This window comes from Physcomitrium patens, chromosome 17 (assembly GCF_059467195.1).
Source record: "Physcomitrium patens ecotype Gransden chromosome 17, ASM5946719v1, whole genome shotgun sequence".
NCBI lineage: Eukaryota > Viridiplantae > Streptophyta > Bryopsida > Funariales > Funariaceae > Physcomitrium > Physcomitrium patens.
The window spans coordinates 3,375,991-3,448,079 of NC_143426.1; the positions used below are offsets into that span (position 1 = coordinate 3,375,991).

Here is a 72,089-nt window from a genome sequence, read left to right on the forward strand (position 1 = left end):
ATCTTTGTCAAGATTAAAGTTCAATATTACTTATTGGTAGAAAAAAAAAAAAAAAACAAAACAAAATTTTTCTGATGTCTTTTCTAGACATTCTTATCTTATACTAAAAGAAAGAGATGCAGCTTTTGATCAATAAAAGATAATTTTATTGAAGCCAAAATAATTTTATTTTTGAGTAATGAAATCAACATTGGCTGTTGATTCAATTTTTTAAAAAAAAATTCAATCAAGTATGTTCTTTGATCCTCTTTTTCATGATATCAAGGAGATATTAGCATTGGAAGTTAAACATTTAGATTGAAATAGAAGGCCAACCAACACTCAAGTAAATTTTATGTTTTTCTTCCATTTAATTAGTGCAATTATCTTCAAATTTTATGTGCTTATTGCTAATTTAGTTATTAAAAATTATGTAAATTTTTAAATAAGATTAGTATTTTGATTGATAGATATTGAGGTTCTAAAAAATATTAGGATTGAATTGAGTTGATTAAGGTTTGGTTTAGGGTCTAGGATTTATTTTAGGATTTAAGACTTATTTGGGATTTGATTTAGAATTCAAGATTTGTCTAGGATTTGATTTAGGATTTAAGAATTATTTAAGATTTGATTTAGAATTTAAAGTTTGTTTAGGATTTGATTTAAAATTTAAGATTTGTTTAGGATTTAGGATTGTGTAGGGTTTGGTTTATGATTTAGGATTTGTCTAGGGTTTGATTTAGAGTTTAAGATTTTTTTAGAGTTTGATTTAGGATTTAGGATTTATTTAAGATTTGGTTTAAGATTTAAAATTTGTCTAGGATTTAGAATTTATCTAGGGCTTGGTTTAGGATTTAGGATTTGTATAAGATTTGGTTTAGGATTTAAGATTTGTGTAAGGTTTGATTGAAGTCTATTAGGATTTTAATGAGGATTAAATTAGAACTTGGTTGAAATTTATTTGAGATATATTTGTGATTATTCTTATATTTTTTAGGATTTTTTAAGGATTCTTTTAAGATTTATTGTGGATTTTCTTTCAACTCCTTTAAGATTTCTTATTATTTCTCTTGTAATTTTTTTAAGGTTTCTTTTTAATTTGATTAAAGCTTGTTTAGTATTTTTAAGGTTTAATTAGAGTTTATTTAGTATTCTATTAGAGATATGATTTTGTTATAGAAATTTCTATTCTAACTTCTACAACCAAGTGCTTGATGCATTCTCGAGCAAGACTTTATGTAATACAATAGCATCAAATTGTATGTTGATTCTAATACAACAATTTAAAAATAAAAAACTTAAAGAATAGATTTAAATAGCTACATAGCATATCTATAAGAGTCTAAATATTTAATTCACATCTAAAAAACTTCTTTGAAGTTTTTTAAAAAAATATTATTTATCTAATATTTTTATTTTATTTTTTTACTTAAATTTATTTGAGTAATATAAGAATTTTTTATAATATTATTTTATGACATGTAAAATTTTAATTATTACAATTTTATAACTAATTTTTATGAAAATCAATAGAATATTGTATATATTATATAAAAAATTACAACAACAATAATCCTTTGTATGTTATAAAATTAATTTTTTAATAGATGAGACAAAAATTTAAATATAATAATTAGTTGCAATATATGTTCTATTATTAAAGCATGTGTAATATGTATTACTATATATACATTGATTTATATGTATTTTGTAGTAAAATTCAAGTTCAACAACAATCTATTTTATTTTAAAAGATACGTATAAGTTCATTTATGTATTCTTCAAGCACGACACAGCTTTCCAGTAGCAAGATATTTTTGATACAATAAGACTTTTGAGCTAATATCCACAAATTTTTGGTAGTTGTAAATGTAAAAGGCTGCAAAAGACTTTGTTCAATCATGTAACATTTGCTTAAGGACAAAAACTCCTTGTCATCAACCTTATGGACTTCTCCAGCCATTACCTATTCTAAAACAATCATAGTCTTCTATTTCTATAGATTTTAATATGGATCTTCCAATCTCAAGTTCGTATGATTTTATATTTGTTATAGTAGATTTTTTTATCAAAATGGCATATTTTGTACTATACATAAAATCTATCACAAATAAAAAAATTACCAAGCTTTTTCTTGGCATTATCTATTGGTATCATGGATTACCAAAAGATATTATATTTAATAGAAGGACTCAATTTGTATCAAGATTTTGGAGAACTCTTTTTAAAATTCTAAAGGTGTACATAAAACTTCTTTCACTCTTTTATCCTCAAATTAATGGATAGACAAAGTGCATTGTATTATTATAAATACTTATAGTATATAAAAATTAATTAAAATATATTATATGTTGACAAATATAGATGTATGTTAGAGTGGCTAATACATTAAATCAAAAGGAGTTGATATAAGAAACTTTACCTTGTTTTTTTTTTTTTTTTTTTACTTGTTTTGATTTTGATATTAAAAAATATATATATGAACTAAATGTTCAATAGGAAGCCGTGAGAGGAAATTAGAGCCTAAAGATAAAAATCTTAACTAATATGAGGCTTATTTGGAGGGATGAAAGTAAGACAAGGATAAATAAAGGCAAGGAATGGAGATCTTCATTCCTATTGGTTGAAGGCCATATCCAATGGGCTTCAAGGAGGCTAATTGAGAACTTATTAGGGATTAGGGTTTCTTTATCAAGGTCATTTGAGCTTTGGAGGCTAAGGTCATCAGAATTAGGTTTTTTGGTATAGATTGGATACAAATTTTGTATGATTTAAAATTTTTATAAAAGAGTTATTGGCGCTCAAAGTTAAGGTATTAGTTTTCATATCTACTATCACTCTTTGGGGCATAACATACATTTAGAAAAAGCAACGAAAGATCGGCGATTGGAATTAGTGATAAAACTTATTCAACTACACTTTTTATATATTATTTGATGAATTTGAAGTTTGGATGAAGAAGTTATAAAGGATTGAAGTCATTGCATCCAAATCAAAGGTAGTAAGTAATTGATTTTATTCATAGTAATAGTTGGAACTATATCTTGAGTTTTTAGACAAATTTTTAGCTTAAATCTTTTGAAGAAGATAGATTATTGTATTAAAAAGCTATACATATAAATTTTATGGCATTTTAGTGTTTAATTTGTGAGATATGAAGAAAATTACATGCAGGTGTATAAAAATTAGGATTTGAAGCCACTGTTAGGATTTTGGTGATATCTTAAGATTTGCAATAAATTTGCTATTGAAATTTGTTGTAATATTAGTTAGAAGTACATCAATACTTCATGTAAAATTTGAGTGTGTTTGAATAGTCCGATTGAAAGCTATGATTTTTTGAAGTTCAAAAATAATATCCCATAAGGATAAATAAGGATTTAGAGGTTTTATCATATTTTGAGTATTTTTGGAAACTTAAGACTTATATAATTGGTATAATAGTACCTAAAAAAGTTTTATATATATATATATATATATATATATATATATATATCCAAACTTTGTCTTTCTTATCTCAAAACTTCATTGTGCAATTAGTGGCAGCCAAGAGTCTAATGCATTCTTGAGGCAAACTCTTTCTAACTTGACATCGTAAATTAAATTTTGAAGCAATACTTAAGATGTACTATCAATAGTTAAGAAGATGATTAGGTAACTCTCTTACCATTGGCAGAGTTTACTTATAATAATATAATATATTCTTCTATGCAAAAAATATCTTTTTTTGCCAATTATGATTATCATCTATGACTTGATACTTTTGACTTTTTAAAAGCTGATAATCCTATGGCAGAAGATTTGGAAAATTATTTTTTAGAACTATATGCAATAATAAAGTTATAATTAAAAGAAGCTAAAGAACGACAAAAGATCAATGTAGATACTTATCAAAAGAAACAACTATAATTCAATATAAAGGACAAGATATGGTTACGTTGTCGTATCGCATGATTTGCTATTTGGGAATACACTGGGTATCTACCTGTAGAGAGTTTAGCTTAAAATTTTATATGTATCTTATTTTAGCTTCCAAAACTCCTTTACTTTACATTAAATTCAAAATATAGCAAAATTCCTTCAAAACATAGTTTTTCCTCAAAGGGTTTTCTCTTTTGAACTTTAGAAATTCATAACTCTTGATCTAATTGTTTATTTTGTCTCAAATTTACAAAGTAGGTAGAACTTATTCTTAAGTTTTACCACAAAAAAATCTAACAAATTTACTCCCAATCTTCTAACATCTAAGAAATCCTAGCAGATGCTCTAAACCCTAATTTATAAGCATCCGAGCACTATTTTCTTAATATCTCAAGAATCCAATATTCAAATGCCATTAAACTTATATAAAAATTTTACTAACATAAATATACACATTTTCTGAAATTTTGAGCCAAACCTTTGTCAAATTGCTCAAGATATAGCTCAAGACACAATCACTAGTAAATCGGATCACTTACTACCCTTAGATTGCATGTGTTGACTTCAAAATCCAATAACTCCTTTATTCCAACTTAGAATCCAGCAAGCAATATGCAAAAAGTGTAGCCACAAAAGTGTTCTCTTCAGTTGCAGTTGTTGATCCTCAATTATTTTTATGTACGCGTGCATTATGTCAAAAAGAGTGACAATAGCTCTCAAATCAATACCTTAACTTTGAGCGCCTATATCTCCTTCATATAAATTCCAAATCATACAAGATTTACACCAAAACCATAGCCAAAAACCTGAGCTCTCTAACCTTTAGTCTTCAAAGTTCGATTGGCCTCGAAAAACTAACCCTAATCTCTAATATGGCCTCAGGCAACCTCCTCAAAGTCCATTGGTCATGATTTTTGATCAATAGGAATGGAGATTTATATCATCCATCTCCATTCATCTATATGGATGTCCTAAACTCTCTTTTTATTACCAAAATTCCTCTCAAATTCTTTTTTTTACAAGATTTATTCAATATATGCTCTAAATACCATATTAAAGAACCAAAATAAGACTTCAAGGATTACCAATGTCTAATTAAGATGTCTCTAAATATTTAAAATTACTACCAACAAAATTAATCTCAAAAGCCACTATCAAAAGAAAATAAAGTTATACAAATTCTAATAGTAATCCTTTTAAATACTTCTTTTCAAAGTAGTAATTTAACCACATTCTACAACCAACTAAAATCCAATAACATCGCTCTCACTATGTTGTTAAGTAAATTGTACATTAAATACATAATCACATTATTTTCACATCGTAGCCAAACCACAACACGACAACGTCATCGTAATATCAAGACTACTTGTTCTTGTGATAAGTTGGACTACTACAGGCTTGGGTCTTTTCTTATTTGTGGACAAATCAATCTACTTGCTTATTGATTACATCTACTAAAGACAATGAAGATCCATCTTGTATTCCACGTGTCTCTTCTTAAACCATACGAGATTGTGAACATACCAAGAAGAAGACAAGTTCCACCTCCTTCTATAAAAGTCGACAATAATAAAGAGTTTAAAATAGAAGAAGTTCTAGACTCAAGGTGTCCTCAAATTAAGTTAGAATATCTTGTTTATTTGTGTGGATATGCTATTAATAAATGCACAAGAGAGTCAGTAAAGAATCTTGCAAATGCAATAAAGATGGTGGAAGTTTTTCATCAACAATATCCATCAAAACCAAGATGAAGAATAATAAGTCTTTGCTATATAAGAAACAAGGTCAAAAAAGATTGCATTCTATTTTCTATCCTTATTTATGGTTTCTACATAATTGTAGTATTAAAGAAATAAAGAATTAACAACCATCTAATAAAAAGTATTATAAAATTAATCTATTTTTATTTATAAATAGGTAAAAGTAGATAAAAATAGATTAATTTTATAATACTTTTTAGAGAAGCTTTTTAAACATTGTTTTGACTTTACATATATTTGTAGTTGATTGATAGGTTAAAAACTTGTTCAAGAAGCTAACCACAAGCCATATGTATTGATAGCTTGCAAAACAAGCTAATTATGTGGCACTCATATAGAAAACTTGCCTTATAAGTTAAGATATGTATTCTGCAAAGTCATCACGTTTTTGAAGGTCTTATAGAATGTTACTACATAAATCTTAGGTAGATAGTATATATAGAGGTAAGAAGAAAGCCTTCTTCACTCTTGTTAATTCCTTTCTTACTTCTAGTCTAGATTTAAGAGTCTTTAATTTCTTTGTCTATTGACAATAGCCATTCCAATTTTTTTTAAATATACTTTCTTTATTTCTATTTTGTCACTTTTTTTTTGACATGGATTTTCCAAGTTTATGCATTTTCTTTCAATTCACATTTTGACAATTGAACATAATCCATATTTTGTGAATTTTTCAAAAAAATCTATTATCATTATACATGTATTTGATATTAATCACTTAATATTCACATATTCATTGTCCAACTGAATTTTATGTTATCATAGTCCAAAATTATATATAAACAACCAAAATAACTATTTTAATAACTTTACAAAGTTCACTATTAATGTTTATTTATTATAATATAAACTCTTTTATGACACATACACAAAGCTTTTTAACAAGATATCTAATAATTTTATTGCTTTTTGTTATACTAAAATATGCTTGATTAATAAAAATATTTGTGAAGATGCAAAATATATAAATAAATTAAAACTTAAGTATAAGTTAAATAGACGTTTTCTTTGGCCTTAATGGCTAATAAGTTCTAGCTTTGATACTAAGTTTATATTTGATATTTTTTTTTTGTATTAAAAAAACTTCTATTGCCTTAGGACTATAAATGGATGAAATAATCATAATAATAATTATAATAATAAAAATGGTAGAAAAATGATATAATAAGTTTGCTGCCAATCCCACCACAACTTGCCATCTATTACATGTCATTATAGATTTTGTTGTGCCACCACAAGATGCCTTAAACTTACATTGCATACTACAATACATTTTATGGAACCTTAGGAATAACAACAGGCCAGAGCATAACTACTCGATAGCAGCTTCAAGCAAGCTCACCTACGGTTTAAATACTCAGATGTACGAGCAATTTTCTACCTAGTACACGCATTATAATCCTGAAGTCCAAACTCGAAATTACCTCCAAAGTGCAACATAAAAACAAGTGAGCTGAGGAATAACCAAAATCTCAGTTCATTCGGAACATTAACCAAAAATTGAACAAAAAGCTCAGGCGATTTGACGAATGGAATTGCTGCCTGGCCAACTACTTGAATACAACTTGAACTATAACCACGTCCTGGTCATTATTCAGTAATGGACCAGTAAGTAGATGCCCACTCAGTTACCAAGTCCACAGTAAGGAACTTGTACTCATCCTAGACACAAACCTCCCTTTGTGCTCCATGTCGACGAACCTGAAATGCACATCAGAAAACAGGAAAAAAAACAGATACAACCTACAAAACGTAAAACTAAGGAATAGCAGTTTGTCAACGACAGATTAAACCAGAGGCAATCACAAAACCTTGAACTCACCAGGGGTACAGCTTAAAGAAATGTTACCTTCACTTGTCTTATCATGCGATTCATAGAAGTGCTGCTGGCCATATGTCACTTTTCAACTGCGGATCTTACCGGCAGCAAGGGTCCGATCAGCAATCCCCTTGGAGTAAACCGTAAACTGAGATCTGTTTCAGAAGCAATATGACGAAAAGATTCCAATTGCTGAAGAATCAACCCTCGATCAAGTTGAAAAGCATTCAACAGAGCGGCCAGATTCCGAAGACATACTGCAACCCTTGGCTACTAAGGCGAATCGCAGCACAAATAACACCTCCATTTATGGATTTGGGTAATCGAAGAACACCAGACCAGTCAACGGGTACCCAACTCTGGAAAGAACACGTCGCAAAAGCAAACAGTGCAATGGCCATCTTCTGAGGTAGAACTTTGTATCCTCGGATAATTATGTGTGCTGCAGCATGGATGACACCTTCATTCATTGATGGATTGAACAGAAGTTCACTAGATAAAGGAACGCGTAGGAACTGCACTTGCGACAGGAAGAAACTTGTCGCAATTGTGAGCCAACATCCGAACAGAAAAGACACTTCCACCTCTTAGATGATGACACCTTCTACACCAACCCAGTCATTTCTCCGCCATACAACCTCTAGCCTCCACGCTGCCCAACACTGATCCCCCAGACAATCATGCAGATACCGAAATCATTAACCGGGCGTCAAAAAAAACTGTGGAAGTCCTTCAGGAACGGATGCTACAAAGGGTGACCCAGTTTGTTGCATCCCCTGTAGCTCCAGCCAACCCCCCACAACCTCAGTAACAGATTGATAATCTATAAATGGAAACACTTTTGAAATACATGAGAATGAAGGACAGCTAACGAAACGTAAAGCCTTCCTCATGATTTGAGCAAACGAAAATTACAAAAAAAAGAAATGAAATACTGACCTTCCTTCCCTGCAAACACTCAATCAGAACCAACCATCCAATTCCAAGCGGCAAAAGTATTGGTGGCCAATACCAGCCTGTGACGTCCTCTTGCCAGAGTAGAGGTCCATGTCCCCACAAACCACATACCCTACCCACAATGCACCACATGTATCCGCCGCCCAACTTACACTGCTCTAGTGTCCAGCGGCCGTCAATGCTCCCCAAAATCACAGGAAAGGACCAGATATATCAACAGGTAATGAATTGCTGCAGAACCAAGCACATGGAGCTGGGACCAGATGGATACGGAGTACACTGCCAATGAGTACTTCAAATTTTGCGGGGTATAGAATAAGAAATCTCAGAAGACCAGACATCCAGGTCAATCGGCACATCCGAGCAAAAAAAGCGCTGAATGCAACTGGTAAAGTTTTCCGCCATTGGTGACTCCAAACCTCTACCACAAGCCCCAAAGGTCAAACCAATCCTCTTCATCATCACTTTGCCTGGCTCTGGTTTCTCAACTCGCACCAAATGAACAGTCAGAAATACAACATGCTTTCTTCATAACTAGCACTCTATTTATAGCTGGTTGCAGGCAAAACCAAAGGACTTCTTTCTTCGGCTGACGTAAAAAAGTCGTCCATACAGCGGGGTACCATCTTCAGCATAGTAGTCTCTTCTCAATAACGGTCATCATGACCTCGAGATCCACCAATGGGCCGATCATATGGCCCTGATCGATCTCTAGTGCTTCCCTCATAACGTGAGGCACCTCCTCCCGCACTAGCATATCGATCACCACCTGAGTAACGATCACCGCCTCGGCTGCTGTCCCTGTCACGATCGTATTCAATACGATTCTCTCTGTTATAAGGTCCGCCATTCTTACGGTCAGGTCCCCCAGAGCGGTCACCATAACGATCACTTCCACGGCCACCACCATAACGGCCGCCACCTCCACCGCTGCCATATCGATCTCCTACACCATACCGGTCGCTGAAGGAAAAACAAACAAACAAAACACCCCACCGATACGTTGAAACATGCACAGCTCACCTAAAATCTGAAATAGAAAATGGGCAGTTTCAGCGCATGGAAGAAAAGATATCTAGGCGCAACAATGTGTCCAACGTGAGCATATTTAACAACATGAATTCAAATATTAATTAGGTGCGACATGAGATGCATCAACATTCATGCTAACCTTCCACTGTCATAGCGATCGCGACCAGAGTACCGGCCACCACCACCGCGATCACCTCCACCAGTTGGGCATTCACGTGCCCAGTGGCCAGGTTGTCCGCACTTGAAGCAATCGCCTCCTCCGCCACCACCACCACCACCACCACCGCCTCCACCTTTACCACCACCTCCACCACCACCTCCACCACCACCTCCACGATCACCTCCACCGTCCCTGCCTTTAGGTTTAGCACGATTTACAGTAATGGGACGACCGTCAAGTTCCTTGCCGTGAAGGCGCTCTATGGCCTCATCCATCGAACGCTCATCTCCGAAGTTTACAAACCCGAACCCTCGAGAGTGGCCTGTTTCTTTGTCGACGATAACCTGCACAAGAGCGGCAAAATAAACTGAACATCAAAAGAAACTGTCTCTAATATGAATCACAATTATGAACGCGCTACAGACTGCAACAACCAATCGAACCACGAGTGAAAAAAGGATGATGTCGGGAAAAGACGACTTGTATGGCTGAGTAGTTAAGCGCACTGCGAACAAAAATACCGAAATAGGGTTAATACATACCTTGGCCTCAAGGACGTTACCAAAGCGCCGGAACTCTTCTTCTAATCCTTTATCCGTGGTATTCCACGACAGACCTCCAACGAAGCACCGGAACTCTTCCACCTCAGCCATAACGAACGTTTACACACCTACTCCAACAATCTGCAGATATATCATTCGTCATAACCAACCGCACACAACATGAAACAGTAGTTCGAAGAGGAAAAATCAAAGCAAAAATTGAACACATGTGCCAGGACTCTACATCGTGCTACTGTAAGAGGACTTGCACACACATTGATCTCATCGCACTTATGCAAACAAAAAGCAACTGAAAGACAAATAACAAAGACCTAAAATTCTCCTCAACTTCACCTACACGCAAACAAACGTACATATCTGTACATCACACAAGACAGAGGCATGCCTACAGCAGAGGTCTCTAACCCAAAAGAGACCTAACACTTTCGGGGGAGGGGGGGGGGGGGGGGGTACAAAGCTAACACCATTCATCTCTTACAGTTACACTAACTAAACCTGTGTCACCAAACCAAGATGAAAGGTTGACAGCCGTGACTATCCCTCACATTTTTCTACACGCCATGAAACCATAAAAACACACGCAGACACTCACACCAAAACCGGGATAGATGCATATCAACATAAGAACTTTCTTCACAATTAGCAAGCCTGACATGCGGTACCCTAAACTGGAGCAACACTCCTCCTGAGCACGACAAGATAAGTGGCCAGAGAAGCAGACAGCATCGTCACAAGAATCATTCGCATCAGGTAGAGAAAGAGAAAGAGAGAAAAGGATTAGGTTCACCATGTGCAGGCCAGAGTAGTACCAAAAGAGCGGAAAAAGAGAGATGAGAGAGCCACTCACTACTGCTCCACTGGACCTGAGTGTTGTTGTTGTTGCCTGGCAGCAGAGCATTAATAACTCCGAGCAAGCAAGGCAAGGCAAGGCAAGGCAGTCTAAGGAGTAGCAGCAGCGAGAAGGAGCGGACGCTGCAGAGAAGAGAAAGGAAGAGGAAGGGGCAGGGAAGACACGCCCTGGTTGGTGCTTCTGCCACTATTCCTCCTCCTCCCCCTCCGAAGTAAGTAAGTTTGTAGGGTAGTAGGGTACGGCTGGAAAGAAGAAAGGTGCATTCATTCATCCAGAACAAGAAAGAAAGAAAGAATTGAGAAAGAAGAGTGAGTGAGTGAGAAGAAAAGGAGGTGGGGCCAGCCCTGCCCTGCCCAGGGCTCACCCAACCTAGGAGGAGGACCTGAGTGGAGGGGCGACATGGATGAATGGATGAATGGGTGGATGACTATGTGGATGAACGAACCTATGGATGAGGTGAAAGTGGCGGTTGGGTAGGGAGATGTCCCACATCATACTTATTTCACCTCCTTCTTTTGTGAGGTGGGCTTGAAACATAAAAAATAAAAAATAAAAGTACAAAATAACTATCAAAATTCAACGTGTATGTATGTTTGTAAGTATGTATGTACATGTGTGTATGTATGAATGTACATATATATATGTATGTATATATGTATGTATATGTATATATTTTTTATTTATTTTATTTTAAAAAAAATTAAGGAAAAAAAGGGGTTTCAAAACTATTCAAAAAATACTTGTTAGATGAAATATTTATAAAATATTAGGCAAATATTTATTTTGATAAAACAGTTATTTAAAATATCATATTCACATTAACACAAATTAAATTCCAAAATTTAAATCAAGTTTTTTCTTAATGGTAATATAAGATCTATAAAAAATTCAAGTAAAAAATGACTTTTTTGTAAAAATCCTTGTGATTAGTAAATTTTTAAATAAAATAAATAGTATTTTTAAATACTAGGATTGAAATTTCAAAAAAAAAATTATCATAATCTTATTTATCAATTTGATTTCTTGTAATATAATTTGTTCTTACAATTGAATTTGTTTGATGGAAATCAAAACTTAATTGTCTCCATGAAAAAATGATTTCAGATAGTATAGAAAATGTAAATATAATTTTTGTTGCGTTCTATATTAAAATATACAAATTTTATTTTTTTATATATTCCCCATTTAGGTTGTGTTCACAGGATAAATAAATGAATGTAAAAACAAATTTAACCAAATCAAAACATTGGTAATGGATGAAAAATCTTGTAGAATATTGAAAATCTTGTCCACTTTTATTTTCATTTTATTTTATCATTACTCATCCTTTCTTTCGAGCATGTATTTTTATTTATCAAAAAACATTACACAATTCAAAATCAATTTTTAAAATTCATTCGATATTTAAATTCAATTATTTTTGTTAATATTTAAAAAATCTAAAATATATATATATATATATATATATATATATTTTGTCTATGTATTTAGACTCTTTAAAAATAAAAAATAATGTTTTCAAATTAAACCAACAAAAAATATTTCAAAATTTATCACATTGTATTTGTATAATCTTTTAATACACACATATATATATACATTCGAAAAAGTAGTATTTCTGTAGCAATTTTTTCAAAAAAATTAATTATGATCTATTTCAACTCAACTATAAAACATATTTCTTCTTAAATTTTATTTTTGAATGTGTATTTTAAAATATTTTGAAACATATATTATAATAGTGGTTTAATTTAAAATTTCTCAATTTGTACACAATGACATTGATACCTATTATACTTGAATAGATAGAAGTAAATAGAAATAAATCAAACATAGAATATCTCCTTTTAAAAAAATTAAAGAAGCTTTTTAGACTCATATTAGATCAATATGTGTGGCATGTGGCTATAAAAATTCATTCATGATGTTCTTAACTATTAAAAAGTTATTACAGAAATATATTTTAACTTATATACTTAGCTTACAAGTCTTAAAGATATTTTTAAAACTTCACTATAACAAAATTGGTTAGTATATAAAAAAAAAAAAAAAAAAAAAAAAAAGATTCTTAATTTTATCAATCCGTTTCTTGTACTTTAGTCTTAGTAAAATATTTTTAGTTTCTTATATATTCTTCTTTCTTATTTACGCACAAATATATTATACTCTAATAAGTATATTTGGATTTATTTTCTTTACAACTTGAAAACATTAATGATTGAAAATACCAAAATATAAATTTTCCTCCTAAAAAGTATGCTATTTTTTTAAGAAATATTAAAGCACTTCAAAAGTTATAGATTTAATTCGCCTAAACTAATATATTATCTTTATAATTCTATTTTATATCTTCTTATTTATTTATTTATTTATTTATTTATTTATATTGATATATATATATATATATATATATATATAAAATTTTAAGATTCTTTATTATGAAAAAGGTTTTTAAAATATATTATTATACAATGCAATTGCAAGAATAATCAATAAATTGATGCTTGTAATGCATCAACATTGTTTACAAATCTAACAAATACTTGGAGTGGCCAATCAACAATGTATAAAAATGTCAAAAGAATCATTAATAGTTATTCTTTCTTAAGTAAACTACTCCACTACATATTATTAAAAAAATACAATGATAACAACTAAAGAGCTAAGCCAGATCTTGCATTAGAAGAGTTTTGACTACAGATTTCTATAATTCTAGAAATATAAGTTTATTTTAATTAAAAAAATCTTGAAAAATAAATATTATATTTTTTTTGATAATATTTTAAAACAAATATATACCATTAAAAACTTTGATTTTTTTATATTTTAAATGTATATATAAAGAAGATAATTTAATTTGTAAAACATCTAATAAGCTTTGATTATTATGACATATGAATATATATATATATATATATATATATATATATAATGATTTGATTAACTAATAATTAATTTTAAATAAAACAAATTTTTTCTTATAATCAAATTCTTAATTGCTATTGAAGCAATATAATCATTAAAAATTAAATTAAACATCAAATTAAACATAAATTTAGTTTTATGTGTGATAATTTCTTCTTCATTTTTATTTTTTTTTCAAAAATATAGACAATAACACATCAATTTTTGAATAATTTTATTATAAATATTTTTGTTAAAAAAACATATATATATGTATATATATATATATATATATATATATATATATTTTTCTATATATATGTATATATATATATTTTTCTATATATATATATATATATATAGGAAAAATTAAATAGACTCAAATTTTTAAATAATTGACCCATTCATCCTAACCATCATGAAAGAAAATAAAGATTTCTAAATTCATTGTCCCATTATTGGATTTGTAACTAATAAAAACAAACCACACTCATCATGACTATTTAGTAAAAGCATGGATCTATTTAACATTCTCCTATATGTATAAATATACATATATATAAATATATATATATATATATATATATATATGAAATAAGACATGTAGATTTAAAACATGTTTAAACCAAATTTAAATATTTTATAATTTATATTTAAATATATATATATACACATATCATATTAACATAATTTGTATAATTTTATAATAGACTTTTAATAAGGAATTCAACAACCATTGACAGTATATTTTAAAAACTAATATATATAAAAAATAGAAAATTTCAATCTAAACTAGGTATATAAATATATATATATATATATAAACAATAATTACTTTCAAATGATAATTCATCAAAAAAGATAATGTAAATAGATCCAAATAGGTACATCAATATATGCACACATATAAAATAGATCCATATACATATATATAATATTTTGAATAAAAATAAATTGGTGTGATTATAAATACTAATATGTAAGTATATTTTTTATGTGCAAGACATTTTAAATAAAATATACTTTGTACTTTTATTTATTCTTTCAAAAAAACAAGAAGATAAGCAAATTATAAACTTTTCAAGATTCTTTATAATTCATTCTTAATATTTAATTCTCAATAATTTAAAATAAAAATGAAGGAATTTTTCTAACAGTAGCTTAAGATTGTGTAATGATAAAGAGTTAGGAGTAAATGTCAAATAGGTTGTACCTCATTACAATATAATAAACTTATAATTGTAAATTATTATTTCTTAAATATGCCTAATCGCAATATTATAAGACATTAATTCAAAATTTGCTCTTGGCAATCTCACCCCGCCCTTCACCATCGACGGCTCTGCCCGGGACATGGCGACCACACACCATGGCCGCCATCCTATCGCCGTCGTCGTCTCTCCGATTCATCGCTGCTCCTGTGAGCACACACCAACTGCCTCCCCCTCGACACATGGCGCCCTTGCACCTCCATCCAATCCCTTTGAGCTTCATCGCCAACTGGAGCTCCTCCACGTCTTTGCATGGTGCTTGGATTTTGATTACACCTGATACTGCCCACTCGCTGCGTTCAGATATATAGTCATGGTAGTCGAGAGTTCCCCTCAATCAAAACAAGCTAATTGTGCAGGACTTGCCTTGAGCTATTTGCTTTAGCTTACGATCTACTTTAGTGTACTTCTACGTTGATAATTTTATCCTCACCCGTGTCGAGAATGGCGTCTATGTCCACTGCGATGGCACTGTCGAGCTCTGTGGCTGCACCTGCAGTCAAGCTCTCCTCCAACGCTGCTTTTGGATCGTCCGGAGTTCAGCAACTGGCTGCTGTGCGGTCGCCTGTGAAGCCGAACGCATCCAGAGTTGTGGCTGCCAGGGCAAGCCAGTCCTCTGAGGTAAGGTGGCGCGCATTGAATTCATGCGATCTAGAGTCTGGATGGCATGGATATGTTTGTTTTGTGGATAACTTACGTCAAGTACAGTTTTCTAGTTCTGATTTTGTGCTAATCTCGATTATTGTTATTATGTGCGTATTGTTATGTAGTCATGACCCATGATGCATGGCAAAGCGTGATGTTTGTGGCATTTTTGTTCAGGATGCCTTAAAATTGCTGTTTCTGTATTTTGGCAGGAACAAGCCCCTGTGAAGTCTAAGGTTCTTGTGGCGCTTGTGGCCGCCGGAGCGGCATTCGCATTGAATGTTACTCCTGTTGCTCCCGCACAAGCTGGGTTTTTCAGCAATGACATCCAGGTCGAGCGGGGCGCCACATCCCCACAATTCCCCGGAAACGAAGGCACTGGAACGAAGGTCGGCAACAACACGGGTAGCAGAGGGTCAGCCAGTTCTGGCACGCCCTTCGGTGAAGGCGCCGGTGGCAACTTGGTTGGAGACAACCAAGCCACCAGGCAGCTTTCGTCCACGGGAACACCGTTGGGAGAAGGAAGTGCCAGCGGCTCCGGCGTGAATGGTGCGGAGGCGTTGAAGGTACCTGATGTGGGACTGCCTGATGTGTCCAACCCCTTGAACAAGATTGGTGAGCTTAATCCCTTGAAGAATGGTGCACCCGATGCATCGAACATCGTCGGCGACGCCAAGAATGCTGCTCAGGACTTGGCGGGGGACGCCAAGAGTAAGATTGGCATGGGAGGAATGGGAGTGCCTGATGCAGGCATCGTTGCTAGCAACGCCAAGGGCATGGCCGCTGATGCGAAGTCCAAGGTAAGTGGCGGGATGAGTGATCCTTCAAGCATTGCGAGTGACGGAAAGAACTCTGCCAAGGATTTGGTAGGCGATGCCAAGAGCAAGTTGAGCAATGTTGCCAGCTCTGACGTTGTCGGTGACGCTAAGAACGCTGCAAGCGATGCTGCAAATCGCGCAACTCAGGGAGTTGCATCAAACAGTGCACAAGGCGTTGCGGAGAACGTGAAGAACAGCATTGGATTACCTAACCCCATGGAAGCTGGGAAGGCTCTCATTAGTAAGGTAAGCGGGAATTAAATGATTTGTGCGAAGTTGATGAATTAATCTCGTGCCTAGTGTTTTGCTAGAGTTGAATCGAGTGGAACCTGTACATGACGAGCTTGAATGTGCGAGGATGTTAATCATCGTCGTCACTCATTGTAAATGTATGTAGTTAGATGTTCAGCATCGTAATAAAACTTGTATCACCTTTATAATGTCTGTCTCCGATGTGATTGAACATTGCGTCATGGTTCATTTCTCGAAAATAATTCGGAGAAATTTGTAATGTTTGTAGCTGTTCGAATTTTCGACGGAGGTGTGTAAAGCAATTGCTTGAAGTGTGTAGGTTATCTTGAATTGTGCGACAGCAAACCAAACAGAAATATGTCTGAGTTTTAAACAGGTGTAAGTAATTGTATATTTGTTTTTAGCAATACAGCTTTTAGAACAACTTATGAATCGTTAAATATATGAGGAAGGTCCCTGAATGAATGTGAACAAATTTTTCGACGAGCATGTTCCTTTATTTACCGAGTGTGTATGCCATTTTGTTTTATGACTTCGACCCATTGTATGTAATCTCTGAGGAACTCCAATTTCTACCAGCTATATTTCTTTAGTGCTATTTGACCACATCGTCTGTCACAAACTCACAACCTCTTCTTCCTTGGCACCAAAATTCTTATCCAAGCCTTCTGGCACTTGGATGTACTTCCGTATATCCATACCTCGTCGAATATTTGTGAGAATCTTGTCCAAACTTGGGAGCCATATGCTTTCAAAGTGAGGTTATTACTCTCTTTTTATGTTTTAGTTGGTACACAAAAGGTGGTGAAAACTCCATAAAGGAAAGGATTCATTTGATTCATGCACACCGAACAAAGGTGTGATGATTTTTATACCAAAGTTGGCCACGTCTGTCCAATATGTAATTTCGCAGGTCCTAACCCGAAGAATTGACGAGGAGCAGAACCTTTAATTAACGAGGAGCAGAATATCTGTGACCAAGCATTCCTCCACTTCAATACTGTGATTTGGAATAATTCGAAACATGCATCATGATTCTGTGGATCTGACTGGGGCTTATTTCATTTGTGGTCATGAAATGAAAGCACTGTGTTAACATAGTCTTCCCACACTTTCGAAAAGTTTGATCATCTTCGTCAATTTGTAATGTGTCAGGATTAAAATCTTTCAATCCGCCTCATTCAGCAATTCACCATTGTGCCAGCAGGGTTTTTTCGAGCAGTCCACTTCAAATTGCTTCACATGCAAATCTTTACCTCTTTCCCAAGGAAAACCCTGACACAGCACTTTCCACAATGTCATTAAGAACAATGAGAGATACAAACCTGCCCCGTAGAAATCCACTTTGAATTCATCATCCATTGTGTATTGCACCACAGAGGTCTTGCCTTATAACGTGTGTTTCTTGTCACAGGACCTTGAAACTTGTGAGGGGGCTGGCTCCTCACGTTTTGAAGATGGATAACACTTTGACCTCAGCTACAAGACTGAGCCATTGAGCACCAGAATAGTCTGAACTTACGCATGCCAACGGGGAAGGATCTTCAGCGGCATTGAATGGATGACAGGCGGTGTGAAGCAGCGTGATAACGGGACGCGGGAAGAGATGCAGCGAAAACGCTTAAAATTGCCTAGAATTTCCAGATAAGTTAGTTCTCAAAGCTGGGAGATCCAAAGTCCAGACCCTAGTTGTTTGAAACTTCCCATATGATTCCCTGCAGAGCAGTCTCCTCTCATGGCCATTATAAGCATCCTTACAGTACCTTCCTTCCTCTTGACACGCCCTAGTTAATTGCTGACCATTTCCTAACACAGTGTGATGCCAGAGTCTTCCCATTCAAATTGAGATTAATAGCAACTCATGCTTTGGAAGACTTTTTTCTCCACGGCATGGGGTACGATTTGATCAGAAGGAATGCAGCATTTTCGTGGAGACTTTTCCGTCCATCACCAGTGGCCACCTCACGCCAGATTTTAACCATGCGTATAGTATAGTCACAGAAAGTTAGATTTGCATCTACTTGTCGTATAACTTGGACTCTAGATTCTGGCATTGAGCAATCGAAACATCGGTTGGTGTAAACCATGCAACACGGCAATCTGGAATAGGGAGAAACTTGGACTGAACTGGCGAGTCCATTACTAGTGGAAGATTGAGGCTCTGGATGAAGTTCAGAGACAGGGAAGTTCAGAGACAGTGAAGTTCCCACGCTTTTGTTCTTCGCAGAACCAAAAAAAAGAAGCTTGATTGGAGGCTGTGAAAAAGCTCGATAACTCTTCTCAACACACAAAAAGTTCAGCAGTGCAGAGGTTTGTCAGGTTTTATGTTCGAAAGTATATGTCTGCTGTTGCTTGGAGATTTTCTTTCTCTTTTCTTTACTTTTTTCTATCAATCGTGCAGGATAAGCTGGAACGTCGTCTCTAGGGAAACGGTCTGTCAAATCACGATTCAACCCTGTTCGATCACACCTTCAGTTTGAAGTCTTTTACGCAATTTCCTACTATTTCCCCTGAAAACCCACACTATTCTCAACTCATTCATTTGAAACTAAGGGCACTTGCGCAGTGCAACCAGAATGAAATGTTTCAAGAAATAATTGAAAAAACTACAGGTCCTGATCAAGTCATTTCAGGTGGGTTTATTTTAAGCTTCACATGAAAACATGTGGATATTTTTGCCATGGAATTGAGTCTGTTTATTACATTTATGATGGGATAACATCACCGACTTCATTGTTCGTGTTAATTCTTTGAACTATCACTTTTGCGCCTTAAAAGTAACCACTCAAATATTAAAGCGGATTGCATGGAATTATTCATAAAGTTTGAGTGTCATTCAAATTAATGCATCCCACGCCTCCACATCTATATATATATATATATATATATATATATGTGGAATTTCAGTTACCGCTCAAATCCAATATTTTGTTTCAGTACTTCATTACAAGTTTCAACAAAAGCGAGAACTTGAATATATTTGAGCTTTCAAATCATTACTTTTTAGACTCTCAAAGTTCCATGTTCTAATGAAAATTGATAAAGATTTAACTTAGAATGGTAACCAGCTGCAAGCAATGTGCATTGTAACACTGTCAAATGATTTGCATGAATTGAATGTAGAGTTTTGAAAACTTGCACATTAATTCTAAGCTTCTTGAAATATGGGCTCTAGAAGAAGAAACTATTAAAAAAAATAAACAAAAATATCCACAGAAAAAACAATACTAATTGATCAAAATAGTAAATCAAAACAGCTGAGAGAATGAACAGTATACCACCATGAAACCTCTCCACTTCATGGCCTATCTTAATTTTTTTTTCTTCATATGCACATACATATTTGACAGAACAAGTGAGAAATCATGTTTCCTGATTTATTTATTGTCATTCAAAAAGGTGTTCCATGCATGGTGTTCAATGACACTAAAAAGAATACAAATTTTGTCATCTTTACACTGATCCAAAGAACAACCCATGCTTGGGATTTTATGTTCTAAAGATTCAGAACTATTGACTTAGAGCAACTTGGCTCAAGTCCTTAGAGACACATTTAAGACTCTAAAACACAAACTTCAATGTTCCAATCACAGTTCTTGCTTGGACCCAAAGTCAAGTGACCACAATTCCAAAACCCACTTCACAAAAAAGAAAAAAGTGCAAAAAAGTGCAAAAAAGCTTCATGCACTTCGTGGAAAGCATAAGTCACTAATTCCACTGTGAGTAACAAGTCTCTAAATTCTGAAAATTACTGGCTACCACCTTCTAAAAAATTAAAGAACATAATGTATTTTCTCTTCAAAGAGATTAGCAATATTCACTTGGATTTTACAGAATTTTTGTGTATATCTAAATTTATTTCAAAGATATAAATGTTACTGTAGAATATTGTTGAATTATAAATTAAGGTCACAATAACTAAATTTGCTTATTAATATATGAATGTAAGGAATTTTTGGCTGAGGCGTCAAATTGAATCCTCAGAGGTTTACTTGTAACACCATGTTTTTATAATTTTATAACCTGTAGATATGTTTCACATGTTCTGCCATACTTAACATTTTGTGTTGTATTTTTGGTTTTTTTTAGTGTGTTATTGTTCATTCTTTGGTTATTCATTAAGTAAAAATGAATCACCAAAATCAATCCTATCTTTTTTCCCTACAAACTTGGTTTATGGCATTCACTGTGTACATATTTTCTAATCAGTTTTTTTTTATAATATTGAATAACTTACTATATTCGTACTGCATGTCAGGCAATTTTTGTTTATGTTGCAAGTTCAAATCTATACTGGAAACGATTATTTGCTTAATTTTATTCTATGTCCATATATATATATATATATATATATATACATACGCACACACACACTCAAATGTATTGTTGTAAATACAATCAATTTTATGTTTAAATGCTCAATTATTAAAACTAATATGTATTTGAATTTGTAGTTGAATAACTTACTGTAATTGAATTTATGATTTGAAACAAACGAAAAAGTACTCTGCAATACCGTTTTTAAATGTTGCTAACCACTGATTGTTTCTCGAAAATTTCTATGTGAATTTGTTTGACTAAAGACTAAATTGCAGAACATGATTCCTGACAAAGATGCTAAGCATATTGAAATTTTATCAAAGAAATATATACTACTTTGACAAGTGGGAATAGGCAATAAACAACATCAATCCAACAACAATCACTGAACTTGGAACATTCATTTTCATTTACTGTGAACTGCATGTAAATAACACCACAAAAAATAGAAATAGAAGTAATCAAAAACATTGTCGAAGCGACTAGATTTTTACAGTATTCACATTAAGTTTCAACCTCCAGAATCATCAAACGAAATACATCAAGTAATAATACACTCTTGAAGTTGCAATGAAGCTGGGTTATACAGGAACACAAAACATAAAGTTAGTGAAACATCAGAATGAGAGTTTACTCATACAGTCAAATGAGAATCACCATACAAACCATCCAACAAGGTCAGTAGTCACTGCGCCGGGGCTGATCCGGCGCCACGCCTCACTGAGTGAATGAGCGAGCGAGATAAAGAGAGAAAGAGAGGAAGAGGCGACACGAGTTGGCATTGCATTGCATGGCACCGCAGAGGATGGTTTCATGCAACATCAACACTCACACACTCGCACAACCCACTCGCACGAGACACGATGAAAGGGGAGCGAATCAAGCAAGCGGGTGCCCCGAGTGGTGGTGCACTTCACCGCACTTCACAGCCCGCTCGGCAGTTGGAGCGGCAGTCCACCCTCTAGCGACTTCAAAGCAGCAGAACCTTCCTCCAACTGCCGAGCAGCGAGAGAGAGAGAGGAGTCAACCCGACTCTTCCTCCTCCTCCTGTGGTCCTGCGAGTTAACGCCCCACCTCCTCTTCTTCTGCTGCAGTCAGTCAGTCAGTCAGTCGGCAGTCCTGGACACTTACACACACATACACACACCTACCTGGCCACCACACAGTTTCTCTTTACACTTCAACGTAATTGTCGTCGTCGTCGTCGATTCAGTTCCAGTTCCAGTTCGAATCTTGTTCCAGTTTTGCGTTATTTACGAGTGGGCTGCGAAGACTCAGCAGCAACTCTGTGTGTCGTGGTACCCAGAGTGTGAGCTGCTGCAGTAGATGAAGCGTACAAGATGGCTGGATTCTTCTTCGCAGCTAGTCAGGTGATGGGCGGTGGCTGGTCTGGGGGAGGACGATGGGATTGTTAATAAGAAGGAGAAGTAGAAGAAGGTGACGAAGAAGAAGAGTGTTCGGTGCAGATCAGAACCAAAAGTTTTGGTTTTTAGGGTTTGCTAATTCTTCACTCTTGGCAATGCAGCGGAACATATCAGAGTTACCCACTTGAAGTTTCATCCATTCCTACAGTTTGTATGTGTATGTTTGTTGTGTCCCACACCTAAATCCATTTCCCCCCATTTTTAAAATTTCTTGTATTTTTCTTTTACTTCTGGGTGTTTATTTTTTCCTTGGTCCCCTTGTACCGCGTTGGTCTGAGATTTGGGTTGATCGGGGATGATGTGACCCTGTTGTTCCTCCAGCTCACAGCTTGAAAGGTTAACTCCACCCTCTTTTTCTTCTATAAATAAAATAAAATAAAATAAGCAAAACATCTGTGCATGTGTGTGTGTGTGTGTGTATACATGAAACCAATTGGAAACTCAAGTGAATGGAAATTGGAACACCACCTCCCATCATATTTTACTTTAGAATGGATGGCATTAATAGTTCTGTATATGGATTAATCCTTCTCCTTTGGAGTGGGGTTAATATTTTGAATGGTTGTTCTCTTTAATGAACTTTCAAAAGCTCCACAATCAGTTGTTGTGGTCCAACACAAAAGATTACTGTTGTCATTTACTGCTGTGCTGATTTCCAACTTTATTTTTTCAAAAATCATATAATTTCAAACAATACAATTAAAAGGATTGAAACTTTACCTTACAACATCATACGTTGATTAAGTTTTGGTACACAATCAACACATGACCCCCTTCAAGGATTCTAGCCTATAATTGGAGAAAAAATTAAAATTCCATCCATGTCGTAGCATAATTATTGCCAAAGAATCTCAAGATTTCCTATGGGGATTTCTCCTCCAGTTATTAACCCCCTCCCATTAGCAAAGAAAACGATCCTTATGTCCTTTGATACCTAGGGTTAATTCCATCCATGGTACCACACAAAATCGTCCTTCACCTCCCCCTTCCCGCCATGGCTCCAAAGGAAAGTCCACACATCCTCCAAGTCCCTCTCTTTGATGTCAACAAAGCACTTGACACAAGCACAAGGACTACTTGTTTGAAAAAATCAAAATCAAAATCAAACTAACTAAATAAATAAACCAACTTGAATTTGGTTTGATGTGTCCCTCTTTACAGCCCATTCTTGGCTTGTGTCTTATTAAGGGATGAATGGATATATATATATATATATATAAAGTACACGGCTTCTGTTGCTGGCCTTGAGAATTTTGTTCTGCTCTGGTACCATACAAATGAATGAAAACTAGTGTCTTATGTGAAGCCTGAGCGTGGAATGTTTTGTCCACCCTCTTCAATAGAATGATTCAGTTAAGAAGTCATCTTTTTTGACTATGTTGGTTCACAAACTGTGACAAAAAGTAGACTTCAAAACTTTATAAGGTTTATGAAATGTGTCTTTTACGGTTTCTTTTGGAGATTTTCAGTAATTTCCAAAAGACCACAGGTACACAAATTACATTATTTATCCTTTTCTTCATATTTCCTTAAGAAATGACAAAGTTAATATTCCAACTTTTGATTCACATTCATGGGAGCATTGTACCCATGTGTAAAAACACATATATTCACACACACACACGTCTTTGACCTTTAGCTTTGGCATCCCCAAATGCACTTACATCCAACCTAGCCAACTACCATTCAAAGCAAAGGAAAAAAAATACATTTATACGTCTATATATATATATATATATATCCTAGAAACATTCAAGTAGTTGCCACTTGAGCAGTCAAAGCATTGAAAGAACAAGGGCATCTAATTTATGAAGAAGTGAATGCCGAAGCACATGGTTCTTGAACAAAATTCCATATCTGAGATGAATGGGGAGCATTTGCATACTCTGCTTTCTCTGCAAAATCTACTGTGCACCACTGGAAACTGAAACTTCCAAGTTTTTTGTACATTTTTGTAATGTTTAAAACAATCTTGCATTCTTGAGCTCATGTCGATTTACTCATCGACATGCTCAAGAATGAAGAAAGCTGCGTGGAACTGCAGATTTAGTTTGTGCGGATGACATCAATGAACGAGGCAAGCGGCACGTAGATACATGGCTTTTAATGTGGAGTTCAAATCTAGTCAACGATGCCGATCAGCTCCGGTCCAACGTCGTTTTTGAGCGAGTGGCTTATCGCCGAATAAGGTCACGTCTACAAGAGGAAGGAGTTACGAGGCGCAGATGATCCACTTCGCTGCCCCAACAAATATTGGCATGCTGCCGCTACGCAGCCGGGAGGATACAGCACACAATCCTGTCCTCATTGTATTTTTTCAACCGTATGTCAGTATCTCGTCAACAAAAGTCCTCCCATTTTCAAATCCCAGATGCGCTTTTCTACTCCCTGCAGATTCACCTGGTACCCACCTCGTACTTCCCCACACACGCCTGTTGAAATGAAGTCTAACCACCTCCTCCCCTGCTGCTCCACTCCCCTAAGTTCGCAGCCACGGAAGCTAGCTTCATAAGTTACAGCGGTTTCTGCGTTCCGAAATCGGTAACTGGAAGCTCTGAGTTCCAGAGAACTGTATTGATCAACGATGTGAGTGACAGCAAGGGAAAGCTGGAGCTGGAATGGCGCAATCGATCACACGACATTGGAATTGCTCTAAGGTGCGGAGAGAGAGTGAGAGATTGAATTGACGTTGAACGCTGCAGTTGTAACATAGGCGGAAATTAAGAAGACTGGAAGGCTGAGTTGGACCAGGCGTATGTCCGAAGGGGGTCCACGTCCAGTCTGTAATGACTTGAGCCTGCAGAACTCAGTGTTCAGAATCGGAATATGTGTTCGTTGCGGATTGTGTGAGGGGTAAGAGTGCTTGTTGAGATCGACCAATGCATGTTGATGGTATAGCGGTTACGAGGGGTGTGAATAGAGAGAGTTTTGGGCGAACACCTCCTAGTGATACTAAACCTTTTTGACGTGGTTTGCGATGAGTTGGGTTCGTAATCATCGCATAAATTCTTTGTCCCACCACCGAAATTATTCATTGCTGGAGTTCTGGAATCACGGGTGAGATTGAGTTCCAGTGAGTAATTGCTGCGCAAGCATTGTTCATCTTGTGATTGCGACTCTACAAGTCCAGTGGCTTCTGATACCCAAAGCTCAGTGTAGTTTATTTTGCATGAGCGGTAAAATGGACTGAGTAACCCAGATTAGGCGAAGAGAAATGAAGGGGCAGCATTCTTCGGTAAAGGAGTGTGTAGCGGGCGTTTAGTAGAATCCGGTGACAAGGGTACTGCAGTAGTAGCTTCAGTGATGAGGGCGACTTATGGTTGCAACTGTTGGACCTCTTCATCAGGCTCACCTCAGCATTTGAGGTCTCCGCGACGGTCTAGGGAAGTTCCTAGGGGTTAATTGGCACAGGTGTATCGCATTATCTGAATCTTCTGGTATCGCATCACGTTCTTCAGTCTCCCTGCTTCAGCTATCGAAACGCTAGGCAGTGTCTTCGGTAGTTCGGTGTCAGCGATTTGGAGTTAGCAACAGCGTCGTTATAACTGTGCAGGGCTTTCGGCAGGTTCATGCACAATTCTCCAAATAAGCCTGGTCTGAGCCTGTCCGAATCTCACTCCAGGTCTACAATCTAAATTTGGGTGTAGCAGCCATAGACCATTTTCGGTAGTTTCCAGCAACTGTTCCAAATCCGCCAAGGTTGTGATCGTTGAGCTCGTGCCTCGTTGTAGGCCATTTTACCGGGACCTTGCGCTCTCACCAGACACCACGGGCTAGTCTATTTCGAGAGCCTGCACATTGATGACATTGTTCTAAAATTTGTGATGTTTTGGTGAATCGGACTATTCTAACAGTCGGACGCGCCCACCAAACTCTCTCAGGAGCCTTCAAGCCGGCGTCTGGGTTGGTGAGATCCCAGTCTACTGCAATCTAGGCTCTTCGACACCAAAACATTTGTTGATAGTTTTGTGAACGGTGCGAAGGGGTTGCTACTGGCTTCTGCTCTGGGAAATTGCAATGCTGGGGCTCAGCGCCTGCAACCTCTACGTTTGAACGGTTGGAGGCAATGGCTAACAGTGCATTTCACGTCTTCCACATGAGCGAAGTTCTGTCAGGAGAGAAACACCCCCGTCAGCGAAGACACTTAGACAGAGGTACTTAGCTGCTATGACTTTTTGAACATCAATTGTTGCCTAAATGCCACAAAGTGAGTCGAACTTCAAAACACAAAATCATTGATGAAGTCAAAGAGTGGATTTCAGCCAATGCCCCTCATTACTAAGTTCGTCCACACTCAAACAGGTTTCGAGGCGCCAAGGAATAGCTTGGACGTGCTGGATGCAGCCATTGATGTGTCGAGGAGCGGATCTTTCAAGCCTGAAGACATTCCCGTGAGTATTGTTGACTGCTCTGGATTTGAAAACGTACGCAATGTCAAGGAGCTGATTAGAACTGCAAGGATGTGTTAGTATTCTTGCACCGTTAATCTGTGAGATGGTATTTGCTGCAGTTCGGCTATGAAATCCTTAATCCAGCTCTTGCTGCAAGTGGCCCTCAATCAAAGTGGGATGGCACGTCAAACGACGTAGGAAATGACTTTTCAGGGCGTAAAGAGACTAGAAGGCAGGGTCCTAACATCGTGGCTCGGCTCATGGGCTTGGAAACGTTACCGGACGAGCTCCCAACTGTGCAGCCTCGGAATTCTTTGCAAGGAATGCCAATATACGGATGTTCCAAGCCGCCTGTGGGAAATCCTTCCATGAGCAGGCAAAGTTCGCAAGATGCAGCACTTTCCTCATGGCAGCGGCCTCCTCGGCCTCGACATGTGCAACGCGCACCTCTAAATGTGGAAGAAGACAGGGTGCTTGCTCCTGTACTTCCTTTCCGCGATCATCCGCAAGAAGAACTGCTGCAGAAGTTTAAAAAAGACTTCGAGGCGAAGCAGCAAGCAGTATTAGCAAAGGAGCGAGATCGGTGTGGCACCTCGCAGGTTCTGGAAGAAATGAATCGGGAGCTTGACGAGAAGAAGCAGAGGGTGCGCGCCACTCTCGATAAGGCTAGGACTGCGTTGTCGCAAGGCGTCTTAGCTGAACTAAAGCGACAACTCAATGGACAGGAAAACTTTGATGAATCCAAGGAGTTTCTCGAAGCGATGGAATTTTTGCAGTGCAATGAGGATCTCATATTTCACTTTCTCCAGCACAAGCCCCACTCCACACTCAGCGATGAAAACTCCAATGATACGACGCCCGTGGCGAATCTAAAATCGATGAAGAAAAGGATACTCGGAGGCTTAGTCCCAGCTAGTTCTCGAGAGTCTAAGGAGCGGAAGCGGGAAGGTTTTAGTCCTCGTGCATTTGCCCGTCTATTTAGGGACCCTCGCAAACGGAGTGACAACAAGCAACAACCATGTACACCTCCCTTATCCGGCACGACAACACCATCTTCTGCGAGCCTTCAGCCTGCGATTGAAAGATGCAACAGTGCTGGTTTTTACAGGAGGCCATCTGCAGAATTTACAAGAGACTCAGCACCGGATGAAGCGCACCTAAGGACTTTGAACTTCTCAAATTTGAGAGCTCAATCCTGCCCTGCGTCTCCGAGGATGCACGGTAAGCCCTTGTCTGGAGGGTGTGAGGTCAGAAGTTCTCTCAAGAAGAATGGTGCTCGGGCTGTTGCTGCGGAAATGAAGGAGAGGTTACGGCAAACTGTACATCGCGATGAAACAGAAGAGGTCGGGTATGTCAAGAATTTGAGCCCGGAGCGTCCGCAAGGCTGGTTTGGAGATTCAGAGGACATTACACAAGAGATTGCTAAAAGCACTCGTGATCAAGACTCTCGAAAAAATAACTTCATTCTGACGAAAACTTTTCCCACTGGCAAGCGTGTTGCAATTCAGAGAGTGGATATGGAGGATGCAACCTGCACGAGCGGTGGTGAGGAGCTGTCACTGCCGTCGGCCAAGATGGACAAACAAAATGTAACCAGGTCTGGCATAAGTCTTCCCTGCTCGCCTCACCTTGGAGAACGAACCCTTGACAACGTTCCAGTCAGTTCTATGAGGACTCGACCAAAGCGTGCTTCTGAACAGAAACCCACGATTCCTAGAACAACCGAGCAAGCCGACTCCCCGGCGACACTCATAGCGGTGGCAAAGAAAACAATCGCGTCAACCGAGTCCCCCCGCCGAATCAACGATTCTCCAAGAAGCTCGAAAAGCGAGTTTACCGAGAAGAGCATGCGCAGATCCGCTTCTGTAAACGAAAACGCCATCAGAAGCTACCACTTGCAGCAGAAAGGCGACGCCTGCCCCGTACCCACCAGTAAGGGTAATTGTCATGATCATTCTGAAAATGATCCTGCGTTGAATTTCACTCGGAGTCGCTCAGTTCCAAACGTAGCTATATTGCGGGACCGAGGACAATGCACTAATGAAGCAAAGAAAGGCACTGCGAAGACCACAAGCGAGGTGTCCAAGCATGGTAAGGGTCAGAACTCTGAGAAGAGAAAAGGATTCTTCTCTGTGGGCAGAAAAAAGGGCCGTGCTCCCGTAGAATCCATTTCTTCTGGCCATTCCTTGTTTTTCCCAAGCTCAGGTCCGGTATTTGCACGCGTCGCAGCTCTTGCGGAGTCATGTGTCTCGCAGGGCAACACCTTAAGTGACGCCGACAGCGCTGTGAACGTCACGGTTCACGTCAGATCACGCAGAAGCACAGACCGATCAAAGAAAGGAAGGGAATGGCCTAAGGAAGCCAACGCATCTTCCGAGCTAAAGAACTTTGTTGAGTGTTTTGAACCTTGGTTTGCACATGAGAGCGATGTTATTTCGGAAAGCAGTGCGGATTCCGACGCCAACCCTAATGACGAGGAATTCTTAGATGCTCTATCGCAGCTCACTCCGCTCATCGATCAGAAGTCTACCGCCATCGAGAAGCAAATTACGGGGGAACTTCTGGGCACCGTTTCTACAATCACCTCGCAGGCACATGAAGTGAGAAATCTTGCTTTGCGGATCAAAAAAGTGCTTTGTAAAAGTTTGTTACAGTCATTTAAAACAGATGCAAAACTGGTTGTTAAAAGGATGGTATGATGCACATTTCAGGTCCAGGGCGATCGTAGGACTTCTGAGCATTTGCCACCGCCATGGAGGACGGCAGAAGGGATCATTCATGAACTCACTTCCGACGAGGGCCAGGATTCTAACAGCGACAAGAATGGACACCCTAGTCCTGTCTCGGTTTTAGACCCGCCATTCGACGAGGAATCCCCGAGTTCCCTGGAGTTCGATGGTATCAATAACGGTCTTCAAGGTTGGTGTCCATGGCTAAATTGCTGTTTCCAACTCCCTCTACTCGCATTTTTCAAGAAGCTTGAAACGGAAAATCTCTATCCTAAATAGCTTCACATTATGGCCCACGCAGATCTGCAAGTTCGGGTACAACTTCTGAAAGCTGAAGGAAGGGAGAGACGACGCGATGACCCCATAATTCAAGCTCCAGCACCTCCTTGCGAAAGCAGGGCCCTGATAAGTTCACTGCAGAACACGAAGATCGTTCCGAAGAAGATTCCTTTCCTAACCCCCAAATGCGAACGCAATACATTCGACAGCCCACAAGTTCTTTTATCAGATGTTCGCCCTAATCCCGCCGGTCGGGAGGAAGATTTCAGATTTGCGAACGACCTTCTTGTTGCCTCGGGCTTCGCTACGCATGAGGAGCGTAACATCGGCCGGTGGCATTCTGCAACTCAGCCGATTAGCCACCATTTCTTGCGCAAAGTCGACGCATCCTACAAGGAAAAGGACGCGCATGGGAGCACCTCGAGTCGGCGATTTCTCTTCGACGCCATCAACGAGATCCTGGTTAGCAAACTTGGACCCAAATGCTACGCACCTTGGCTGCAAATGCCCGGATATAATCCAACGGCTTTGAGAACTGGCAGGAGGCTGGTGGAGGATGTCTGCAACGAGATTCACAAGCGCCAATTCCCTGTGCGCTGCGAGGACTCCCACAACGACTACCTGGAGAGTCTGGTGGCAGACGACTTGAAAAATTCGACGTCATGGATGGGTCTCCACCACGACATGGACCGCATCTGCCACCAGCTTGAGAAGGCCATCTTCACAGACCTGATCCAGGAGATATGCGGCGACTTGAGGAACCTTCATGTACAATAAAAAAAACAACACTTACAACACAACATAGAGAAGAATGCGAAAGATTTCTGCACAACTGGTTATCGTGAATGGGGCTTGGACCGCTCTTCAACGTCACAAATCGCAGAGTGTATAGATTTGTATCATATAGCATCGCGACTCAAAATTTGTCGAGGCCGATCCACTTTGAACTGGGTTTTTTCCTCATGTCGAAGTCTTCCAGCAAGCAAACGATGTCTGTGGATAGGTCGGTATGGATGTATTAGAGAATGTGAATCTGAATGGATGAATCAGTCTTCATGACAAAGCCCCATGCACAACATCGATCGATACAGATAAGCTTCAGCTTCGCAACGCTATTATTTCGTCGCCAGAATGTGTGCCGTCCGTCTGCGAGCATAAAAAAAAGCCCCACCTGACGCTTTAAAGTATGCGATGTCTTCACTCTCGTCCCACCAATTTCAATAGAGCCTGTCATTTTTAACTTCAACTTTTAGTTAATTGGCATCCAACCAATCCGAATGTGTTTATATATATATATATATATATATATCTTCTACTTCACTACAATTGATTTTGTGTTTCTTAGGGGATTTTTATTTTATTTCAGTTAATTTTGTGTTAAACTGTGTAGTTTGAAAGGTTCATGATCGTAAAATAATGCGGATTCTGAATGAGGTTATTCTGAAATTGGTTTTATTTATTAAAAAAACTCTAAATGGTTCTTCACAAAATCATCATGTTGATTTTATTATGTTTTCTGAAATTTAAATAAAATTATGATTATTTACTAGAATTTGAAACTAATTTGTATAGTAATATAAAAAAAATGCAATTGTGAACTTGTAAATTTTCTGCTCACATAGGCATGTTTTTAACTAAATATATAGAAAATAAAAGGTAAAATACACATGAGGTACATTCATCTAAACATCACTAATCTTCTAAGAAATGTACATTAAAATGTTTTAGTGTATCTGTGAGTCAATAGAATTTATCAGAGTTTATAAATCTCTATGTAATCAGAAAAAACAAAAGTCATCTTAATAATTCAAAATCCAAGTTATTTTTTTATCTTAATTTTTTTTGTTTGCCTTATGCCAAATAAGAAATTCTTCTCAGTTACAAAATTACAAATCCTATATATTAAGCAAAGAGAATGACATTCAAGAGAGATGGTATCTTGTGATCAGCAACTCCTGGATCAACATAACTGCTAACGTAATTTTAAAATATGTTAAATAAAGAAGATCAAAATTAAACATCATAAAATACAAAATGTAGCAGGGCTCGCATGTGGTAAATCCTTTCCCTATTTCCGGTCGCTTCTGTAACAGAGGGCCTCTTCGCCCTCTATTCCATGGCGTAGCCGCCACTGCTGGGGTCCATTAGGGTTAGGGCTGGGGTTAGGTTGGAATTCCGTCTCTTTTTTCCTTCATAAAGGAATATCAGATTCCTGAAACCCCTACCTCGTCTCACTCACTTGTTCAGTGTCGTCTGCTCGATGCCACATCTTGTGCAGTCTTGTCTTGCATGTTCCACAGGCATGTCAAAAATGAAAGCAGACTGCAGCTGAAGCAGTGGTGTGCGTAAGGGTTCGCGGGTGTCAGTTTTGCCGTCGGGAGTTGGGGATATGCGAGTTGAGCGACCTGGTCCTGTCTTCGTCTCTTGATATCTCCCTGGCTCTTCCGCTGAATTAATTTGTATTCTGAATGAGCCAGCGGTGTGGAGTTCACGTGATGACGACAACACTGCAACAAAATGAAGCAAGCTTTTGATTACCGATATTTAAGTCGCTGATGAAGCTCTCCACCGCCGTCTTTTGTGCCTCCGCGTAGAATGTCTCCTGCATGGATGTGTATTAAGAGATGTTTGACGCGGTCACTGCCTTCCAGAACAGTTTCTGAAATCCTTCTCTGGTCGTTAGAATCTCTTTCATGGAACCTACAATTTGACTTCTCAGCTGATCGAGTGTTGTGTAAGATGAAATTGGTTCCAAGAAATACAGGACCCTTCACTTTACCACAGAGCGCTACTCCGCCTTTTGGTCATTTTTGGGGTCCAACATGTGACCTTACCTGGTTACCACTAGGCATTGTTGTGCTAAAATCCAGTATATATGATATGACTGAACTCGTGATTATTGCAAGCAGTTGGCGTTCCTTGTGATAACAATATTGTGCTACTCATGATAAATCGTGATTAAGACAATGTTCGAATGAGGGAAATGACTGATCTATTCATACAAAGCCCGGAAGTGGTTGAAGCGATAATAAACACGCTTAAACTCTTCATGAATTAACTATCAACCAATCCGGTCCGGGATCCCTTACCCAAATTGAATGTTAAAACGATAATATACACAAGTCTTACCTCTGAAGCGCATTCTTCCCGTGAGATCCCAAACCGGGGCATTCAGTGTCCTCATAGTCTTGTCCAATTTTATAGAAATTAAAAAGTTTGAGAGTCACCTGAAGTTCTCGTACTGAAAGATCGCTAGCCGTCTCAGGCACAGGATCTAAGTTCCAAGTCGAACGAGTGGGTTCAAGTCGCATATCCGTCATCGGAAGCTTTTTGCTGTAACTATGAATTACTCTAGGCTTGCGTTAAGATATTGCATTATCGTCAAAATTGACATTATACAACTTTGAATCCTGACTTCGTCTCCTCACGAAATCCTTTTTCATCGCAATAGGTCCGAACATGGGAAGAATACTGGCAGCATGACCACCGATACAGAACACAGCCTCTTGAAACGAAACACGTACTCAGGACGAGAAGGAAATAACCGAAACTCAACTTTCACTAGAAATATATCTGCTGCCAATCCCAGGAAGCTACTTTCGAAGGTTTTCACAAACCAGCTTTTTACAGGAAAGTACAGTGAAAAGAACCATTTCTGTCGGTTTTCCCACAGCAACACATTTACTGCTTCAACAACACATCCATGTAAAGACTAAAAGTGATATACGGACAAACCTGTTCACATTATCTGGGCATTCGGTGTCCACACGTTCCTTACCGTGGCAGTTCCGTAATCGACAGAATTTAAGATTCAACTGGTTTTAAACTTTTCTCTCCTGATTGCTGACGGGCCATGGAATCCACGGTGAGGCGGGGAGTTTACTGCCAGTCACTTGCAACTTGATGAAAAGAAGATGCTGAGGATGGATGGGTACCGCAAAATGGATGCCGCGGAGAAGCTCGCTGCCCACGGGGAGCAGCAGGCAGTAAATGAGCGCATGTGGGGGGGGCGTTTATCTGCTGGGAAGATGTGGATCACTGGACTGTGGGTCCTGCTGCAGCTCTTCGATTTAGCCAGCGAAGAAATCGATCGAGTTGAATGCGAATCGAAGGTGGCGCTGCCACATGCTATATGTGGATCGACCTAATATCGATCTGTCATCGGGCCTTGTACATGCGGTGACGCTTTGTCTTCTCGATCTGGCTTCCCTCATGAGTGGTCACTGTCAGGTTGCAAGTATGAAGTGCCCTTGGTGATGTTCTTGAAAGGCTTTAACGCGGTTGCCATTTGGAGAAGGGGGGGGGGGGTGGGGGTTTTGGTCGCGCGTCGTGCTAGAGCAGAGTCCAGATTGGTATCTTCAGTTGTATCAAATTGGTAGTCGAGTTAGGCCGGATGGTTACGATAGTGCGTGTACCGCTGGCATTCAGTGTGTTCCGGTCCAGCGTTGCGCGGGCTTGCAGTTGTCGAATCTACGGAGCGTATGGTGCTTGATGCTATTGGAGCGTCGCGAGTTTAGGTGTATTGTGTGGCATCGAGTTTGTGTTGGATGGTGTTGCTTGTTCTGGCGAGAGTACGTCGCATTGGCTGCGGTTCAGATTGATTGATGTTTCAGGGTAGTGCTCTCAGGGATTGAATGTGGAGGACGGAGTACCCAGCCAAGCATAATGCAGGTCAGCGTGTGAGGTCATGCTTCTCACTTTCTGGGGGCGGTTGCGAATGAGCTTTATCTTTTGATCATAGAGGGATTTGCGACATAGGTATCCTTCAATGAGGAAGCGCAGGCAATACGTGAAGACCACCAAGTGCTATCACAGGTTGCCAACCATCGAAGAGACGGAAGAGCTCGGCGTCAGCTGGAAGTCGAACGTCGTATCGTCGGCGCAGCCGCGATCATGGTGCCACAACGTAGTGTCGAGCTCCCCGGAAGTCGATCTCGAGGACTGCACCAGATGGGGCTTCGATTCTTTCAAGACCAAGTTCGCAAGTCTAAAGGAGCTGCGGCAGACACTGGAGCCGCACGCTAAGCAGTTCGAAGAGAAGATCAAGCAGTCGTATGGTGAAGTGACGGATTTCGTTAGCGCCAAGTCGAAACAGGTCCGCGCTGTACAAATTGTTTGGCCCAACCTTCAATTTCGTAACGTCGTCGATACTAAGTGACAACTATGGTGTTGCGACCATATCACATCGGCTCGACGAGAACTAGTTTTTCTTTTTCTTTTTTGCATCCTGTTCCTTTTTATCTCTCGTTGTTGGACCAGGTTTCTCAATTTTGTTCTACGCTGCTCAGGTCACTGATGCATTCATTCAACATCTGTCGCTCTTGTACTATTTTCCAAACTCTGAATACCAAATCCTCCATGCTTCAAAAAGTGCCTGTGACACACTCTAGAACTTCCAGTCCTCCAGACAATGCGTGCTCTAGACACCGCTGTTTATTGATTCTCTACTGCAATGCACAATGCTAAACACCGAATTCAACTGATTCCCTGCGCTTGATACTTCAAGCTACAAAGTAAGAGTTCATTCTGATGACCAGATGGAAGGGCGTATAGAGATTGAGATGCTTGCAGAGCATGTAAACATACCAGAGACAGGTGAGATAGGTCCAACCAATACATGTACTACATAACAACAGGTTTTTTCTATTTAAAATGTCAGGAAATTAACAAGTTCCTGTGTCTACACACTAAGAATGTAAAATTTCAATTCAAGCAGTTGAATCAAGGTCAACAAGGCCTTCGGAAGTGCAGTAGTAAACAAAGTTCTGAAATAGAAAAGTTCTGCTTAGCTTTTCTGCACTTGGCACTCTCACCCCGCCCTTCACCATCGACGGCTCTGCCCGGGACATGGCGACCACACACCATGGCCGCCATCCTATCGCCTTCGTCGTCTCTCCGATTCATCGCTGCTCCTGTGAGCACACACCAACTGCCTCCCCCTCGACACATGGCGCCCTTGCACCTCCATCCAATCCCTTTGAGCTTCATCGCCAACTGGAGCTCCTCCACGTCTTTGCATGGTGCTTGGATTTTGATTACACCTGATACTGCCCACTCGCTGCGTTCAGATATATAGTCATGGTAGTCGAGAGTTCCCCTCAATCAAAACAAGCTAATTGTGCAGGACTTGCCTTGAGCTATTTGCTTTAGCTTACGATCTACTTTAGTGTACTTCTACGTTGATAATTTTATCCTCACCCGTGTCGAGAATGGCGTCTATGTCCACTGCGATGGCACTGTCGAGCTCTGTGGCTGCACCTGCAGTCAAGCTCTCCTCCAACGCTGCTTTTGGATCGTCCGGAGTTCAGCAACTGGCTGCTGTGCGGTCGCCTGTGAAGCCGAACGCATCCAGAGTTGTGGCTGCCAGGGCAAGCCAGTCCTCTGAGGTAAGGTGGCGCGCATTGAATTCATGCGATCTAGAGTCTGGATGGCATGGATATGTTTGTTTTGTGGATAACTTACGTCAAGTACAGTTTTCTAGTTCTGATTTTGTGCTAATCTCGATTATTGTTATTATGTGCGTATTGTTATGTAGTCATGACCCATGATGCATGGCAAAGCGTGATGTTTGTGGCATTTTTGTTCAGGATGCCTTAAAATTGCTGTTTCTGTATTTTGGCAGGAACAAGCCCCTGTGAAGTCTAAGGTTCTTGTGGCGCTTGTGGCCGCCGGAGCGGCATTCGCATTGAATGTTACTCCTGTTGCTCCCGCACAAGCTGGGTTTTTCAGCAATGACATCCAGGTCGAGCGGGGCGCCACATCCCCACAATTCCCCGGAAACGAAGGCACTGGAACGAAGGTCGGCAACAACACGGGTAGCAGAGGGTCAGCCAGTTCTGGCACGCCCTTCGGTGAAGGCGCCGGTGGCAACTTGGTTGGAGACAACCAAGCCACCAGGCAGCTTTCGTCCACGGGAACACCGTTGGGAGAAGGAAGTGCCAGCGGCTCCGGCGTGAATGGTGCGGAGGCGTTGAAGGTACCTGATGTGGGACTGCCTGATGTGTCCAACCCCTTGAACAAGATTGGTGAGCTTAATCCCTTGAAGAATGGTGCACCCGATGCATCGAACATCGTCGGCGACGCCAAGAATGCTGCTCAGGACTTGGCGGGGGACGCCAAGAGTAAGATTGGCATGGGAGGAATGGGAGTGCCTGATGCAGGCATCGTTGCTAGCAACGCCAAGGGCATGGCCGCTGATGCGAAGTCCAAGGTAAGTGGCGGGATGAGTGATCCTTCAAGCATTGCGAGTGACGGAAAGAACTCTGCCAAGGATTTGGTAGGCGATGCCAAGAGCAAGTTGAGCAATGTTGCCAGCTCTGACGTTGTCGGTGACGCTAAGAACGCTGCAAGCGATGCTGCAAATCGCGCAACTCAGGGAGTTGCATCAAACAGTGCACAAGGCGTTGCGGAGAACGTGAAGAACAGCATTGGATTACCTAACCCCATGGAAGCTGGGAAGGCTCTCATTAGTAAGGTAAGCGGGAATTAAATGATTTGTGCGAAGTTGATGAATTAATCTCGTGCCTAGTGTTTTGCTAGAGTTGAATCGAGTGGAACCTGTACATGACGAGCTTGAATGTGCGAGGATGTTAATCATCGTCGTCACTCATTGTAAATGTATGTAGTTAGATGTTCAGCATCGTAATAAAACTTGTATCACCTTTATAATGTCTGTCTCCGATGTGATTGAACATTGCGTCATGGTTCATTTCTCGAAAATAATTCGGAGAAATTTGTAATGTTTGTAGCTGTTCGAATTTTCGACGGAGGTGTGTAAAGCAATTGCTTGAAGTGTGTAGGTTATCTTGAATTGTGCGACAGCAAACCAAACAGAAATATGTCTGAAATGTTTTGCAGCTTAATGGAAGGTCAGGCTATGGAGGATGAATCATTTGAACACGTAACCACTCGCAAGTATGTAGCATGAGCCGACGTAGCATGTTCTTCGTAGAAGCTACTTTTCCGCTGTTATTGAGACATTGTTCCTTGTCCACCATCCTGTTTCTTGGCGTTCAACTGCATCAGGCCATTGCAAATAGACTAGTGGGTTTTGAAATGCCACAGTGTGTCCTTAATCATCCTGCAGCACGAGAAACTAATGAGTAAACTCTTTTAATCCTTCTCTGCTATGTCGGGGGTTCCACTTGATAGTCTCATCTTCCCTGAGAATGCAATTGATAACGTGTAGTTAGATGAACCATAGGGTGATGTTCCAAATCGAAACATGTGAATAATTGCAATTTCACTTGACTGGAGATGTCGTAGAATTCTAATCACCACCTATCAGACCATAATTAGATTGCGTCGTTGCCATGAGAGTTACATCTAGGCTTCGTCTTCCTGCTTCAATTCAGGACATGATCGCCTTCACATTTCGTGCGTTGTGTGAAACAAGCTAGCATGGAAGCGTTTTTGCCGAAAATGTTTTACAGCCATAGTGAACAAGTTCGACAAATCCTGCGTGCCTGTGGGAATTCGTGATTGCAAATACATACGAGAATCGGGGATTAGGGCGCATCTCTCGCACGATCAATTAGTTAGGAGTGCGATTAGGATTGGTTGGATTGCAACGGAGGCACCTACAGAATTTTCATTTCGTTCTTCCAGAATTTAGAAATCTTCGCAATTGCAGTTGTTTGCTGTTTTGATTGAACTTTTGAACAAGCGATGAACATGTTAGAATTTTAACTTAAATTGAGCTTCGTTGATCAGGTTTGATTTTTGAGAGACTGCGACCAAATGAAGAGAAATTTGGAATGAAATGCAGTAAATAGCATGGGTTGTTTGGAGCTGGAGGGAGCTTGAAAATCATGCACAGAAGTACAATCAAGAATCGTGTGGTGGCTATGGAGAATGTTGGTTTTCGGCAAAATTAACGATGAGGATGATCCTCTCTCTCCCTCTCTATCTCTGTGCATGCAAATCTCGTTCTCCGAGGCATTGCGAGAATGACATTTGACGTATGACCTCGGTCATCAATCGCTTTCAAATTCATGTATCGGATTTATGTCCCTAAACTTGTCAACCCTAAAGTATTTGAGTGAGTATGTGTAAGTTTTAAAGTATGTGAAACTACTTGAACCATTTCATAATTTCGAAGACATCAATTGTTTTTAATAAACCTGATTTTGATGCTACTTTACAAACAACACATTTTTTCTTAATAAAGTTTTGCAGATTACAGAAATACTTCAGTTGAAAATTATACCATATATATATATATATATATTGAATAAATTTAACAATGATAACAATTGGTTATATCAATTGGAATTGCTATAATCTTATTAATACTTGCAACAACTAAAAAGGTATCAAGGAGGTGTATGGCCTTCCTATTGAGATTCCAATGACCAATCAATAGTCAGGGTTAAGACATAATACCCTTGCACAAGTCTTTGGAGGCAAGGTTTATTTTATTTTATTTTTTATTTTTATTTTATTTAAATTTTATTTATAAAGCCTGAATTTGAATAAAAAAAAATCTTTTTGTTGAAGTAAGTAAATAAAATAAAAATAGAATATGTTATCTTATAGAAGATATTATTTTATGTTAATAGCTAATAATCAAAGGTTTGTCTCTTAGTATATAGAAATGTCATCTTATGAATAAGATATGAGATCAAGGACGAAGAGATAAGATCATGAAGATAAAGAATCTACAAGAGAATATCCAAAGACTATATAAAAATATAAAACATTTGCTATAGGATATTTTTATAATAACTAATATATCAAAAGATCTTATGAATATAAAGTATATGCTAAGATTTATCCTAATAAAAATTAATATTCCAAAGGATATATTTAATATATTTTTTAATTAATGTAAAAGTCAACAAGTAGAAGTTGTCGATAAAGTCACCAACCACTATCTAAAAATAATAAATATTGGAAGTAAGAACCATCTTATTTTATGTTTCTTTTTATTTACAACCTTTGTGATGCTATTTGTTGGGATTTTTAATTGAATTTTTTTAATAGGTTATGGATCCACTCACCTTTATTTGTGTATTTTAAAGTTCTCTAAAGTCTTTATTATTGTTAAGAATAGATTATGTTGTTGTTGTTGATATTATGTTTTAGAATCTCTTGACTTTCTTGTTGTTGTGTTGATATTAGGTTTTAGAATCTCTTGACTTTCTTGTTATTGATGTTGAATTGTTCTTATTTATTATTAAGTGTATTATTAAATTTAAAGTTTATTTGATATTTTAAAGAAATTATATTAAACAATGGTAGTATATTTTTTTATTAAGTAAGATCTTTGGTGGCCTAACTTTGTATTTTGATATGGTAAAGAAGCTTTAGGTGCTTAAAAGTCATTTTGTAGTTCTAATACATGATTTTTGAGAATGGAAGTGATTGAAGAGTTTCAAATTTGATAAGAATTGTTTCTATAGTTTATAAGACTTGTGAAAAGTCTTAGAAATAAAGTTAAAAGTGATTTGAGAATAAAAGTACTATTTTATTTATAAAGTAGGTATTTTGGAATTTTAATGTAGCAACACATTCTTGCTGATTTTGAGAGCTTTATTAATCATTTTAAAAATTCTCTTCAATACGTCTATTCTTTAAACATGGCTTCAAATAAAAGATGAAAGCTTTAGAATATTTGAAAAATTTAGAAGAGATAATTTCTACCATGGGAAGAAAAAAATAAAACTTTTATTTTCTTTTTTAGATCTTTGGAATATTATAGATGAAAGTGAAGATCCTCCAAGCACTAATGTTGATATGAAAGAAGAAGAAGGAATATAAATATTGTAAAAAGATAGTATTTGAATTGATTACAACTATCATTGTTGATACCAACTTTTCATATAGGATTAGTTGTAATAGTTTAGCAAAAGCATGGAAGATTCTTTACAACATCTATGAAAGTAAAAACTTTCCAAACATTCTATAGAAAAAGAGAAAGTTCTTAACAATAGAAATAGAAGAAAGTGATAATTTTATAGCTTATGTCAATAAGATAAAAGCTCTTGCAAATCAATCAATTATTCTTGATAAGCCGGTAGATGATTATGACATTGTCATATCTTAATTTTTGAACCTTCTCAAGTCCTACAACTATCTTATTGTGGCATTGGAGTTTATAAAGATAAAAGAATTTATATTGGACTATGTTATAGTAAGACTTGTTCATATAGTGATTAAAAAAAAAAAAAATATAAGAATCAAAGTAAAGATTTAATTTTCTTTTATGAATAAAAAAGATATTTTTTTAAACTAATATCATATAAAAAGAAATATTAGAACTTGATTCATTTATAAAAAATCATATTATTTTTTACAAAATTATTACAAGGCCAAGAAAGGAGATAAAGAAAATGCTAACAATATACATGATGAATTTAGAAGATTACATTATGCTTTCATGGCAAGTAAAGGCACCTCCATAGCTATCATGTTCAAGTGGATTTTTGATTTGAATACTACTATACACATGGCTCTATATAAGTGTTTATTTGTTATTTATGAAGAAATTCCATCAATAAGAGTTTGGTTGAGAAATAATGGCCTAGTACAAACTATTATAATTGTTTCCATTGTGGTGGAGATTTTTGTAAAAGATCAAACAAAGAAGATCAAATTGAAGGAGGTCTTACATATGTCAAAGGTAAAGAAGAACCTTCTATTGGTAAGCAAGTTTATTTTACATGTTTATAAGGTTTAATTTGATATAAATAGATATTTTATGACGATATTAGGTGGAAAAGATGTTGCTAAAGACTTTGGAGATGGCAATCTCTAATTTATCAATAGAATTGAAATAGAGGCATTTGCTGAGTTTTTATAAAAATCAAGACAAATTTGGTATTTGGTATCAAAACTATAGTTATTTGAATACCAAAAGCATGAAAAATTTCTAATATATGGAAATTTACTTAAATCTTAGTCAATTATGCAATAATGCCATAATTCTTGGTTGTGAAGGTTGCAATCAAGGAAAATAATAAAAGATTTTATTTCCAAGTGGAGTTGCAATACATGCAAACAAATTATTAGAGATTATATATTTTGATGTTTATAGACCTATATAGATAGTATCTATAGAAGGAAATAAATACTTTTTCACTTTTATTAATGATTTCTCAAAGAAGGTGTGGATTTTCATCTTTGAAGCCAAAAGTGAGTATTTCTCAAGCTTTAAAGAATCTAAAGTACTTGAGGAGAAGAAATATAAATATAAGATTGAGCTATTATATATAGACAATAGAGACAAATATATATCAAAGTATTTTGATGAATTCTTAAAGATTCAAGGTATTACAAGAAAAACCTCTACTCCTTATATTCTACAAAAAAATGAAGTTTTTGAAAGAAAAAATTGAGCCTTTGTAGAAATGACAAGGAATATAATTCATACTTAATACCTTAAATATAAATTTTTAATGAAAGTGATAGTGAATACAATATATACAAGAAATAGATTTTTTATAAGTGCACTCACATCTATGACTCTACAAGAAGCTTAGAGTAGGAAGAAATCTTGTATTTTATCCATGAAGAATTTTAAATATATTACTTATACAAAGATATCAAATTGTATAAAGTCCAAATTTGATACAAAAGGTATAAAATATATATTTGTTGGATATTTTGAAGATACCAAGACATATATGTTAATATATTTAGAAAACAAGTAAATCATTAAAAATTATAATGTTAAATTTTTGGAGCATAAGAATACCTGAGAAAACTTAGAAATGTATTGAAGTGGTGTGAGCATAATTAAAAGCTCCAATGGTTAGTTATAGTTTTTTTTTGTAATTTTTAACATATTTTTATTAATTTTAATACTAATATAACTAATGAATAGATCTAAATTATTATTTTTAGTTAATTATGACTTTAAAAATATCTTTAGATTGTTAATTAGATGGATACTTCTAATTAGTAGATTGTTTGACTATTTTAAAATTCAAAAGAAAAAAAATAGTAAATTTAAAAGATCTATGATTTCTTTTTCTTGAATTACTTTAAATCTTTTTTTTAGTAATAAAACTACAATTTTAGTAGAATTTCTCTTCTAATTCTTAGGAATTATATCTTAAATTAATCTACAATCTTGATTTTCAATCCAAAAGCTAATTTCTAATTTGACTATGGTTAGAAAGTCTCTTAAATCTAATTGCTCTATCTTCTTAATTAATTTTAAAGATTTTTAAGCTTAAATTTTATTTTATAATTTAATTGGATTCAAAATATAAAGTCTAATTGTTAAATTAATGATGATCTTAAAAAGAAAGAGACAATTTAAATTTTTGGTGGAGTTTCCTCTTACAGTGATTTTAATCACTACTTGAAGTTGAAAAAAAGGAAAAATTAGAAAAAATCACAAATTCAAGGTCAATTTGCAATTAGGTTTTGGATTTGCCAAGAGTTCATACTTAAGGGAGTTTAAATTGAAGAATGGTGATGATGAAGGCTTTGATGGCAAGAATCCTTGCTGATTTCCAAGTAGGCTAATTAGAATTAGAATTGTAGTTGAAATTTACAACTAAATTAGAAAATTAATTAATTCTTATGATTTAGAACTCAGATTTGGGCTTATGAATAGTTGATCTTAGGATAAAAATATGTTTAGAGACATTGGTGGTGTTAGTTTCACCAAAAAGATGTTAATTTTTGAGTTTCGACTGAAAGTTATTAAAGACCTTTGATCTTGGTTAGGAATTTTCCGATTTTGATGGTGGAGATGTGTCCGCCACTTTTGGGCCTCTTCCTAGTTAAGAGGGCTTGGGTGGCTGAGCTCCCTCTCTCTCTCTCTGTCCATCTTCTTGTGGTGAAGCCATGGCAAAATATTCTCCCATCTTGTGAATGCAAATTTTCTTTTTTAAACTTGTATGGCCTCATTTTAACTCGCTCAGTCTATCTCTTTTTATTTTCTATTTGTAAAACTTTGTAAACAGATTCTAATCACCCTTAGCTTTGTAACGGCATAAGGCACGCCTAATTTGAAGTTGTAACAAATTTTTGGCAAGTTTTCAAGGTGACAAGGGTCTACTGCCTTGGCAGTGTAGGAGCGTCAGCTTAAAAAATCTATAACTTGGTGATCTCTGACTCAGCTTTGATGTGAATTATTGAAATGAATGCGTTCTAAAGCTTAGTTTACTAAATAATTTAAATCACTGATTTCCGATCTATATAAAATTTTTAATGAATTTTTAAATGCGAAGTAATCTACTGCCTTGGCAGTGTTGAACAACCAGTTTTGAAAAATTGTATCTTAGTACTTACTTATATTTTTTTTGCTAGAATTTGTTGGAAAAGGAACTCTACTAAGTATAGTTTTAGGAAAAATTATACTTGTCAATTTTAAACTATTAACTGATTTTTAGTAAATTTTAAAGTAGAAAGGGATCTGCTGCCTGGGCAGCTCAAGTTGCCTTGCTTTGAAAACACACATCTCGAATGTCAAACCTTGGATCACCATGAAATTTGGTAGATAGGAGCAATTCTATGTCAACCTCAACTAAAAAACATTTCAAGTGCATAGGAGTTGTGTGGAATTGTTAGCAAATTTTTGAATGACAAGGGATCTGCTGCCCTCAACTTGACATACTCTAAGTAAGTTTTTCTTCTCTAATCACCCTCTAATCACATCCCTTAGCACCTAAATTGCTATATTATCAATCATTTTTCTTATTACCATCAATTAATGTTATTTAATAATTTCAAAGGACTTTTAACTCACTTGGAAATTAATCTTAAATTCTTATCTTTCCATCCATTCTTACCCTTAAGGATAAAATAAAAATAAAGAAATAAATAAAAATTAATCTGATCTTTTAAATTTTTTCCTATTTCTTTTAACCTTAGCCTTTTAACTTTAAATTTTAACCTTAAACTTTAAACTTTAACTTTTAACCTTCAACTTTTACTTTTTTACTTTTAACCTTTCACTTAACTTTTAATTATTAATTCTAATTTAAATTTAAATTTATTTGTTTTATTTGTTTTATTTTATTTTACTTATTTTAATTTTTTAATCCTCCAACTTTCATATTTTATCTTAAAAAAAAATCTTAACATCATGTTAGTACTGAATTTAAATATTTAAGGCTATTTAATACTGAATTTCTAATTCTAGATGAAGTTTTGTCATAACTCCCTATATAGAACTCCGATTTACATGATTAATACTACCTTGGAAAGCCTTAAACCAACACTCTAGCATGGTATTCATTGTTTTTATTTTATTTTATTTCAATTCATAATTTTCAGAGTTTAAGTTTGATAGAATAAGTCTTGGAAGGCACTTAACTAAATGAATTACAAATGCTAAAAATTAAATCATAAAAAAGTATAACTAACTTGTTGTGTTGTTGGATTAATCTTGATTATTACCTCATTTCGGTTTTCCTATTTTATAGATGTTTTGTATCTCTACATTAATTAGTATTAGGTTTTTATATAAGTTATGATCTTATTAAATCAAATTTAAGTGAGGGGAGAAAAATCCACTCACAAGTGGGAGTAATGGTGTGTTTATAGATACATCTCTAATTTTAACAAAGAAAGAAAGAAAAGATGGTGACAATGAAGATGGTGGTAATGTGAATCAAGGTAAAGAACTAAAGGAGTTGGAGAAGAAAGTTTTTACAAGACTAATAATTAAAGAAATGAAGATATTGAAGTTGATAATGATAATAAAGACTATTAGCCTTTAAATAAAAAGAGACAAGCTTTTAGAAAAAAGAAGTTTGGAAGAGACCTTAGAATGCATGAAGTTGAATCTTCATCAAATAAAAAGAGATATGATATAAGAAAAAGAAAACTTTGTAAATGATAGAAGAACCACATTTTTTCTCAAGTAAGTAAAAAAATATGTCAATATTATATTTATTATTAATCGATTGAATTTGTATGATATAATGAAGTTTATGGATGCTATGAAGTAGGAAAAGGCCATTGAAAAGAATAAAAATTACTCATGAAGAATAGAACATGAGATTTGATTCAACTTCCTTTAAATAAATCTTTAATTGATTGCAAGTTAATGTCCAAAATTATAAATGATGCAATTGATAATATTATAAGATATATGACAAGCTTGATTGTTAAAAGATACTCTTAAATTTTTAATATTGGTTTTAATGAAATATTTGGTCTTTTATCCAAATACACAATAATTATAATCATTATAGCAATTAAGGCAATAATACACTTAAAATGCATCAATAGATGTGAAGATGGCTTTCATGAATAGAGAGTTGAAAAAAAAAAACATCTACATAGATCAACTCCAAGGATTTTTTGAAGAAGCCAAAGAAAACCTTATTTATACATTGAAGAAATCCTTGTATATTTTCAAGCAATCACTAAAGACATGATACCAATGTATTGACACATTCTTTATAAATGAGGGCATTGTAAAGAATAAAGATCATCTTTCTATATATGTAATATAATAAAATATATATTTTTTAAAATTTTCAACTTCTATAGTGCTGATGTAATTATTTTAAATAATACTTTAAATATGATGGATTAGTTAAAAATAAAGTTAAAAAATAAGTATGAAATGATTGATTTGAGAGAAATTTACTATTTTTAAAGAATGAAGTTTGAAAGAAATTGCACTAATAAGACTATTAAAATGAATCCAAGAGGTATTAAAATGATTCTATATTAAGGAGTGCAAATCTATTGGAATATCTTTAGAAGCCAAATATAAGCTAATGAAGTTCAGAGATGAAGAGTTTATTGAAGTTGAAGGTCAAATATAAGGTATTTCATATAAAACAATAATAAACTTACTTATGTATGTAATGGTTGGTACAAGGATATATCTTGCTTATGCAATAAGTATTTTGAGACAAAATATGTCAAATGCTGGACCAATCCATTGGAAAACCATTAAAAGGATCATGAAGTACTTAAAAGACATTGTGCACTTCAAATTATGCTTTAGAAGTAATAACATTGATTTACATGGTTATCATAATATGGATAGAGTAAAATATACAAATGATAGAAGATCAATAATGAAATATGTGTTCTTTATTAGAATAAGAATTATCTTATAGAATTTCAATAGACAACCAATAATTTTAAGATCTATAATTGAACCAGAATACATGGTTATAAGCCATGGTACAATGGAGGCATTTTGGCTAAGATAAGTTTAAGAAGATATTGGACTTGTGTAATTGGAAGCAACTTTAATGGAATGTGATAATAAAAGGTACATTTTTTTTGCAAAAAATCCAAAAAAAAATTCAAGAACTAAGCTTATTGATATTCAACATCACTTCATATGAGAGAAGATTGAAATGGGAGTAATTAATATGAGATATTGTATAACAAAAGACATAATTCCTAATTTATTGACAAAGTCATTAATAAAGGATAAACATTATATGTTGAGAAAGGCATTAAGATTGAAAGCCTTTGACCAATAACAAAGTAGAAATATTAAAATAAATAGATAAAAATAAAAATAGAATAATTTATTTTATAAAAGATATTATCTTAAATAAATTATTAATGGTCAAAAGGTTGTTTCTTGATATGTAAAAATGACTTCCAATAAAGAAAGGACAAGATCAAGAGTCAAGATACAAAATCAAAAAGATAAAAGATCTATTAGAAAATATTTAGAAATTGGATAAGAATATAAAGTATATATTATAAAATATCCTTATAGCAGGTGAGATGAAAAAAGATCTTAGAAGTATAAAAATATATGCTAAAATATATCTTAATAAAAAATAAGATGTCAAAGAATATATTTGATATATCTTTTGATGAATATAAAATTTAATGGATGGAAATTATTAATAAAGAGAACAACCACCACATATAAGTGATAGATGTTGGAAGTGAAAGTCATCTTATTCTACACTTCTTTTTGTTTGCAACTTGATTGATGCTATATGTTGAAACTTCTAACTTGTATTTTTTCAATTCTTTTTTAGAATCCTATTCTTCTAAATTATATCTTTTTTGTCCTAGAAGTTTGAAGATGGATAACTTACAAATGAAAGATTTTAAAAATTGGCCTAGATAAAATGAGACTGAATTCTCTTAAAGTTCTAAAACCTTTTGAGTTTATAGTAATATGAATTCTATCACAAAGTAGGATAAAATAAACTAGAATAAAATCAAACAGAATAAAATAGAATAGAAAATAAAAGACAAAATAAGGCAAAAGAAAATAAAACAAAACAGAATAAAAAATACAAACCTAAATTTATTGAGAGAAAGAAATCAAACCCATATCTGACCAAATGTTCCAAATGGCGTCGATCATTCTTATTTATATTTTGTTCTACCATCCTGGAACTTTCTAGAATATTTTTAATGATAGGTCCTATCAAAATAAGTGCCTTTTTAGAAGGTTCTAGAGATGAATCCCACCTAAAAAACCACCTTTAATTCTTCTAAGATATTCTATCATGGGCCCTATATAAACCACCAACTTTGCCTCAATTCTAAAAACTTCTAAAAACTTTCCAAAAATAATCTCAATTACTTATTTTCATATGTTAATAATGCAATTATCTTATCCATGCTCTATTATAATTAATTTCCTTCAATTAATGGAAAACATCTTTATTTTGCTTGTAATAGTACATCTATATTATTTCTTGACAATTGATGAAGTTTTGTATAAGTTTCTATATTGTATGATGGATGGGATTGTCTTTTTAGAAGACCTTGTATTAAAGTTGCAGATATCTATTAACACAACAAAGATAGCAATGCTCTAAAATAATATCTACTTCATACTTTTGTTGGTCATCAATCACAATCAGTGGTGGTCATGGTTGGTATTGGTTTGAGAAGCATCTTAATTTAATATAAAATTCCTTAAGTTGTAAAATATGGACGACTTGATGAATCCAAATATCTAGCAAAAGTTCAAGGCAGTATACAATATCAAAAATCAATGCATTAATGTGAAAAGATCTAAGCCATTGAGGTGCGAATTTATTATAGATTAATGTAGCAAGTGAAAAGTTAGCATTGAAGAATAATACGTGTTAATTTTTTTTGGAAGATCTTATGTTATTTGTGGTTATCCACATATTTCTTCTATTGAAACTAAGTAGTAAGGAGGCAATGCAGTGCCTCCTATAAAACAATTGTAAACCATTATATAAACTCTTCTATTATTGAGTTGTTAGTATTGATGGAATAATGGAAAGTTGTTGGTATAATTGGATGCTAATTGGTATTAAAGAAGAATAGTGAATAACTAGTACTTACTTGAATACTATCATTATAAGTAAATTCCAAGGACGTCAAATATTCATCCTAGTCATTATGGTGAATTTCTACAAATTCTATTAGAAATCATCCAAAGTCCAATTTGCATGCTTCATTTGTCTATCTGTTTGAAAATGGAAGGTCACGGATATGATAAGCCATGTATCAAGTAGCTTAAACATGGATCTGTTAAAATTTTTTCATAAAGCACAGATGTTATAAGGTATAAATAAGATAATTATATAGATAATTAGAACCATGGAAGTTTCTAGAATTGAAGTTAGGTCAGTGGACCAAGTAGGATCCATTGTAGAATACTCTAAAAAAGATTTAAGGTAGTTATTTATGTAGAGCCCATCATAGAACCTTCTAAAAGAAAGGTTAGGATGGTTATCTAAGTAGGATCCACTATAGAACCTTCTAAAAAAGAAATTTAAGGTGATTATCTAGGTAGAATCCACCACCTAGGAATATTTTAGAAAGTCCAAGGTGGTAGGATAAGGTATAAATAGGACTAGCTAAGACCTTTTGGGATATTTGATTAGGTATGACTTTGGATCCTTTTCCTTAGTAAAATTTGATTCTACATCTTTCTATTCAGATTTGTTGTGTTTTATTTCTATTTTCTTAGTTTCATCTTTCATGTCCTATTTTGTTTAGTTTTGTTCAATTTTATTTTACTTTTTTTGTTCTATTTTGTGAAGAGACTTTATATTATTATAAATTGGAAGGATCTTGGATTTTTGAGATAGTTTAGTCTTATTTTATTAATATCAAAGTGAGTATTAGACTGTTTACTTTTGGTAGTATGTCAATAGTCATTATTTAGTCCACAACTAGTTCTTGTGATTACACTAGATACTATATTGAGGCTATCACAAGTCACTCTTAAAAAATCAATCGAAAGGTGAGAAAAAATTATAATAGTAGAGTCTAACAGAGAAATTATAGTATGGGAGATATGGTGGAGCAATCCTAGATGGAGGCTCAAATACAACACCTCTTAGATTAAATAGCTACTTTACAAGGACAAATAGAAGCCTCAAGGATAAGAGTGTCTACATGTGTTAGCTTGAAATTGAGTAAGCCTAGTACATACTCTAGAACTTCAAGACAAAAAGATGTATGTCAATGGCTCTTTAATATACGACAATACCTCTAATTATCTAAACAAATACCAGTGAAGGAATTATATATGCAGCCAACTATTTAAGAGATGCAACAACTATTTGGTAACAACATCAAGTTCAAAATTATAGAGCTTAAGGTGGATTTTGTGACTAAATGGAGTTTGAGATCGATCAATGTGGAGAAGATAACATACAATGATTTGGCAAATCTTATACAAGCTAGATTGGTGCAAGATTATGTCTTCCAATTGAAGTCCTTATGTCTCCAAATTAATAATATTTTAGAGGTGGAGATGATAGATTGATTCCTACAAGGTTTGAAACCTGGAGTCCAATAAGAGATTGAACTAAGGGATTGTCACAGACATATACAAGTAAGCCAATCATTACATGTATAAGTAGGTAGAAGTAAGTAAAAGTAAGGAAAAGTAAGTTAATTCTATAGTATTTGATATGAAAGCTTCCTAGAAGCTTTATAGATGCTGCTTTGACTTTATAGATGTCTTTAACTGACTTTTTGGATTAGAAACATGGTCAATAAGTTGGCCATGTGCCACATATGTTGTTAGCTTGAAGACCATGTTAACTATGTGGCCCACACATAAAAAAACTTGCCTTGTAAGTTAAGACATGTGTCCTACAAAGTCAACAAATATTGGAGGTCACATAGAACATCTCCACATAGCTCTTAGTTAGATAGTATATATAGAGACAAGAGTGAAGCCCGCTTCACTCTTGTCAACTCCATTCTTGCTTCCAGTCTAGTTTCAAGGGTCTCTAGTTTTCTTTTCTTTTGGTAATAGCCATTCTAGTTTCTTTTTAATATACATATCAAGTTATTTTTATTTTTTCATCTTTCTTTAAAAGAAGTCTCACTTGTTTATTTGTCTTTATTATGTTCTTATCCTTCACAAATTGACAAGAATATACTTACAATATGAGAGCTTTGTCTAATCTTGATTAAAAATGGATTATTCTTTTTTCTTGATAAGACATAAGCATATTAGAAGTTGCGGATTACCCTCTTTTAAACTCATATTGTCCTTAGTATTTTCTTTGATCTCAAGTTCTCTTTTCTATTTTTTTTGAGCGATATTAGACATTTTCACTTTTCTAAGTGTTATCATGGCAGAGCTTGCTAAAATGAAGAGTGCAATGACACAAATACAAGAGCAATTGAGGGAGTTAATGCTTATAATGCATCAATTTAATTTACTACCACAAAGAACAACAAGATTGGTAAGAAGTGAAGATATAGAAATGATTGGAGCTACTTCAACATCTGCACCAAATCATGTCCTTCATCCTATGGTGGAACGTCCTTCCAATATTAGAGAACCAAAAATTATCCTACCCGAGAAATTTGATAGCACCAAATTAAAGTTTAGAGGATTTATCAATTAAGTACAACTTGTGATTGAATTTCAATCTCAAAGCTATCTAATTCCAGGATCACAAGTTAGATTCATTTGTATGCTTCTTTCAGATTTAGCATTATCATAGTTTTTATTTTTTTTTGAACAACAAGATCCAATATTAGATAAATTAGAAGATTTTTTGGTAGAGTTTCAATCTATGTATGGAGAACATGATGCAATTTGTGTTGCAACCAATAAGATCCGTATTTTACGACAAGGCAATTAATCAGTAACGATGTATGCTTCACAATTTTGACAACTTATAATTGATATCAAGTGAGATGATATTACACTTATTAGCCAATTTCTCTATGGATTACAATATGAGGTAAAAAAATTAATGCTCAACTTACTGTTCATGTAGAAGTCATAGATAGTCGTCCGTTGTCTTCAAGACATATTATTCATGAAATCCTTCCTATAGAAATAACAACTAATGGTCATAGTAGCTTTATAATATTTAATATCATTAAATCTCTTTCTAATCCAATCATTTTAGGTTTATCATGGGTAGAAAAATATAATCCTAAAATAGATTGGACTTTTTTTAGTCTTGACTTTTCTAAAATTATAACTAAGAGTGTAATTAATCAAGTAGAAAGTCATAAGTCTAGTATAATTAAACCTATATTTGTAGGTGCAAGTGCTTTCTTGCATGCTACAAAAGAAGGATCACCTTGTATCATTTATGCCACACCTGTTTCTACTAGTGGAAAGACTTCAAATGGCATTCCAAATCAATATCAAGATTTTTAAGATGTATTTGAGAAGAAGAATGCAAATACTCTTTCAGAATATCATTCTTATAACTGTTCAATTGACCTTCAAGAAGGAGCACAACCACCATTTGGACCAATCTACAATTTATCTCAAAATGAGTTAGCTCAACTCAAGGAGTATATTGAAGAGAATTTGGCCAAAAACTTCATACGCCATTCCAAATCTCCAACAGAAGCTCGAATTTTATTTGTGAAGAAAAAAGACAAATCATTGTAGATGTGTGTCGATTATCAAGGACTCAACAAAATCACTATGAAAAATAGGTACCCGCTACCTTTGATATCTAGATTTTTGGATCAGTTGAATCAAGCTAAGATCTATACAAAAATAGATCTATGGAGAGTATATAATTTGGTATGCATCAAACATCTTTCTTTGCTAATTATGGTTATCATCTATGACTTAATACTTTTGACTTTTCAAAAGTTGATAATCCTACTACGAAAGATTTGGCAATTCATTTGTCAGAGCTACATGCAACGATGAAGGCGTAGTTAAAAGAAGCTCAAGAACAACAAAAGGTCAATGCGGATGTTTATCAAAAAAAACAACCACCATTCCACTTGGGTAATAAGGTATGGCTACTTCGTCACAATATCAAGACCACTCGTCTTTGTGACAAGTTGAAGTATTGAAGGCTTGGACGATTTTCTATTTCTACACAAATCAATCTAATTGCATATCATTTACATCTACTAGAGTCAATGAAAATCCATCCAGTATTTCACGTGTCTCTTCTTGAACAATACAAGATAGTGGATATACCAAGAAGAGGATAAGCTCCACCTCCTCCTATAGAAATAAACAATAATGAAGAGTTTGAAGTGGAAGAAGTATTAGATTCAAGGCGACACCAAAATAAATTGGAATATCTTGTCCATTGACAAGGATATGATATTAGTGAACGCAAATGGGAGCCAATAAAGAATCTTACAAATGCAGCAAAGGTAGTGGAGGCTTTTCATCGATGACATCCATCAAAATCAAGATGAAAACCTTCTTTATAAAAGAAACAAGATCTAGGCAAGATATCATTCTACTTTTAATCTTTGTTTGTAGCTTCTTTATAGTTGTGATGATCAAGAGATGGAGAACCAACAACCTGTGGATTCGACTTAAGAGCCTTCATTTGCTGACTTACCAGATGAGATATTACGATTGTCTCAACCTTCAAGACGATGCAATCGAGATGAAGATCTTCAAGAACGACATGTTCTTCCTCAAATATATGGTAAAATACAATGCATTTGGTATTACGACCTTGGAAGGGACTCTTGATGTTTGGTGATTTTACTAGAGGTAGGAACAACTCCTGATGGTGTTTCAAATGTTTTATTCGAAGGAAGTTATGAAGGCCTCAAAAATGATCAAATAACTGGATGGTCTTCTCGCTCTAGAATGAGACACTATCGATAGTTGAAAAGCCCTATAAATCATCTTCAAAGAGAACAAAGATCAAAGTATGTGACAAATACACTTCGTCGTATAATAGATTTCTTCAACATATGATTACCGCTCTTCATGGAACTCATTCCAAAAAAGAGGGGGGGGAGGTAATATCACAGACATATACATGTAAGCCAATAATTACATGTATAAATAGGTAGAAGTAAATAAAAATAAAGAAAAGTAAGTTAATTCTGTAGTGTTTGATATGAAAGCTTCTTAAAAGTTTAATAGATGCTACTTTGACTTTATAGGTGTCTTTAATTGACTTTTTGGATTAGAAACGTGGTCAACAAGTTGGCCATATGCCACACATGTTGTTAGCTTGAAGACCAAGTTAACTATGTGGCCCACACATAAAAAAACTTGCCTTGTAAGTCAAGGCATGTGTCCTACGAAGTCAACATATATTGGAAGTCCTATAGAATGTCGCCATGTAGCCTCTAGTTAGATAGTATATATAGAAACAAGAGTGAAGCCCTCTTCACTCTTGTTAACCCCATTCTTGCTTCTAGTCTATTTTCAAGAGTCTCTAGTTTTCTTATCTTTTGGCAATAGCCATTCGAGTTTCTTTTTTAATATACATATCAAGTTATTTCTATTTTTTCATCTTTCTTTGAAAGAAGTCTTACTTGTTTATTTGTCTTTATTATGTTCTTGTCCTTGATAGGGATCCACAATCTTTCAAAGAGGCAATTTTGTGGCATATTTTAATTACTTATAGTATGTAAAAATTAGTTAGAACATATAATATGTTGATAAGTCTTGGTATATGTTAGAATGGTTAATAGATTAGTTTAAAGAGATTAAATTTAAGAAACTTCATTTTAAGTTTTAATTTTTTGATTTTAGCATTTAAAATAATTATAGGACCTAAATGTTTAGTATGAAGTCTTGAGAGGAGATTAGAGCCTAAAGATAAAAATCTTAATAAGTAGGAGGCTTATTGGAAGGGATGAAAGTAAGACATGGATGGATGAAGGTAAGGAATGGAGATCTTCATTCTTATTGATCAAAAGCCATGCCTAATGGGCTTCAAGGTGGTTGCTAGAGGCCTTATTTGGAATTAAGGTTTTTTTTTCGAGGTCATTTGAGCTTTGGAGGCTGTAGTTAGCAAATTAAGATTTTTGAATATGGATTGGATGAAAATTTTGTGTGATTTGGAGTTTTTATGAAAGAGTTATTAGCGCTCAAAGTTAAGGTATCAATTTTATACCTACTATCTCTCTTTGGAGCATAACATACGTTTATGGAGAGCAACAAAAGATTGGTGACTAGGATTAAAGAGAGTACTTCTTCAACTATACTTTTTATATACTATTTGATGAATTTGGAGTCTAGATAAAGATGTTATACAGAATTGAAGTCAATGCATCAAAATCAAAGGTAGTAAGTAAGTGATATTATTCATAGTAAAGATTGGAGCCTTATATTGAGTTTTTTGGTTGAATTTTTGGCTCAAACCTTTTAGAGAAGGTAGATTATTGTATTAAGAAGCTATATATACAAAATTTGTACTATTTGAGTGTTTAATTTGTGAGATATGAAGAAAATTTCATATAGGTGCATAAAAACTAGGATTTGAAGCTATTCTTAGGATTTTGGTGATATCTTAAGATCCACAATGAATTTGTAGTTGAAATTTGTTGTAATAGTTTTTAAAAGTATATTAGTACTTTAAATAAAATTTGAATGTGTTTGAATAGTCCAACTAGAAGATATGAGTTTTTGAAGTTCAGAATTAATATTCATAAGGATATTTTAGGATTTAGAGGTTTTATCATATTTTGGATGTTTTTAGAAACTTAAGACTTATATATTTAGTGTAATAGTATGTAAAATTATTTTATTTATATATATATATATATATATATATATATATATATATATACAAACTTGGTCTTTTTTATTTCAAGGCATGATTGAATAATTATGGGCAGCCAAGAGTCCAGTGCTTTCTTGAGGCAAACTTTCTCTACCTTCATATTGAATTGCAGAAAGAGTTGATGCTATAGATTTCAAAATCATGGACCATGACCTATAGTATGAAGTCTTATGCTGCTATCTAATATTATAGTACAACAATAAATGCCAATATAGATTGATACCTTACAAGGATCATTGACACTTTAAAATCGACACATATTGGTACAAAAAGGATTATGTTTCTATTGTCAAGAACCAAGCCGTCATATTTGAGGTTGTCCAAAATGACAAAGTACAAGTATCAACAAGACAATGTGAGTTCAAAGTCTCAAAATTCACCAAGTTGATAATAAGTTAGAGCAAGAAAATAGTATCATATTGTGATTTGGTTACCATGTGAAAATAATGTGTTTATATATTTAATACATAATATAATAGACAATATGGTGAAAGCCATATTAGTAGATTTTTATTGATTATAAGATATAGATAGATTACTACCTCAAAAAGAAATAGTTTAAAATGACTTTTATTAGAATTTATATAACTTTATTTTCTTTTGATAGTGACTTTGAAGTTGATCTTATTAGTAATAACTTTTAAATATTTAGAGTCACCTTTGTTAGATATTGGTGATCCTTAAAGTATTATTTTGTTTCTTTTATATAGTTTTTAGGACATATATTGTATAAATCTTGTAAAGAAAAGAATTAGAGAGGGATTTTGGTAGCAAAAAAGATAGTTAAGGCACCCATATGAATGAATGGAGATAGATGATATAAATCTCTATTCCTATTGGTAAAAAATCATGACCAATGGGCTTCAAAGAGGTTGCTTGAGGCCATATTAGGAGTAAGGATTACACTTTTGGACCATTCGAGCTTTTGGAGGTTAGAATCAGTAGGTTGAGGTTTTTGGCTATGATTTTAGTACAAATTTTAATTCAATTGAAGTTTTTATGAAGGAGATATAGATGCTCAAATTTGAGGTGTCAATTTTTTATCTACTGTCACTCTTTTGAATATAATACATGCATATAGAAGGCAATAGAAGATTGGTAACTATGATTACAGAGAACACTTTTTTGGCTACAAGTTTGGCATACTATTTAATGGATTTCAAGTTTGGATGAAGGATATATTGGAGGTTGAAATCACTACTTAAAAATCTAAGTTTAAATTTTGATATATGAATTTCTAAAGTTCAAGAAGAAGAAAATTTTGGAAAAAAAAAAAAATTTTGACGAGATTTTATTATAAATTGAGCATTTTACACAAAGTAAAGGGATTTTTTGGAAGTCAAAATATATATATATATATATATATATATATATTGAAGATGGATATATAGAGCTATGGTTAAATTTTGATATAAAGATGAATTTTTGAGAAGAGATTATAGATTTTCTTTGAAATTATTGAAAATATGAAATACCAGTAAATGGTTAGTTATGATTTGGTATAACCAAGAATGTTAGAAAACTCTTAGATATTTTAGAAAGCCTTATATATAAAACTTTTTAAATATAAAAGGTTTTATTAGTATAATATCTTTTTGATATTATAGTATTTATTTATCTTTTATTTTAAAGATTAAATAACTTATTAGAGCTTGGCCAATAAGTTAAAACTAAACTCTCTACAGCTAGGTACCCAGTGTATTTCCAGATAGAAAATCACACAATATGACAGATATGGTGAATACGATAAAGGCAATGGGAGCTAGTACTAGAGGTAGCTATTGTCTCTTAGAGAGAAATGGCATAGCCTCGGACAATTATAAAAAAAATTGTCTTGTGCTTCTAAGGGGACTATTAAGAAGATAGCCATGTCAAGTGCTTATAGATTGTAGTTCTATAGAAAATTGTATCTCAATTAAAATTACTGATTGACCTGGAATTGAAATGAAGGAAATCAAAGGAAGAAGTATATATCTTGCAGATGACCTAGATAACATATTAAGAGAGATGTATGAAGAAGAAACCTTGAGATTGATGAACACCTATGTCTTAAGAGAGAGATTCAAAGTAACAAAGTTAAGATATGATTTTATCTTTGGTATGCCATGGCTGGAGATGGAAAATAAGTAAATTAATTGGGTAGCAAAGGCAATCACTTTTAAAAATAGAAGATGCAAAGTGACTCTTTGTATCTCTATATCAAGTAGAGAAGAAAGACAATCTACAATCAAAGACTTACTTATAAGGATGATGTTTATGAAGAAGCAACTATAGCATGAGCAATCAATATACATGGTGGTTCCAAATCTTGTGTCAGTAGTATGAAAGATAGCCAAAGGAATAGAACAAACAAAACAATTCATATGGAAGTAGTAGGATGTCTTTCCAATCAACCTACCTAGTCACATACCTCTTGATAAAGGTGCCTCTTTCAAATGAAACTATTATATGGAACCAAACCAACAAGTTGATCAATTTATTGGCTAGCACTAAATAAACTTAAAAAGTTACAAAAGGCATTAGGAGTAGAACAAACAAAGCAATTCATACAACAATATCAAGTTATCTTTTTAATTGACTTACCTGATGGCATACCTCCTAATCAAGGTGCTTTCTTTCAAATAGAACTATTACTTAGAGCCAAACTAATAAGTCAATTAATTTATTACCTAGTACCAAAAGAACTTAAAGATCTGTGGCACATATTGGACGAACTCTCGAAAAAAGGCTTCATTAGAGAAAGCACATCACCATGGAGAACACCTATATTCTTTGCACTTAAGAAAGATAGTAGACTTTGCCTTCACATCAACTATTAAGGTTTTAATAAGTAGACTATTAAAAATACATATCCACTTTTACACTACTGTTTTACGTGTTGTCTTACCTGGGAATGCATTGGGAACCTAAGTGTGGAAGATGAGGTTGTATTTCACAAACATCCAAAAAACTCTAATAGATTTTATCCATATGAGAATAATTTAATCCAAATTTTGATTCAAAAGTGCTAAAAAACACTCTTTTTAGTAGCCTCTATCACACATAAACCTCAAATATCTTGTTACTTTCATATTTAAGCAATTTAGATTTTTCTTATAAGCCCAAATCCTAATCAGTGAGCTTTAATAAGCTGTAATTTCTAATCTAATTGTCCACTTGATGTAAAATTTTATATGCAATTGTCAATATAAGTCTTTTATATGCTCAAGAATTTTCAGCCCAATTTAATTTGTAGATTGTGAGAAAACCTCCAAAAATTGCACTGATGACATTCGGCCGCCAACTTGAAAATTGAAGTAAAAATCCCACTAGTGATTTCTCCTTCTTCAATCATTTACTTTGACTCAAAATTGGTGTGTAGTTTGATCTTTAAGTCTTTCAATACCATGCCAAATTTCATCTTGATCCAATTAGTAGATCTCTAGATATCATAGAAATCCTATCCAATCTCAAATTGCCAACTTCCGAAATCCTATTGTACTAAAAACTAGATATCTTTAAATCACATTATTAGATTATTACAAAATTTTGTATACACTAAACATATCTAATAATCCAAATAGTGTAAAATTTTGAACTGTAGATATTACACTAATTATACGAACTAACTAAAATTCCTAGTCCTAAGTATATTATATAAAATCCAAATCACCAATACAAACCTTGACTTTGAACAATCATTTCTTAGTCTTCAAAAATCTTACCAAAAAAATCCTTATGCCTTTGAAAAGAATTTCAAGCTAGATCTCAAATTCTAATTCTTGATCTTCAAATGAAATCCTAATTTTTCCTAGGCAATTTTTTTAGTAACTAGAGGTCTGATTTCGACCCTGTCTCACAAACAATCAACCCTTGAATATCAATCTAATCTATTCTAAAGATTTTTTTATCCAATCCTACCCTCAACTTGACCCTAGTATCAACCATATCAACCATTTACTTCTTTTATCCTGATTTGAATAATTTATGGTCTTTCTAAGGCAGTAAAAATGTTTCTATATCCTAGAAGGTAAAAATACTAACTAAATTTTATCTAATTACTATTAAGACAAGAATAAAAGCTAAGAGGCCTTCATAAAAATCTTATTAAAATATTTTGAATTCTTGTTGAATTAATAGAATAAAATATTAATTAAAAAATTATTTTTAGTCATATTTTTATCATATAATTGTATCACAACACAACAACGCATGGATGATCTTCTTGACCAACTTTGAGGTGCGACCATTTTAATTCATGTTTTACTTATTCTTCAAATACCTTTTGAGAATAAACCTATAAAAGAAAGTTCAAACATGATGAAAGACTATCCGTATGAGTTTATACATTAGAGTCTCACAATTAATTGTCTTTTGATCTGCTATAAACATCCAAGAAAGCTACAATGCCTTCCATATTCTATTAATTTCTTTTCTAATAAATAAAATATTACAATTGATAATTCTATTCTAGATATTCACTGTCTCTTCTCCTCTCCAAACTTATAACAACAATATATAATACTGAACTCTTTTAAAAGATCGCATAAATCATTCCATAATCTAATCACTGAAATTCTCTAAAACTAATTGTCATTTCTAGTAATTTGCTTCATACAATTCCTAATTCTACAAACTTCTTCTTGTGGAACACTCTCAACTCTCAATAATCAATATATTATAATTCTCCTATTCATAATCATACTTCATAAATATCTTCAATTCTCAACTTTTCAATTCTCTACTTATATTTCAGCACATAACAAATTAAATTTCTCATTTGACATCATATAAATCAAATCTTTCTTTCATTACAAATTTTTACTTCATATTATTCAAAATCTATTTATTATCCTTTTTTAATAAAAAAAATAAAAACATGAGGTAGTACTAAGCTTACCCTTGCTCATGACTATCATAGTTTGGTCTTTTCTACTTCTTCTTCAAATCCATTTATATTTATCCCAAAACAAAAATTTTAACCAATATTTCTTACTTAACCATTTTTTTTGACTAAATCATCTATCCTACCTCCTGAATTGACTATCCTATGGATGATTAATCAATATTACTAATATCTAACCAATATCCTACAAAAACCAATTTCTATTCATTCTACAATCATCTTTAGTAAATTGGATCTTGAAAGCAGCTATTGACAAATCCCTATTGCAAGAGAGGATGTGAAAAATACAACATTTTGTATGCTCTATGGATATTTTAATTGGCTAGTTTTATCTTTTGATCTGACAAATGCTCTAGCTTTTTTCATAGATCACATAAATAGATTATTTTGAGACTTTTTGCACAAGTATGTAGTCATCTTCATTGATGATATCCTTGTATATAGTAAAATCCCTAAAGAGCATGAACAATACTTATGAGAGGTGCTGTGTCGACAACAAGATAGTTATTTTTATTGCAAGCAATTAAAGTATGTACTTTGAAAGTCGAAAGTCATCTTTTTTGAGGCATGTGGTGTCTTCTAAAGGCATTTGTATAGAATAAGATAAGATAAAAGTAGTGGAGGATTAGCCAACTTCTAAGGATGCTTCTGAAGTTAGCTCAATTTTAGGCCTTGTTGGATACTATTGTCATTTTGTTTGATGATTTGTTCACATTGCTGCCTCATTAATAAACCTATTGGAAAAAGATGCCCTATTTCAATGAAAATTAGAATAAAAAAATACCTTTGATAAGTTGAAGGAGACACTCATTACTACTCTAATATTACAACTATATGAACTTAATCTCCCTTGTACGCTTGACATTGATGCTTTCAACTTTGCTATTGGAATAGTCTTTCAACAAGACTTTGGTAGGGGCCTTCAATCAATGGCCTATCATTTATGCAAGCTCAAAAGGATAGAGTGCAATAACTCTATACGTGATCGAGAATAATTAGTAATTTTATATGCTACAAAGGTGTGGCGATACTATCTATTAAAGAAACAAGTGGTTGTTTGGGCTGACTATCAATCCTTGCTTCATGATTTGCATGTGAAAAATATGAAATTGCGGCATCATCGTTGAGAAGAATAGTTGCAACTTTTTGATATTTTGCTTGAATACAAATAAGGTCGAAAATATAATGTGCAAAATAATTTATCCTGCAGACCAGAGTTGAAGGACAAATTAAAAGACAAGGTTGAAGTTGCTATCATTAGTAGTATCATTTTAGATCTTATCAAAGATGTTGAATAGAAGAAGTTACATAATAAGATGTTTATTTCAAGATGGTCAGCAATCGATTGAAGGTGGATAATATACAATATCAAGTTTACATTCTTAGTAAAGGCTTGCTCTATTTTAAGAAGCTAATTTATTTATTTGATAATGCTAAACTCTGAATGCACATATTTTAGGAGGGACATGATATCCTAATATCTAGATATCTAAGATAAGAGAAGACCTTAGAAAGGATCTCGAGGATATAAATTTGGGCAGGTTTGGATTGTAATGTTCAAGCCTTTGTATGCTCTTGCAAGTCTTGTCAATATATCAAAGCATCCAACACAATGTCTTTTAGATTATTGTAGCCAATTCTATTATCTACGACACATTGGAAGTAGGTGACTATGGATCTCATTATGGGTTGCTGTAAATGCTTCATAATCATATCACAATTTTTATCTTTATAGATTGATTTTCAAAGCAAATTCACTTGGTTGAGATGTGCTTGGATATTGATGCTTCAATGCTTGCATGAGTCTTCTTTGATATTGTCTTTTGTTACCATGGATTAGTTCATGTTATCATTTTAGATCGAGATCCATGCTTCACAAGAAGTTTTTGGTAAGCCTTGTTCAAGCTATTAAGCACACGACTTTCTATGTCTACAGTCTTCCATTCTCAAAGAGATGGATAAATAGAATGTGCAAATCAAACCTTGGAAGATATGCTATGGACATTTGTAGTAGTTTATCATGATGATTGAGATGAATACTTGAGATCCTTGGAGTTTGCTTATAATGATAGTATTCAAGCAAGTACTGGTTATTCACCATTTTTCTTTAATACCAATAAGCATTTGATTATGCCAGTAATTCTTTATTGTCGAATTGACACCAACAAATAAAAAATAGATGAATTTATACAATAGCTTAGAATGGCCTTATAAGAGGCACGACACCACCTTTTTACTACATAGAATTGACAGAAGTAATATGCGGATAACCATTAGTAATTTAAGACCTTCCGGGAGGGTGATCAGGTATTACTCTCTAACGCCAACTTGCCACTTACTACATCAATCCAAATTTATAAACTAACACCTCGATAGCTTGGACCTTTCTACATTTTTGTAATGATATCTAATGTCACATACTGCCTTGAGTTTTTGCCACATATTTGAGTCCATCTAGTCTTCTATGTTTCATAACTAAAGGAATTTCATATCAAGCCAAAGTACTTTCTAGATTGACATCAACCACCACTACCTCCAATTGTAGTTGATGACCAACAAGAATATGAAGTGGATAGCGTTTTGGAGCATTAATATTTTTGTCATGGTAGTGGATTTCTACAACTTCAATACAAAGTTCTTTGAAAAGGTTATTCCATTCAAGATGCAATATAAGAACCTGCACAAAACTTCACTTATTACCAAGAGACAATTTGGAGATACCATCAGTGTCGTATGGCATGATTTACTATCTGGGAATACACTGGATATCTAGCTATAGAGAGTGTACCTTAAACCTTTATATGATTCTTTTCTTAGCTTCCAAAAATCTTTTATTTTTGTATAAAATCCCAAATATAACAAAATCCCTTCAAAACATATTTTTTCCGCGAAGGGTTTTTTCCCCTCTAAACTTTAGAAAATCATAACTATTGATCTAACCATTCAATTTGTTTCAAATTTACAAGATAGGTTTAATTTACTCTTAAATTTTACCACAAAAAAAACTAACTGCAAATTCACTCCCAAACTTTTGGCATCTAAGAAACCCTAGCAGACACTCTAAACCCTAATTTATAAGCACCCAAAAAACTATTTTCCTTATGTCTCAAAAACCCGAACTCCAAATGTCATAAAACTTATGCACAAAGTTTACTCACATGAATTTACATGTTCCTTGAAATTTTGAGCCAAAACCTTGTCAAATTGTTCAAGATATAGCTCAAGAGACAAACACTAGTAAATCGGTTTACTTACTACCCTTTAGATTGCATGTGCTGACTTCAAAATCCAATAACTCCTTCACTTTAACTTAGAATCTAGTAAGCAATATGTAAAAAATATAGCCGCAAAAGTGCTCTCTCTAGTCGCAGTCGCCGATCCTCAATTGCCGTCTGTATGCGTGAGTTATGCCCAAAAGAGTGATAGTAGATCCAAAACTAATATCTTAACTTTGAGCGCCTATAACTTCTTCATAAAAATCCCAAATGACACAAAACTTGCACCAAAACCTTAACCAAAAACCTAAACCTTCTGACCCTAGCCTTCAAAGTTCGAATGGGCTCGAGAAACTAACCCTAATCCCTAATATGGCCTCGGGCAGCCTCCTCAAAGTCCATTGGTCATGATTTTTGACCAATAGGAATGGAGATTTTTATTTTTCATCTCCATTCATCTATATTGGTGCCCTAATTACTCCCTTTGCTACCAAAATCCTTCTTCAATCTTTTTTCTTATAATATTTACATAATTTATGCTCTAAATACCAATTAAAAGAACCAAAATAAGTTTTCAAATGTCACCAATATCTAACAAAGGTGACTCTAAATATTTAGAAGTTACTATCAACCAAAACCAATCTTAAAAGCCACTATCAAAAGGAAATTAAAGTTATACAAATTCTATAGTAATCTTTTTAAACAACCTCTTCTCAAAGTAATAATCAAATTATATTCTACAACCAACTAAAATCTACTAACATGGCTCTCACCATGTTATTTAATAAATTATATATTAAGTACATAATTACATTATTTTCATTTAGTAGCCGAACCACAATACGACATCGGAAGCAAAACAAAGACGTTCCACATTAGTGGAGGGAGATTAACTCTAACATGGTACAAATAAGATAATTATATAGATAATTAGAACAATGGAAGTATCTAGGATTGAAAATAGATTAATTTTCCAGGTAGGATCCATCATAGAACATTCTAGAAAGGATTTAGGATGATTATTTAAATAAAACCCACTATAGAATCTTCTAGAAGAAAGCTTAGGGCGATTATCCATGTAAGACCTAACATAAAATCTTTTAGAAAAAGAATTTAAGGTGGTTAAGTAAATGGAACCTACTACCTAAGAACATTTTAGAAAGTCTAGGGTGGTAGGATAAGATATAAATAGGACTAGCCAAGGCCTTTTGGAGTATCTGGTCAAGTATGACTTTGGACCTTTTCTCTTAGTAAAGTTTGATTCTACATCTTTTTATTTAAATCTATTCTATTTTTTTTTTGTTTACTCAGTATTGTCTTTAAAGTCCTATTCTATTTAGTTTTGTTTAATTTTTTTCTAGTTTGATTTGTCCTATTTTGTAAGGAGGCCTTATATTATTGTAAATTAAAAGGATCTTGGATTTTTGAGATAGTTTAGTCTTGTTTCAATAGATCTCAATCTAAAACAATAATATGAAAAATTTCACAGTCATAATTGATAATGTCAAAGAAGATTCATGTAAGTGTTGAGATATTAATATCAAATTATAGTTTGACCAAATAAATTTGCTTTAAAAGTCAATTTATAAAGACAACAAATGTGATGTGATTGTGAGGCATTTGCAGCAAATATGTAATGAGGTCCATAGTCACTTGCTTTCAACATGCTGTAGGTAGTAAAATTGGCTACAATAGTCCAAAAGATGTCACGTTGTATGATTTGTTATGTTGATATGTGTAGAATAGATATTAATTTATTTTTAAAAGATATTGATAAAATATATTAATAGTCCATATAATAGGAAATTCAAGAAGACGGATGAGTGATTTAGTTATTAAAAGAAATTAATTATAGAATTACAGTTAAAATCTGAAGAATCAAGGGAAAGTATATAGGAGTTGTAGAAGTTAATTAAGGTGCCATTACTATGATAGTATGAGCCGGGGTAAGCTTGGTGCTACTTCTTTTCTTTTGTTTGTTATTTTCTTTGAATAAGAGGATTGAGAGTTTCTGAATATTGTGAAGTGAATTATGGAATGGAAATGTGATTGGTATTATTTGAGAAGAAGAAAGATTGAATGCTGAAATTTGATTGTAGTTCAATAGAGAGAATGAATCTATGTTTGTGTGAAACAGCGTAATATGAATGGTAGTTCTGTGTGAAGAATTCTAGTAATTGGAATGACGGTAATTGTGTGCTGAAAGATGTGAGGGCACAGTATTATAGTTAGAGATTATGAGGGTGAATATATTTGTAGAAATAGCAGTTATTGGTATGACTAAATTATTATAAGGAAGAGACCGATAAGGTGAAGGAAGAGATTATAGTTTCCTTGTGTATTCAGATATTGGAAATAGAGATGATACATTCAGGAGATAATTGATTGTGTGATCCTAACGTGAACGCTTAAGCAACTAGTCATTCCCTATGTTCGAATCTCCCTATACTGATTTATTCTGAGAGATTTCTTCTGGAATAAGTAAAACAAGCAATCACATTTTGGCGCCGCTGCCGGAGAGTGATAATAGCTTTAAGTATTAGGAATTAATTACCAAACGTGTGAGAAAATTGGCAAGGGAAGACGATTTCAGTAGTATTTGAAGCAAGATTATGGTTAATAAAAACGAGAGCATTGCATTGAGGAAAATAAATCAGTTGAGAGAAAGACAAGAAAGAGCGCAAGGAAGGAACTTGCTTAGAGAGGAGCAAGAACGTAATCTTAAAAAGAAGCATCGACAGAATTGGATTAAACTATGGTTGCAAGCTTGTCGGTGTATTTGAACATATCAAAAACTAGACAGATTGTTAATTTTGCAATCGTATGTACCATTAGAAAAATTACCAAGAACACTCGCAAGAAATTTTGTTAACATTTCGGAGGAAATCTTGAGGCCGTTAACTGAAAGAAAAGGAGGCGTAGAAGAATTTGGTACTCCATTGGATATTTTTTCAATAAGGGGTACCGTTGAAACGAGCAATAGTGGCTCTTCAGATTGGCACAAATTGGTTGCCAATAAAGATAACTATATTGTATTTCAAAATCTAACATTTTCACTTGCAATTCAACCAATAAAACTAATTGAAGAAAATAATAGTAAATCGAGGAGTATTAAGAGCTCAAAAATTAGAATAAGGAAAAGCAAAGATTATTTCAAAACAGAGTTTAGCGAAACAAGAAATTCAATGGCGTCAAGAGGACCAGCCATTCCGATTGCAGTACAAATGGGTGGAGTAGGTGATCATATGACTAGTGTCGTGCTATTACCTACTTTTTGGGGATTTTTGAGTATGGATCTCGATCAACATTTGTCTCAGTTTCTTACAGCTTGTGTAGCTAATAATGGTAGAATTGAAGATATTTGGTTGCGATGGCTGCCAGTGACCTTAAAAGATATGGCATTTGAATGGTACAACTGCCAATCAGTGGGTCAATTTCCGAATTGGGAAGCATTGAAGAATGCATTTTTATCTCATTTTTTGCCAATTGGTTTTGAGGACCGCCTTCGAGAGAGGTTAATGAATAGCAAAATGATCATAGGGGAGGCGATAGAATTGTACTATGGCCGAGTGGCTGATATACTCAGTAAGTGGCCAAATCACCAAATATTGGAGGCATTTATCTTATCCATATTAATCAATGGTTTGCACCGTCCAGAGTTAAAAATATTTGTAAAGGAAGCTCAACTCGTTACAGTGGCTGCATCCCTTAATAGAGCCAAGGTTTGGGAGGAATGCCATTATGATCAATTTTTAACAGTTGGAGCCATGATGATTCCATCTCAAGGAAGTTACCAAATGACAAATTGGAATGACGCATTAGAAAGTTATCTGAGAAGGAATGATTATGATATAATTCCAAAGAGAATAGTGGATTCCGTTCTATTACAAGGTATACTACCATCATCATCACATCCGTATGGGCCTTATTCCGCATATCAAAAACCAATATCTACAAAGAAATTACCAAATGCATTGGTATCAAGAGATTCCAATGAGTCATTACTGTTAACATTGACGAAAAAAATGGATGAATTGGCTGTGAATCTGGCCAAGGATAAAAAAAAAAGGCATGAATCAACCAATATGCATCCCAATGTCTGGTGTAGCAATTGTAAGAGGTAAGGTCATTTAGTAACAGAATGTCCTTTACCTCCCCAAATGACTATATAATGTACCTTTTGCAGGGGCAAGCATATTACCACCAACTGTTGGAATTTATGGAAGTAACAACAACTCAGTAACCAAATAATGACTCAACCAACCCAGTGGGATATCAATCAAGTATAAATGAGAAATAGGTTTGGCTGGAATTGAAATCAAGCGAATAAACAAAACAGGAATTATTCTAATTTTCTCAACTCTGAATTTCACTAAGAAGGTGTACCTAATACTCACGGATTGGCGATGAACCAACCAAGATACCATCAATATCCATCCATGACAAAGCCAATGCCAGACTCTACAGTAATAATGGATTAATCAGGATCCTTTACTAATCCGACATGGAACAAACCTAGCCGTTATATATCAGTAGAGACACCTATTATCCCTGAAGGAGTTGGCAGGAGACCACTTCGTTGGTATCGTCGCAAACAAATCAGACATTATGGAAGTAAATGTCCTAATCCAAGGGCCAGTGATGACTATACTCCAATATATAGAAATTATAAGCAGTCGGGTCACAATTATCAACAGTGTAATGCGTCATTTAATTATAATAACCGGGACCAGTAAATGCAAACAAGTCAACCGACGGAGGACAAAGGCCCTCTTCAACGAGACTCACCAATACATCGTGTCGAGGTGGTGAATGCAGTACTTACTAGAGACCAACAAAAAGACAAGAATCCAATTGAAGACATGGATGAACTAATTACAGGAGAGCAAGTAGCACCGTCCATGGGGCTAAACAAACCAATATCAGTATTGGAAAGTATCCCAATATTGAGACCTCAACAGACTGAGGAATCCAATTCGGTTCTACATGCTAATTTGTCAAGACCATCCAATCCAGGTCCTATTATGGGCTTTGTACCCAGTATAAGACCTGACTCGGTAGCACAACCCAATGAGGTCCCAATTATGGAGGCTTCGGTTTTGTTCTAAGCAGTTTCGATCTCTACGTAGTTTCAAGAAACGTCCTATCCATTGAAAGATCCTCTCTGGGGCAGAAATTCCAAGAAAGCCCCGGCTGTTGTTCCAATTTTGAGTCCAAGGTGGAAGAATATCTTACCTCATGGAGTAAAATCGAAACCAATGAAATGCAAAAGAGCATTGGAAATTACTCTCAATATGGAACTCTACGATATTTTGAAGGATTTAAATATTATTCAGCCTTCAATTACAATGAAGCAACTTTTGGCTGTAGCACCGGAATGTCGATCTACCTTAAATTCAGTATTAATACGATGAAGATCTCGCACTAAAGAAATTCATGAAGTTAGCTTAAATCCAAATCCGGGAGCACCAACAAACAATGTATTAATTGATGGCATTTTAATTCCAGGGGTACAAGTCAATGGTGGCTCTAGTGTGAATTTAATGAACGCAGATACAATAGAGGACTTGGATCTAAAGCAATTGCTACCTACGACATTGATCTTGCGATTGACAGATCATAGTTAGATAAAGCCAATAGAAATCTTACGCAATATTGCCACTGTAATCATGGGATTGACATACAAAATCGATTATATTGTATTCCGATTACAGAGTGCTACATTATCGTATCTCATTTTATTGGGCAGACCTTGGCTTTATCAAGCCAAAGCTAAGAATGATTGGGACCGAGGCACATTGACAATTGGAAAAGGTAGAGACCAGATTGTTCTACAGATGTATTCGGTACAATATCATGGAGAATGTCAATTGCCAGAATCAAAATTTACATTGGACAACAAGAGTCAATTGATTGAAGAAGATGACGATGCTATAGATTTACCGCAATTTGGTGTAGGACAAAACATTTCAACAGCAAAGGTAGGAGTCTACCAATGTAGAGGTCTCGACAAATATTTACTGCATCAAGAGGATGCGACTAACTCGGATCATGCTATTGCTGAATGGATGAACAATCCCGTAGTCAATAGAGTCAACACATTGGAACTAGATTTGGGTGGTTCCTATATGTCGGATAATACAAGATATTCAGATCAGGAGAAGACAATTAAATTAGAGGTTGTTGAAGACCCTGTGTATCAATCTATTAACCTAGGCACCAACGAAATGCCACAGGTAATTAAAATATATACTAATATTATTGGTACAGAATTGGATGCATAGAAATAATTTTTTGTCCATTTTTAAATCTGCCTTTGCATGGTCGTATGCGGATTTGAAAGGGATTCTAGTCGACATGTGTGAGCACCAGATTATTCTGGAGGAGGGTGTTATGTCAGTTTGTCAAAGACAACACTGGCTTAACCCAAAATATCTCTTTTTAGTGAAAGAAGAATTGGATAAACTTCTCAACATGGGTTTTATTTATCCTATTCTGCATAGTACATGGATATCACCAATCGTGATGGTACCGAAGAAGAATGGAAAAATCAGGATATGTCAAGATTTTTGAAAGTTAAATGCGGCTACTAAGAAAGATTACTTTCCATTACCTTTCACGGACAGTATGGGTAACAGATTGTCATTATCACCACTAGATAAAAGATTAGGAGTAGGGCACCAGTTAAACTCATTCTATGGTATTGTTTTGGGATAGCTGGAGTGCTATTTTCTTGTATTTCTTGTGTTTTCGAGAGTAGTAGTTCCAAATAAAAGTTAACAGTGAGGAGCCAGTCATAAGAAAGAGAACACATGGTGGAGACCCACGGCAAGAACTATTCTGAGCTCGCAGTAATTCAATTTTGGAACTGGAAAAAGTAAAGGATCAGTTGATAATGGAATGAGAAAAGGTCGAGTTATTGGCGCAAGAGAAATTGGTATTGAATGACCAATACAGATATGAAATAGAGCGGTTAAGGGCTGAAATTGAAGCCTTGAATGCTGAGGAGATAAGATTGGCAGAGGATTTAGTCAATATTGGTCAAGCACAAGTATCGACGTAGCTAGTTCCCGAAGATCTAGAAGAGAGGAGTCATTTTCAGCGCCAGTTGGAATTGAGAGATGCCCAGATCCTGAAATTGGAAGCTCAAGTCCGTAAACTGGGCGAGTACAATGAAGACATTTCAGCTTAGTTGAGGCAGGAGTCGATAGAAGGACTAGACAAAGAAGAAGAAGATTTGCAGTTGGAACCGGAATCGGTAGAACCAATAACAGATACTGTGGCAATTCATTAATTAGATAAGCCAGAGGGATCACAATTTTTTTAGAATTTTGTTAGATAATTTTTAGATAGGTATCAATTGAGTGTTTGCGAGGACACTGCACAGATAGGAGTGAAGCTATGTAGAATAGATATTAATTCATTTTTGAAAGATATTGGGAAAATATATTAATAATCCATATAATAGGAAATTCAAGAAGACGGATGAGTGATTTAGTTATTAAAAGTGGTTAATTATAGAATTATGGTTAAAATCTGGAGAATCAAAGGAAAGTATATAGAAGTTGTAGAAGTTAATTAAGGTGCCATTACTATGATAGTATGAGCCGGGGTAAGCTTGGTGCTATCTCTTTTCTTTTGTTTGTTATTTTCTTTGAATAAGAGGATTGAGAGTTTCTGAATATTGTGAAGTGAATTATGGAATGGAAATGTGATTAGTATTATTTGAGAAGAAGAAAGATTGAATGTTGAAATCTAATTGTAGTTCAGTAGAGAGAATGAGTCTGTATTTGTCTGAAACAATGTAATATGAATGGCAGTTCTGTGTGAAGAATTCTAGTGATTGGAACGAGGATAATTGTGTGCTGAAAGCTGTGAGGGCCTAGTATTACAGTTGGAGATTATGAGTGTGAATATATTAGTGAAAATAGCAATTATTGGTATGACTGAATTGTTGTAAAGAAGAGACTGATAAGGTGAAGGAGGAGATTATAGTTTCCTTGTGTGTTCAAATATTGGAAATAGAAAC

General features: G+C 34.8%; 4 protein-coding genes and 2 long non-coding RNA genes across 13 annotated transcripts; 3 read left to right on the forward strand and 3 right to left on the reverse strand.

Moving 5' to 3' along the window:
* Positions 1 to 7,117: 7,117 nt before the first annotated feature.
* LOC141046426 (uncharacterized) lies at positions 7,118 to 8,571 on the reverse strand. Of its 2 annotated transcripts, XR_016498113.1 has the most exons (3): positions 8,422 to 8,571; positions 7,513 to 8,258; positions 7,118 to 7,364 (listed from the first exon to the last, which is right to left on the reverse strand). It is a non-coding gene; the product is annotated as an uncharacterized LOC141046426 (long non-coding RNA). The 2 variants fall into 2 exon arrangements; XR_012219430.2 differs by having other exon boundaries at positions 7,118 to 8,258.
* Positions 8,572 to 8,714: 143 nt separating this feature from the next.
* LOC112294515 (glycine-rich RNA-binding protein RZ1C) lies at positions 8,715 to 11,221 on the reverse strand. Of its 5 annotated transcripts, none has more exons than XM_024545022.3 (4): positions 11,042 to 11,221; positions 10,174 to 10,314; positions 9,611 to 9,975; positions 8,715 to 9,402 (listed from the first exon to the last, which is right to left on the reverse strand). In XM_024545022.3, exons 2-4 carry the CDS (start codon positions 10,282 to 10,284, stop codon positions 9,087 to 9,089), a joined length of 792 nt encoding a protein of 263 aa, XP_024400790.1. In that variant the 5' UTR covers positions 10,285 to 10,314; positions 11,042 to 11,221; the 3' UTR covers positions 8,715 to 9,086. The 5 variants fall into 5 exon arrangements, with proteins under 5 accessions (XP_024400790.1, XP_073396374.1, XP_090100190.1 ...); XM_073540273.2 differs by having other exon boundaries at positions 11,004 to 11,175; XM_090244064.1 differs by having other exon boundaries at positions 10,982 to 11,103.
* A 4,346-nt stretch (positions 11,222 to 15,567) lies between these two features.
* Positions 15,568 to 17,122, forward strand: LOC112294232 (uncharacterized). Its single transcript, XM_024544498.2, has 2 exons — positions 15,568 to 15,840; positions 16,077 to 17,122. The coding sequence occupies exons 1-2, from the start codon at positions 15,664 to 15,666 to the stop codon at positions 16,941 to 16,943; spliced, it is 1,044 nt and encodes a 347-aa protein (XP_024400266.1). The 5' UTR covers positions 15,568 to 15,663; the 3' UTR covers positions 16,944 to 17,122.
* Positions 17,123 to 25,169: 8,047 nt separating this feature from the next.
* Positions 25,170 to 31,543, forward strand: LOC112294728 (uncharacterized). Of its 2 annotated transcripts, XM_073540076.2 has the most exons (6): positions 25,170 to 25,335; positions 26,533 to 26,832; positions 26,981 to 27,069; positions 27,189 to 29,669; positions 29,781 to 29,988; positions 30,100 to 31,543. In XM_073540076.2, the coding sequence occupies exons 2-6, from the start codon at positions 26,745 to 26,747 to the stop codon at positions 30,852 to 30,854; spliced, it is 3,621 nt and encodes a 1,206-aa protein (XP_073396177.1). In that variant the 5' UTR covers positions 25,170 to 25,335; positions 26,533 to 26,744; the 3' UTR covers positions 30,855 to 31,543. The 2 variants fall into 2 exon arrangements, with proteins under 2 accessions (XP_073396177.1, XP_024401263.1); XM_024545495.3 differs by having other exon boundaries at positions 25,170 to 26,832.
* Positions 31,544 to 32,037: 494 nt separating this feature from the next.
* On the reverse strand, positions 32,038 to 33,437 carry LOC149987511 (uncharacterized). 2 transcript variants are annotated; one of them, XR_016498115.1, is made up of 2 exons: positions 33,305 to 33,437; positions 32,038 to 32,679 (listed from the first exon to the last, which is right to left on the reverse strand). It is a non-coding gene; the product is annotated as an uncharacterized LOC149987511 (long non-coding RNA). The 2 variants fall into 2 exon arrangements; XR_016498114.1 differs by having other exon boundaries at positions 33,207 to 33,397.
* A 2,753-nt stretch (positions 33,438 to 36,190) lies between these two features.
* Positions 36,191 to 37,745, forward strand: LOC112294793 (uncharacterized). The gene is made up of 2 exons (XM_024545635.3): positions 36,191 to 36,463; positions 36,700 to 37,745. Exons 1-2 carry the CDS (start codon positions 36,287 to 36,289, stop codon positions 37,564 to 37,566), a joined length of 1,044 nt encoding a protein of 347 aa, XP_024401403.1. The 5' UTR covers positions 36,191 to 36,286; the 3' UTR covers positions 37,567 to 37,745.
* The last annotated feature ends 34,344 nt before the right edge of the window (positions 37,746 to 72,089 follow it).

Excerpts from the sequence above, each read along its gene's own strand:
- LOC112294515 (XM_024545022.3), bottom strand. The coding sequence starts at position 10,284 with ATGGCTGAGGTGGAAGAGTTCCGGTGCTTCGTTGGAGGTCTGTCGTGG. Across the intron at positions 9,976-10,173 it reads GTAACGTCCTTGAGGCCAAG|GTTATCGTCGACAAAGAAAC; the intron begins GTATGTATTAAC and ends GCTCTTGTGCAG. Across the intron at positions 9,403-9,610 it reads GATCGCTATGACAGTGGAAG|CGACCGGTATGGTGTAGGAG; the intron begins GTTAGCATGAAT and ends TTTTTCCTTCAG.
- LOC112294232 (XM_024544498.2), top strand. The coding sequence starts at position 15,664 with ATGGCGTCTATGTCCACTGCGATGGCACTGTCGAGCTCTGTGGCTGCA. Across the intron at positions 15,841-16,076 it reads GGGCAAGCCAGTCCTCTGAG|GAACAAGCCCCTGTGAAGTC; the intron begins GTAAGGTGGCGC and ends GTATTTTGGCAG.
- LOC112294728 (XM_024545495.3), top strand. The coding sequence starts at position 26,745 with ATGGCTAACAGTGCATTTCACGTCTTCCACATGAGCGAAGTTCTGTCA. Across the intron at positions 26,833-26,980 it reads GCGAAGACACTTAGACAGAG|GTTTCGAGGCGCCAAGGAAT; the intron begins GTACTTAGCTGC and ends ACACTCAAACAG. Across the intron at positions 29,670-29,780 it reads TCACCTCGCAGGCACATGAA|GTCCAGGGCGATCGTAGGAC; the intron begins GTGAGAAATCTT and ends TGCACATTTCAG.
- LOC112294793 (XM_024545635.3), top strand. The coding sequence starts at position 36,287 with ATGGCGTCTATGTCCACTGCGATGGCACTGTCGAGCTCTGTGGCTGCA. Across the intron at positions 36,464-36,699 it reads GGGCAAGCCAGTCCTCTGAG|GAACAAGCCCCTGTGAAGTC; the intron begins GTAAGGTGGCGC and ends GTATTTTGGCAG.